Source organism: Heptranchias perlo, chromosome 2, assembly GCF_035084215.1.
Source record: "Heptranchias perlo isolate sHepPer1 chromosome 2, sHepPer1.hap1, whole genome shotgun sequence".
Lineage (NCBI taxonomy): Eukaryota > Metazoa > Chordata > Chondrichthyes > Hexanchiformes > Hexanchidae > Heptranchias > Heptranchias perlo.
In genome coordinates, this window is record NC_090326.1 from 8,584,530 (window position 1) to 8,656,618 (window position 72,089).

The following is a 72,089-nucleotide window of genomic DNA, read 5'->3' on the forward strand; positions in this document are numbered from 1 at the left end:
GATCTATCTCACAGAGTAAATAATTGGATTGGATCTCTCACACTGTAAATAATTGGATTGGATCTATCTCACACTGGAAATATTTGGATTGGATCGCTCACACTGTAAATAATTGGATTGGTTCTACCTTACTGTATATAACTGGATTGGATCTCTGACACTGTAAATAATTGGATTGGATCTATCCCACACTGTAAATAGTTGTATTGGATCTGTCTCACGCTATGAATAACTGTAATTAATCTATCTCACACTGTATATAATTGGATTGGATCTCTCACACTGTAAAATATTGGATCGGATCTATATCACATTAAAAGATTGAATTGGATCTTTCTCATTGTAAATAATTGGATTGGATCTATCTCATTGCAAATAATTGCTTTGGATCTCTCACACTGTACATAATTGGACTGGATCTATCTCACATTAGATAATTAATTTGGATCTTTCTCTTTGTAAATAATTGGATTGCATCTCTCACACTGCACTAATTGGATAGGATCTCTCACACTGTAAATAACGGGATTGGATCTATATCACTGTAAATACCTGGATTGGATCCATCTCACACTGTAAATAATTTGATTGGATCTATCTCACACTTTAAATATTTGGATTGGATCTATCTCACACTGTAAGTAATTGGATTGGATCTCTCACACTGTAAATAATTGGATTGGATTTAACTCACACTGTAAATAATTGGATTGGATCTATATCACACTGTAAGTAATTAGATTGGATCTTTCTCACACTGTAAATAATTGAATTGGATCCATCTCACACTGTACATAATTGGATTGGATCTCTCACACTGTAAATAATTGTATTGGATCGATCTCACACTGTAAATAATTGGATTGGATCTATCTCACTCTTTAATAATTGGATTGGATCTCTCACACTGTAAATAATTGGATTGGATCTATCTCAGACTGTAAATAATTGGATTGGATATATCTCACACTGTAAATAATTGGATTGGATCTCTCCCACTGTAAACAATTGGATTGGATCTATCTCACTGTAAATAATTGGAATGGATTTATCTCACACAGTAAATAATTGGATTGGATCTCTCACACTGTAAATAGTTGGATTGGATCTGTCTCACGCCATGAATAATTGTATTGGATCTATCTCACACTGTTAATAATTGGATTTGATCTATCTCATTGTAAATAATTGGATTGCATCTATCTCACAATGTGAATAATTGCTTTGGATCTCTCACGCTGTAAATAATTAGATTGGATCTATCTCACACTGTAAATAATTGGATTGGATCGATCTCACACTGTAAATAATTGGATTGGATATATCGCACACTGTAAATAATTGGATTGGATCTATCTCACACTGTAAATAATTGGATTGGATATATCTCACTGTAAATAATTGGATTGGATCTATCTCACACTGTAAATAATTGGATTGGATCTATCTCACACTGCAAATAATTGGATTGCATTTGTCTCACACTGTAAATAATTGGATTGGATCTATCTCACACTGTAAATAATTAGATTGGATCTATCTCACGCTGTATTTAATTGGATTGCGTCTATCTCACACTTTAATAATTGGATTGGATCTCTCACACTGTAAATAATTTTATTGGATCTATCTCACACTGTAAATAATAGGATTGGATCTATCTCACACTGTAAATAATTGGATTGGATCTCTCACATTGTACATAATTGGATTGGATCTATCTCACACTGTAAATTATAGGATTGGATCGATCTCACACTGTAAATAATTGGATTGGACCTCTCACACTGTAAATAATTAGATTGGATCTATCTCAATGTAAATAATAGGATTGGATCTATCACACACTGTAAATTATAGGATTGGATCTATCTCACACAGTAAATAATAGGATTGGATCTATCTCACACTGTAAATAATTAGATTGAATCTATCTCACGCTGTAATTAATTGGATTGCGTCTATCTCACACTTTAATAATTGGATTGGATGTCTCACACTGTAAATAATTTTATTGGATCTATCTCACACTGTAAATAATAGGATTGGATCTATCTCACACTGTAAATAATTGGATTGGATCTCTCACATTGTACATAATTGGATTGGATCTATCTCACACTGTAAATAATTGGATTGGACCTCTCGCATTGTACATAATTAGATTGGATCTATCTCACACTGTAAATAATAGGATTGGATCTATCTCACACTGTAAATAATTGGATTGGATCTCTCACATTGTACATAATTAGATTGGATCTATCTCACACTGTAAATAATTAGATTGAATCTATCTCACGCTGTAATTAATTGGATTGCGTCTATCTCACACTTTAATAATTGGATTGGATCTCTCACACTGTAAATAATTTTATTGGATCTATCTCACACTGTAAATAATAGGATTGGATCTATCTCACACTGTAAATAATTGGATTGGATCTCTCACATTGTACATAATTGGATTGGATCTATCTCACACTGTAAATAATTGGATTAGACCTCTCACACTGTAAAGAATTAGATTGGATCTATCTCAATGTAAATAATAGGATTGGATCTATCTCACACTGCAAATTATAGGATTGGATCTATCTCACGCTGTAATTAATTGGATTGCGTCTATCTCACACTTTAATAATTGGATTGGATCTCTCACACTGTAAATAATTGGATTGGATCTATCTCACACTGTAAATAAAATGATTGGATCTATCTCACACTGTAAATAATTGGATTGGATCTCTCACACTGTACATAATTGGATTGGATCTATCTCAGACTGTAAATAATAGGATTGGATCTATCTCACACTACAAAAGAGTAACTAGGGAGAGAGTAGGGCCTCTTAAGGATCAACAAGGTCATCTATGTGCTGAACCACAAGAGATGGGTGAGATCCTGAATGAATATTTCACATCGGTATTTACGGTTGAGAAAGGCATGAATGTTAGGGAACTTGGGGAAATAAATAGTGATGTCTTGAGGAGTGTACATATTACAGAGAGGGAGGTGCTGGAAGTCTTAACACGCATCAAGGTAGATAAATCTCCGGGACCTGATGAAATGTATCCCAGGACGTTATGGGAGGTTAGGGAGGAAATTGCGGGTCCCCTAGCAGAGATATTTGAATCATCCACCGCTACAGGTGAGGTGCCTGAAGATTGGAGGGTAGCAAATGTTGTGCCTTTGTTTAAGAAGGGCGGCAGGGAAAAGGCTGGGAACTACAGACCGGTGAGCCTGACATCTGTATTGGTTAAGTTGTTAGTGGGTATTCTGAGGGACAGGATCTACAGGCATTTGGAGAGGCAGGGACTAATTAGGAACAGTCAGCATGGTTTTGTGAGAGGAAAATCATGTCTCACGAATTTGATTGAGTTTTTTGAAGGGGGAACCAAGAAGATAGATGAGGGCTGTGCAGTAGACGTGGTCTACATGGACTTCAGCAAAGCCTTTGACAAGGTACCGCATGGTAGGTTGTTACATAAGGTTAAATCTCATGGGATCCAAGGTGAGGTAGCCAATTGGATACAAAATTGGCTTGACAACAGAAGACAGAGGGTGGTTGTAGAGGGTTGTTTTTCAAACTGGATGCCTGTGTCCAGCGGTGTGCCTCAGGGATCGGTGCTGGGTCCGCTGTTATTTGTTATTTATATTAATGATTTGGATGAGAATTTAGGAGGCATGGTTAATAAGTTTGCAGGTGACACCAAGATTGGTGGCATTGTGGACAGTGAAGAAGGTTATCTAGGATTGCAACGGGATCTTGATAAATTGGGCCAGTGGGCCGATGAATGGCAGATGGAGTTTAATTTAGATAACTGTGAGGTGATGCATTTTGGTAGATCGAATTGGGCCAGGACCTACTCCGTTAATGGTAGGGCGTTGGGGAGAGTTATAGAACAAAGAGATCTAGGAGTACAGGTTCATAGCTCCTTGAAAGTGGAGTCACAGGTGGATAGGGTGGTGAAGAAGGCATTCGGCATGCTTGGTTTCATTGGTCAGAACATTGAATGCAGGAGTTGGGATGTCTTGTTGAAGTTGTACAGGGCATTGGTGAGGCCACACTTGGAGTACTGTGTACAGTTCTGGTCACCCTATTATAGAAAGGATGTTATTAAACTAGAAAGAGTGCAGAAAAGATTTACTAGGATGCTACCGGGACTTGATGGTTTGACTTATAGGGAGAGGTTAGACAGACTGGGACTTTTTTCCCTGGAGAGTAGGAGGTTAAGGGGTGATCTTATAGAAGTCTATAAAATAATGAGGGGCATAGATAAGGTCGATAGTCAAAATCTTTTCCCAAAGGTAGGGGAGTCTATGACGAGGGGGCATAGATTTAAGGTGAGAGGGGAGAGATACAAAAGGGTCCAGAGGGGCAATTTTTTCACTCAAAGGGTGGTGAGTGTCTGGAACGAGCTGCCAGAGGCAGTAGTAGAGGCGGGTACAATTTTGTCTTTTAAAAAGCATTTGGACAGTTACATGGGTAAGATGGGTAAAGAGGGATATGGGCCAAGTGCAGGCAATTGGGACTAGCTTAGTGGTATAAACTGGGCGACATGGACATGTTGGGCCGAAGGGCCTGTTTCCATGTTGTAACTTCTATGATTCTATGATTCTATAAATAATTGGATTGGACCTCTCACACTGTAAATAATTGGATTGGATCTATCTCACTGAAAATAATTGGATTGGATCTATCTCACACTTTAAATAATTAGATTGGATCCATCGCACACTGTAAATAATTGGATTGGATCTATCTCACACTGTAAATAATAGGATTGTATCTATCTCACACTGTAGACAATTGGATTGGATCTATCTCACTGTAAATAATTGGATTGGATCTATCTCACACTTTAAGTAATTGGATTGGATCTATCTCACACTGTAAGTAATTAGATTGGATCTATCTCACATGAAATAATTTGATTGGATCTCTCAGACTGTAAATAATTGGATTGGATCTATCTCACACTTTAAATGATTGGATTGGATCTATCTCACATGTGATAATTTGATTCGATCTCTCAGATTGTAAATATTTGGATTGGATCTATCTCACACTTTAAATATTTGGATTAGATCTATCTCACACTGTAAATAGTTGGATTGGATCTGTCTCACACCATGAATAATTGTATTGGATCTATCTCACACTGTTAATAATTGGATTTGATCTATCTCATTGTAAATAATTGGATTGCATCTATCTCACAATGTAAATAATTGCTTTGGATCTCTCACACTGTAAATAATTGGATTGGATCTATCTCACACTGTAAATAATTGGATTGGATCGATCTCACACTGTAAATAATTGGATTGGATATATCTCACACTGTAAATAATTGGATTGGATCTATCTCACACTGTAAATAATTGGATTGGATATATCTCACTGTAAATAATTGGATTGGATCTATCTCACACTGTAAATAATTGGATTGGATATATCTCACACTGTAAATAATTGGATTGGATCTATCTCACACTGTGAATAATTGCTTTGGATCTCTCACACTGTAAATAATTCGATTGGATCTATCTCACACTGTAAATAATTGGATTGGATTGATCTCACACTGTAAATAATTGGATTGGATATATCTGAAACTGTAAATAATTGGATTGGATCTATCTCACACTGTAATTAATTGGATTGGATCTATCTCACACTGCAAATAATTCGATTGGACCTATCACACGCTATAAATAATTGGATTGGATCTATCTCACACTGTAAATAATTGGATTGGATCGCTCACACTGTACATAATTGGATTGGATCTATCTCACACTGTAAATTATAGGATTGGATCTATCTCACACTGTAAATAATTGGATTGGACCTCTCACACTGTAAAGAATTAAATTGGATCTATCTCACTGTAAATAATAGGATTGGATCTATCTCACACTTTAAATAATTAGATTGGATCTATCGCACACTGTAAATAATTGGATTGGATCTATCTCACACTGTAAATAATAGGATTGTATCTATCTCACACTGTAAATAATTGGATTGGATCTCTCACACTGTAAAAAATTGGATTGGATCTATATCACATTACAAGATTGAATTGGATCTTTTTCATTGTAAATAATTGGATTGGATCTCTCTCATTGTAAATAATTGCTTTGGATCTCTCACACTGTACATAATTGGTCTGGATCTTTCTCACATTAGATAATTGAAATGGATCTTTCTCATTGTAAATAATTGGATTGCATCACTCACACTGCACTAATTGGATAGGATCTCTCACACTGTAAATAACGGGAATGGATCTATATCACTGTAAATACCTGGATTGGATCTATCTCACACGGTAAGTAATTGGATTGGATCTCTCACACTGTAAATAATTGGATTGGATCTATCACACACTGTCAGTAATTGGATTGGATATCTCACACTGTAAATAATTTGATTCGATCTGAATCACACTGTAAGTAATTGGATTGGATCTATCTCAATGTAAATAATTGGATTGGATCTATCTCAATGTAAATAATTGGATTGGATCTATCTCACTCTGTAAATAATTGGATTGGATCTATCACACACTGTAAATAATTGGATTGGATCTCTCACACCGTAAATAATTGGATTGGATCTATCACACACTGTCAGTAATTGGATTGGATATCTCACACTGTAAATAATTTGATTCGATCCGAATCACACTGTAAGTAATTGGATTGGATCTATCTCAATGTAAATAATTGGATTGGATCTATCTCAATGTAAATAATTGGATTGGATCTATCTCACACTGTAAATAATTGGATTGGATCTATCACACACTGTAAATAATTGGATTGGATCTCTCACACCGTAAATAATTGGATTGGATCTATCTCACGCTGTAATTAATTGGATTGCGTCTATCTCACACTTTAATAATTGGATTGGATCTCTCACACTGTAAATAATTGGATTGGATCTATCTCACACTGTAAATATATAGGATTGGATCTCTCTCACACTGTAAATAATTGGATTGGATCTATCTCACTGTAAATAATTGGATTGGATCTCTCACATTGTACATAATTGGATTGGATCTATCACACTGTCAATAATTGGATTCGATCGATCTCACGCTATAAATAATTGGATTGGATCTATCTCACATTGCAAGTAATTGGATTGGATCTATCTCAATGTAACTAATTGGATTGGATCTATCTCAATGTAAATAATTGGTTTGGATCTATCTCACACTGTAAATAATTGGATTGGATCTATCTCACACTGTAAATAATTGGATTGGATCTATCTCACACTGTAAATAATTGGATTGGACCTCTCACACTGTAAATAATTGGATTGGATCTATCTCACACTGTAAATAATTGGATTGGATCTGTTTCACACTGTAAATAATTGGATTGGACCTCTCACACTGTAAATAATTGGATTGGATCTATCTCACTGTAAATAATAGGATTGGATCTATCTCACACTTTAAATAATTAGATTGGACCTCTCTCACTGTAAATAATTGGATTGGATCTATCTCACACTGTCAATAATTGGATTGGATCGATCTCACGCTGTAAATAATTGGATTGGATCTATCTCACATGAAATAATTTGATTGCATCTCTCAGACTGTAAATAATTGGATTGGATCTATCTCACACTGTAAATAATTGGATTGGATCTATCTCACACTGTAAATAATTGGATTGGATATATCTCACACTGTAAATAATTGGATTGGATCTATCTCACTGTCAGTAATTGGATTGGATCTATCTCAATGTAAATCATTGGATTGGATCTATCTCACACTGTAATTAATTGGATTGGATCTATCTCACACTGTAAGTAATTGGATTGGATCTATCTCACACTGTAAATAATTGGATTGGATCTATATCACACTGTAAATAAATATCCTGGGGGTCCCCATTGACCAGAAACTTAACTGGACCAGCCATATAAATACTGTGTCTACGAGAGCAGGTCAGAGGCGGGTTATTGTGCGGTGAGTGACTCACCTCCTGACTCCACAAAGCCTTTCCACCATCTACAAGGCACAAGTCAGGAGTGTGATGGAATACTCTCCACTTGCCTGGATGAGTGCAGCTCCAACAACACTCAAGAAGCTCGACACCATCCAGGACAAAGCTTGATTGGCACCCCATCCACTACCCTAAACATTCACTCACTTCACCACCGGCGCATTGTGGCTGCAGTGTGTATCATCCACAGGATGCACTGCAGCAACTCGCCAAGGCTTCTTCGACAGCATCTCCCAAACCCACGACCTCTACCACCTAGAAGGACAAGAGCAGCAGGCACAGGGGAACAACACCACCTGCACGTTCCCCTCCAAGTCACACACCATCCCTACTTGGAAATATATCGCCGTTCCTTCATCGTCGCTGGGTCAAAATCCTGGAACTCCCTTCCCAACAGCACTGTGGGAGAACCGTCACCACACGGACTCCATCGGTTCAAGAAAGCGGCTCACCACCACCTTCTCAAGGGCAATTAGGGATGGGCAATAAATGCCGGCCTCACCAGCGACGCCCACATCCCATGAACGAATAAAAATAAAAAATAATTGGGTTGGATCTCTCACACTGTAAGTAACTAGATTGGATGTATATCTCACTGGAAGTAGCTGATTTGGAACTACTTCACATTAAATGATTGGATTTGATTGATCTCACACTGTCAATGCTTGTAATGAATCTCACTGTATAAATGGTTGGATCTATCTCGCATTGGCTTATGAACAGTTTGTGAAAAAAGCAGAAGAAGCATCCGATTTGTCATGTGAGCTGCCCCGACTAAGACTTCTGAGTCTGTATTTCTGTTGTTTACGAATCTTCATCCAAGGAAGGCATTTACTCACTCCCTGAATTAAATGTTTCCTGAACTTTGTACCCACAAAAGCATAAAAGAAGGGATTTAGACAGCAGTGGAAATAAGCTAAGTTCCGACAAATGTAAAACGCATAAAGCAGGTGCTTGTCTACCTCACAGGTTGAGAACGCTGGGACTTGGAGTTCAGACAAAGACAGCAGGAAGATAACGACATTGTAAGGTGCCCAACACACAAAGAACACCACCACAATACAGAAGATAACTTTCACTGTTTTGAGTTTCCTCCTTGCTTTACACCTAATGACTGTGTTGAGAATTCTATAGTAACAGAACACAATAACAGCAAATGGAATTAAGAAGAACAAGAGATTTTGCTGATAACATCCCAACAGTCGCCATATATGCCCACTCTCACTTGGGTAGATACTTCCACAGGAGATGCTTCGCTCTCCATAATCTATAATACCAGAGAAGATCAACTCGGGGACTGTTGCTGAGATGCTAATTCCCCAAACCACAAAACTGGCTGCCACAGCATAACAGATCTTCCTGGTTCTGACAGCAAACAGAGCATGCACCACCGCAAAGTATCGGTCGGCAGTCATCAAGGTCAGCAGCATGATCCCGCTGTAGTAACCGACGAAGAACATCGAACTCATTATTTTGCACATGGCATTGCCAAAGATCCATCCATGGGTATGATCCACAGCCCAGAATGGGAGCGAGAAGGCAAAAAGTAAATCGGAGATGGCCAGATTCAGAATAAAGATGTCTGCTATACTTTTCAGCTTCTCGTAACTCACCAGGATCCACAAAACTAAAGTATTCCCAACCAGGCTGAAAATAAAGACCAGGCTGTACAAGACTGCTGTAAAAGTGGTTCCGAATAAGTTGGCATCACCATCTTCACATAAGTAAACAAACTCAGTTGCATTGTAGTCATAGTAGTCAGTAGTCCACGAAGGTGCTGCAGTCGACATCATTGGACTCTTCAAACACAGCCTTGTGTGACCAGTCCTAGATGGGAATGGAAGAAAAATCTCTTAATAGCTTCTTCAAAATAAATGCTTAAAATGGCTATTAGAAATTCTAATATAGCTTCTAAAGTCCGCGTAGAAATCTTCCGAAGTACCTCCGCATTCAATATACGAGACGCATTGCCAAGTACCTTCCAGAGACTGCGGCCATTGAGCCAAGACTGACACCTTTAAATAGCATTGACACACAAGGAGTGTCAGTCTTTCTCGTCCAGTTTGTGCTGCTTGCAGAACTTCTCTGATATACCTGGAGGGACAATCCCTCGGGGCCAGAAATTCCATCTGAAGCAGGGTGGGAGCCTCATAAGTACATGCTCATCGGGGTCGCAGGGCATCATCATGATGCCGATGCAATTTCCTAACTTTACCAACTGACTAATGCCATTTCCTGCTCTGGCCAGCAAACCGTGAGTAGTCAAAATTTTGAGATGGCCACTTCAAGTACTATTTAAAGGGATCCTCAATGTCTTCCCTTCTAAGCTACACGTGCAAACCTTGCCAAGCACATTCCATTCAAAAATCTATGGACAAACCTCGTCATGCCTCTTCCCTCGTATGTGCACGCTGAAGAACTGTCAAGTCGTTTTGAGCATGTTTGAGAAGGGAAGGTGCTCAGCAAGAAATGGTATTTGCTGAGGTTTCGACTTCAGAAGGGAAGACACTTTGCAAGAGTTGTGCTTGTACTTTATAGGGGAAAGTACTTGACAAGATATTCAGCAATGGTGTATGTGTATTTTAGAATGGAAGGTACTGGGCAATGCGTCTTGTATATTTAATGAGGAGGTATTTTGGAAGGTTTCTACGCGTACTTTAGAAGCTATATTAGAATTTCTAATAGCCAGAAGGTGGTGGGTTCAAGACCTACTCCAGAGACTTAAGCATCTAATCTAGGCTAACATTCCAGTGCAGAACTGAGGGAGTGTTGCACTGTTGGTGGTGCCGTTCTTTGCATGCAATGTTAAACCAAGGCCGGTCTGCCCTCTCAGGTAGATGTAAAAGGTCCCAAGGTACAATTTCGAAGAACGGCAGGAGTGTCCTGATGTCCTGGCCAACATTTATCCCTCAACCAACACCTTTAACAAATAAACTGGCCATTACCACATTGCTGTTTGTGGGAAACAAATTGGCTCCCTCGTTTCCTACATTACAACAGTGACTACGTTTCAAAAGTACTTCATTGGCTCTAAAGCGCTTTGGGACCTCCTGAGGTCATGAAAGGGGCTATATAAATGCAAGTTCTTTATTTCTCCATGCTCCCCTGCTACTGCCTCATTTACAAGTGTACAAGTAGGGCCATAAAATGACTGAATTCACCCCATGTATTCATCTGACCACCCCCCCTCACCCATATGTCGACACACCCAAAAGAAGACTAAATTCCTTTCCGCAAGCAATTGCATAAACCTTTTTAAATTCGTTCAATATTTTTATAAAAATATAAAATATAGATATTGTGATGTTGTGAAACAGGATGTGTCCTCAGGTCTGATAAATCAGGCAAAAATCAGGCAAGAGCTTTTGCAGTGGTCATGTTTGTAATAATGAGGTGGCATTTCATCTGCTTAAAATGATCAAATCAAAATAATCAGAGTTACAAACGACATCCTCTGTGACTGTGACCATGGTGCATTATCCCTCCTCATTCTTCCTGACCCCACAGTAACCGTTGACACGGCCGACCACTCCGACCTCCTCCAACGCCTCTTCTCTCAGTTCACCTGCCCTCGCCTGGTACCAGACTCCCCTATCCAGTCAGAGCCAGAGAATCTCCTGCAATGGCTCCTCTTCTCAGCCCCACACCGTTACCCTTGGAGACACATTTCCCGACTCTGTGCCGCCCCTCAGCAACATCATCCGAAGACATGGGGCTCGATTTTCAAGCTGAAGTGCGGGTGCGTTGGGGGCGGGTGGTCTCGGAGAATCGGGGAAATCCCGAGCGGGCGAGGAAGCCGGCTCCAACCCGCCAACTTTTGGACTCCCCACAGACGCGTCTGTGTGTGCGAGCGCCTCACGAATTCTGAAGTCCCACCGGCAATTAAAGCCAGCGGGATGATAGTTAACACAGTTATTTGGCTAGTTTAAGTGTTTGAAGTAGTTAATTTCATGGTGATTGAGGCAGGAGACCGATTTTCATTCGGCCTCAGTGCGTTTCCCGTGCTCCATGTTTTAGGAGACGTGTTTCAGCCAGCAGCCAGTTAGACATTGAAATGCTTGTTTGACAGACGGCGATAAAAGGTGAGTTATTGCAGCAGGGCACTCTGGTCTTTCAGACAAACCTTTGGCTGGGAGATCTTTGTGTTTACACTGAAAATTCTTAGTTACCACTCAGAATTCTTCTGTTCATACATATTTACCAACTTTTCGGACTCCCTCAAGCTCACACTGTCAAGATGGTGGGCGCGATGGCTGCATTCACCACTACATCTGAGGATGAGGCACATCACCAGCCTCGCCAGGCACGGCGTGCACTTCCGCCATTTGCAGCTCCACAACACTGTGCTGTGCCACAGGGACCTGCACAACAACACAGAGGGGAACAACAGAGGGAGCGACGTCGCAGGAGGCACTACCTTCACCACAGGGTCTACAGACTGAGGCTCAGCTTCCTGGACCTCTCTGAGGAGCAGTGCATACGGAGGCTCAGAGTCAGTCACCAGGTGGTCGCAGTCATCTGCAGCCTCCTTCATGCCGAGCTGCTCCCGGCTGGGCCGAGCGGCGTCTCATTACCCGTCGCTGTTAAAGTCACCACTGCCCTCAACTTCTTCGCCTCCGGATCATTCCAGGGTGCCACTGGGGACATCGGCAGGGCCTCTCAGACATCTGCACACGAGTGCATAAGGCAGGTCACCGAGGGCTTGTTTCGCAGGACCTCGCACCACGTCAACTTCCCCATGGACGACCCTCAGCCAGACGGAGAGGGCAGTGGGATTCCACACTGTGGCTGGCTTCCCACGGGTGCAGGGCGCAATCGATTGCACCCATATAGCAATACGAGCACCTCCACACGAGCCAGGACTGTTCATCAACAGGAAGGGCTATCACTCCATCAACACTCAGCTCATCTGTGACCACCACAAAAGATTCCTTCACGTGTGCGCCAGATTCCCTGGCAGCTGCCACGACGCCTTCATTCTGAGGGAATCCAACATCCCGCCCCTCTTCCATGCACTGAACATCCTTAAGGGCTGGTTCATCAGGGACAAGGGATAACCCCTGCACACGTGGCTCATGACACCTCTGAGGAACCCCATCTCCGAGCAACAGCATCGATATAACGACAACCACATCGCCACCAAATCTACAATTGAGCATGCTATAGGGCTGCTCAAGATGCACTTTAGGTGCCTCGATCGTTCTGCTTCAATACGCTCCAGCCAGAATGGGACGCGTTATAGTAGTATGTTGTGCCCCGCACAACATGGCACAACAGAGAAGGGTTCCATATGAAGAGGCCCCATCCCTTCATCCACCATCCACATCGGCCACCCACATTGAGGAGGAGGATGAGGACGACGAACCCATGGGCAGAGCAGCATATCACCTGGCTGCTCGTGAGGCCAGGGAGTCACTCATATGTGAACAGTTCTCCTAACATCAGAAAGTATGAAGAGTCCAGTCCTCACACTACCTGCAAAGAGCAGCCCCCCACCGTCCCCCCAACATAAAACAGTCCTACAACTACACACACACCCATTGTAAAGTGACCCAATGGGTGGCATCAAGTGTCGCCGTTCATGGTGAGCCTCATGAAAGGGCCCTATCACAAAAGCCAGTCAAGAATGGGCAAGACGTGGCAGTAGTGATGAGAATGAGAACATTTAATGTGAATATAACAAAAAACAAATATAAATGGAAAACATGACAGTCTGTCAGACACCCTTGTGCAAACCCTTCGTGATCACAAAACCTTCACCTTTCTCTTCCGACTAATTCTACGTGTTGCATCCCCTGTGGCTGCAGCAGAGGTAGTGGCAGGTTGCTCATGTTCATGCCCTGACTGTTTAGATGTTTTGGGCCTACGTCCTCTGGGTTTTGGAGCCTGTGAGGGCCCCTCCAAAGACTGCTCCACCTGCACCTGTTCAGGGGGTTGACTCGGCCACCTGGAGAGGAGGCAGCATTGTGGGTACTGGTTGAGAGGGGGGCAACGGGTGAGCTGTGGGAGCACTTTGAGTGGCGTCCCCACTTCAATGTCCCCTTTCGCCGTCATCCCTCTCCTGGGCCAGGCCCACATCACTCCTACCACTCTGCTGGACGATAGTTTGGAGGACATGTGCGATATCTTGGAAGGCCACTTCTAAAGTATCTGTCAGCCTGTTTAAGGTGGCAGAATGTTGTTCACCCTGAATCTGAACGGCCGTTGTCAGGGCCCAAATAGACTCATTTGTGAGCCATGCTTGAAGCTCAATGGAGGCTAGCCTTCCCTCCATCGCAGACATTCCTGCACTTGCCTGTGCCGCCATTCCACTAATGCAGGAGTTGGACTCCTCCATCCTCTGCGTTATTGTGTCCCTCGATCATTCTCCTTTTAAAGGATGGCCCCCAGGGTTCAGCATCTGAGTCCAGCTGAGCAGAGCCTGGAGAGGAGTGCTCCCACCGACGCGGACTCTCCACAGCTGCCCCTGCCACCAGTGTCTGCTCGTGATCACTTGTGTGTGGTGACTCACCAGTTGCCAACCTAATTAACTGACTATTAGGACCCACCGAGGTGTGGGTATCTGCGCTGGGGGATGGCTCGCTCAGATGTGATGATGCACTCTCAGATGCCGGGAGCTCCTCTGAGGAATCAGCCTCTGCCGTCACAGCAGTCGCTGAAGGGCCTGTAAGAGAACAGAAGGCAATATTAAGCATTATCACAGGTGTTTCATGTTGCGATGAGCATACTGAGGTGTTCAACATACCAAGCATTGTTAACATCAATTCATATTGTGTGTGATGAATGTTAAAGTTGTGTCACCAGATGTTTGTGGGGTGCCAGTCTCGGCGTCCCCGACGGACAGGCACTCGAGGGTACGGCTGATCTGTAGGGCCTCCTCCTCCTGCGTGTCTGTGAGTACCATTACTTGTTGTGACCCCCCTCCAGTCCTCACCCTCTCGTGTGCATTTTGCGCTCTCTTCTCCTAGAAGGGGTGAAAGTACAGACGTGTGAGTGAGTGAGTGATGGTGAAGTGGCCAACCGATGAATGCATCGCTTTGGGTGAGGCTGACCGTGAAAGAGATGCATCAGAGGGTGAGTATGAGACAGAGACATGACATTGCATGAGGATTGGGTTGAGTGGTAGTGGTGGGGTGACGAATGGGGAGGTGAGGAAGTGCAGGTGAGTTGAGGATGAGCTTTGAGTGGGTGTGAGGAGTGATGTGATGGAGTAGTGTTGGCAGTGCAGAATGAGTTGGGGGGTTAGGGCTAGGGTTAGGGGGTGATGTGGAAGACGGAATGTAGGAGAATCAATAAGTGCACTCGTTTGGCTAACCTAGTGAAGTCATTGAAGCTCTTCCCGCACTGGATCCAGGTGCGGGAGGTGTTGCTGCTGCTGGTGACCTCCTCTGCCACCTCGAGCCAGGCCTTCTCGGTAGCAGAGGCAGGCCACTTCCTTCTGTCCGTGGGGTAAAACACTTCCCTCACCCCAGCCAGTAGCTGCTGCAGAGAGGCATCATTAAATCTTGGAGCAGCCTTGCCCCTGGGCTGCTCTACTGTGCCTTTTTGGTCTTTGGTGCAGCAAAAGCCTTTGGAGCAATGGCTCTTTAAACAGAGCCGCTCCAGCTGACAGCCTGTGATGCGGGTGCGCAGTCCGCCCACCGTGCAGCTTTCGGACGGCAAACTCGGAAACCACGTCAAGGGGCTACATATTAACTCATGATTGCATGGGAAACAGTAAGGTTTAATGAGTCGGGTTACCCATGCGCTCAGTGACCCCGCCCCCTCCCCCGCAGCCGCTGCCATCCCACACCCCTTTGAAAATCGAGCCCATGATGTCAGGTTCCACATGTACGCTGACAACACCCAGTTCGACCTCATCACAACCTCTCTTGACCTCACCACTGCATTTGTGTTGTCCGCCTACCCATGTCCAGCATCCAGTCCTGGATGAGCCGCAATTTCCTCCAATTAAACACTGGGAAGTCCGAAGCCATTGTTTTCAGCCCCCATCACAAACACCATTCCCTCACCACCGATTCCATGCCCCTGACTGACCACTGTCTCAAGCACAACCTTGGCATCCTATTTGACTCTGAACTGAGCTTCCGATACAATATCCTCTCCATCACAAGAACTGTTTACTTCCATCTCCATAATATCTCAGCATCTGCCTCACCCCATTTTCTGCTGAAACCCTCAACTTTGCTTTCATTACCTCCAGACACGACTATTCCAATGCTCCACTGGCCGGCCTCCCATCTACCACCCTCCATAAACTTGAGCTCATCCAAAACTCTGCTGCCCTGCGGCTAGTCTTGCTCACCCAGCACCCTTGTCCAGTATCTTACATTCTAGAGTACATGTATAAACCATGTCCAGTATCTTCCATTCGAGTGTACATATATCAACCTTGTCCAGTATCTTCCATTCGAGAGTACATATATAAATCTTGTCCAGTATCTTACATTCTAGTGTACATATACAAACCTTGTCCAGTATCTTCCATTCTAGTGTACATATATAAACCATGTCCAGTATCTTCCATTCTAGTGTACACATATAAACCATGTCCAGTATCATCCATTCTAGTGTACATGTATAAACCATGTCCAGTATCTGCCATTCTAGTGTACACATATAAACCATGTCCGGTATCTTCCATTCTAGTGTACATGTATAAACCTCATCTAATATCTTCCATTCTAGTGTACACATATAACCCATGTCCAGTATCTTCCATTCTAGTGTACATGTATAAACCTCGTCAAATATCTTCCATTCTAGAATACATATATAAACCTTGTCCAGTATCTTCCATTCTAGTGTACACATATAAACCTTGTCCAGTATCTTCCATTCCAGTGTACATATATGAAACTTGTCCAGTATCTTCCATTCCAGTGTACACATATAAACCTTGTCCGGTATCTTCCATTCTAGTGTACACATATAAACCTTGTCCAGTATCTTCCATTCTAGTGTACACATATAAACCTTGTCCGGTATCTTCCATTCTAGTGTACACATATGAAACTTGTGCAGTATCTTCCATTCCAGTGTACACATATAAACCTTGTCCGGTATCTTCCATTCTAGTGTACACATATAAACCTTGTCGAGTATCTTCCATTCTAGTGTACACATATAAACCTTGTCCGGTATCTTCCATTCTAGTGTACATATATAAACCTTGTCCAGTATCTTCCATTCTAGTGCATATTTATAAACCTTGTCCAGTATATTGCATTCTAGTGTACATGTATAAACCTCGTCAAATATCTTCCATTCTAGAGAACATATATAAACATTGTCCAGTATCTTCCATTCTAGTGTATATATATAAACCTTGTCTGGTATCTTCCATTCTAGTGTACACATATAAACCTTGTCCAGTATCTTCCATTCTAGTGTACACATATAAACCTTGTCCGGTATATTCCATTCTAGAGTACATATATAAACCTTGTCTGGTATCTTCCATTCTAGTGTACACATATAAACCTTGTCTGGTATCTTCCATTCTAGTGTACATATATGTACCTTGTCCAGTATCTTACATTCTAGTGTACATATATAAATCTTGTCCAGTATATTCCATTCTAGTGTACACATATAAACCTTGTCCAGTATCTTCCATTCTAGTGTACACATATAAACCTTGTCCGGTATCTTCCATTCTAGTGTACATATATGAAACTTGTCCAGTATCTTCCATTCTAGTGTACACATATAAACTTTGTCCGGTATCTTCCATTCTAGTGTACACATATAAACCTTGTCCAGTATCTTCCATTCTAGTGTACACATATAAACCTTGTCGAGTATCTTCCATTCTAGTGTACACAAATAAACCTTGTCCGGTATCTTCCATTCCAGTGTACACATATAAACCTTGTCCGGTATCTTCCATTCTAGTGTACATATATAAACCTTGTCCAGTATCTTCCATTCTAGTGCATATATATAAACCTTGTCCAGTATCTTCCATTCTAATGTACATGTATAAACCTCATCTAATATCTTCCATTCTAGTGTACACATATAAACCTTGTCCGGTATATTCCATTCCAGTGCACATGTATAAACCTCATCTAATATCTTCCATTCTAGTGTACACATTTTAACCATGTCCAGTATCATCCATTCTAGTGGACATGTATAAACCATGTCCAGTATCTGCCATTCTAGTGTACATATATAAACCTTGTCCGGTATCTTCCATTCTAGTGTACACATATAAACCATGTCCGGTATCTTCCATTCTAGTGTACACATATAAACCTTGTCCAGTATCTTCCATTCTAGTGTACACATATAAACCTTGTCCGGTATCTTCCATTCTAGTGTACATATATGAACCTTGTCCAGTATCTTCCATTCTAGTGTACATGTATAAATCTCATCTAATATCTTCCATTCTAGTGCACACATATAAACCTTGTCTGGTATCTTCCATTCTAGTGTACATATATGAACCTTGTCCAGTATCTTACATTCTAGTGTACATATATAAATCTTGTCCAGTATATTCCATTCTAGTGTACACATATAAACCTTGTCCAGTATCTTCCATTCTAGTGTACACATATAAACCTTGTCCGGTATCTTCCATTCTAGTGTACATATATGAAACTTGTCCAGTATCTTCCATTCTAGTGTACACATATAAACCTTGTCCGGTATCTTCCATTCTAGTGTACACATATAAACCTTGTCCAGTATCTTCCATTCTAGTGTACACATATAAACCTTGTCGAGTATCTTCCATTCTAGTGTACACAAATAAACCTTGTCCGGTATCTTCCATTCCAGTGTACACATATAAACCTTGTCCGGTATCTTCCATTCTAGTGTACATATATAAACCTTGTCCAGTATCTTCCATTCTAGTGCATATATATAAACCTTGTCCAGTATCTTCCATTCTAGTGTACATGTATAAACCTCATCTAATATCTTCCATTCTAGTGTACACATATAAACCTTGTCCGGTATATTCCATTCCAGTGCACATGTATAAACCTCATCTAATATCTTCCATTCTAGTGTACACATTTTAACCATGTCCAGTATCATCCATTCTAGTGTACATGTATAAACCATGTCCAGTATCTGCCATTCTAGTGTACATATATAAACCTTGTCCGGTATCTTCCATTCTAGTGTACACATATAAACCATGTCCGGTATCTTCCATTCTAGTGTACACATATAAACCTTGTCCAGTATCTTCCATTCCAGTGTACACATATAAATCTTGTCCGGTATCTTCCATTCTAGTGTACATATATGAACCTTGTCCAGTATCTTCCATTCTAGTGTACATGTATAAATCTCATCTAATATCTTCCATTCTAGTGTACATATATAAGCCTTGTCCGGTATCTTCCATTCTAGTGTACACATATAAACCTTGTCCAGTATCTTCCATTCTAGTGTACACATATAAACCTTGTCGAGTATCTTCCATTCTAGTGTACATATATAAACCTTGTCCAGTATATTCCATTCTAGTGTACATGTATAAACATCATCTAATATCTTCCATTCTAGTGTATACATATAAACCTTGTCCGGTATCTTCCATTCTAGTGTACACATATAAACCTTGTCCGGTATCTTCCATTCTAGTGTACGTATATAAACCTTGTCCGGTATGTTCCATTCCAGTGCACATGTATAAACCTCATCTAATATGTTCCATTCTAGTGTACACATATAACCCATGTCCAGTATCTTCCATTCTAGTGTACAGGTATAAACCTCATCAAATATCTACCATTCTAGAATACATATATAAACCTTGTCGAATATCTTCCATTCTAGAGTACAAATGTAAACCTTGTCCAGCATCTTCCATTCTAGTGTACATGCATAAACCTCGTCAAATATCTTCCATTCTAGAGTACATATACAAACATTGTCCAGTATCTTCCATTCTAGTGTATATATATAAACCTTGTCTGGTATCTTCCATTCTAGTGTACACATATAACCCTTATCCAGTATCTTCCATTCCAGTGTACACATATAAACCTTGTCCGGTATATTCCATTCCAGAGTACATATATAAACCTTGTCTGGTATCTTCCATTCTAGTGTACGCATATACAGCTTGTCTGGTATCTTCCATTCTAGTGTACAAATTTGAACCTTGTCCAGTATCTTCCATTCTAGTGTACACATATAAACCTTGTCCAGTATCTTCCATTCTAGTGTACATATATGAACCTTATCCAGTATCTTCCATTCTCGTGTACATGTATAGCCTCATCTAATATCTTCCATTCTAGTGTACATATATAATCCTTGTCCAGTATCTTACATTCAAGAGTACATATACAAACCTTGTCCAGTATCTTCCATTCTAGTGTACATATATAAACCATGTCCAGTATCTTCCATTCTAGTGTACATATATAAGCCTTGTCCGGTATCTTCCATTCCAGTGTACTCATACAAACCTTGTCCGGTATCTTCCATTCTAGTGTACATATATAAACCTTGTCCGGTATCTTCCATTCGAGTGTACATATATGAACCTTGTCCAGTATCTTCCATTCCAGTGTATATGTATAAACCTCATCTAATATCTTCCATTCTAGTGTACATATATAATCCTTGTCCAGTATCTTACATTCAAGAGTACATATACAAACCTTGTCCAGTATCTTCCATTCTAGTGTACATATATAAACCATGTCCAGTATCATCCATTCTAGTGTACATGTATAAACCATGTCCAGTATCTGCCATTCTAGTGTACATATATAAACCTTGTCCGGTATCTTCCATTCTAGTGTACATGTATAAACCTCATCTAATATCTTCCATTCTAGTGTACACATATAACCCAGGGCCAGTATCTTCCATTCTAGTGTACATGTATAAACCTCGTCAAATATCTTCCATTCTAGAATACATATATAAACCTTGTCTAATATCTTCCATTCCAGAGTACACATATAACCCATGTCCAGCATCTTCCATTCTAGTGTACATGCAAAATCTCGTCAAATATCTTCCATTCTCGAGTGCATATATAAACATTGTCCAGTATCTTCCATTCTAGTGTATATATATAAACCTTGTCTGGTATCTTCCATTCTAGTGTACACATATAACCCTTGTCCAGTATCTTCCATTCTAGTGTACACATATAAACCTTGTCCGGTATATTCCATTCTAGAGTACATATATAAACCTTGTCTGGTATCTTCCATTCTAGTGTACACATATAAACCTTGTCTGGTATCTTCCATTCTAGTGTACATATATGAACCTTGTCCAGTATCTTCCATTCTAGTGTACGTATATAAACCTTGTCCGGTATCTTCCATTCTAGTGTACACATATAAACCTTGTCCAGTATCTTCCATTCCAGTGTACACATATAAATCTTGTCGAGTATCTTCCATTCTAGTGTACACATATAAACCTTGTCCGGTATCTTCCATTCTAGTGTACACATATAAACCTTGTCCGGTATCTTCCATTCTAGTGTACATATATAAACGTTGTCCAGTATCTTCCATTCTAGTGCATATATATAAACCTTGTCCAGTATCTTCCATTCTAGTGTACATATATAAACGTTGTCCAGTATCTTCCATTCTAGTGCATATATATAAACCTTGTCCAGTATCTTCCATTCTAGTGTACATATATAAACGTTGTCCAGTATATTCCATTCTAGTGTACATGTATAAACCTCGTCAAATATCTTCCATTCTAGAATACATATATAAGCCTTGTCTAATATCTTCCATTCCAGAGTACACATATAAACCTTGTCCAGCATCTTCCATTCTAGTGTACATGCATAAATCTCGTCAAATATCTTCCATTCTAGAGTACATATATAAACATTGTCCAGTATCTTCCATTCTAGTGTATATATATAAACCTTGTCTGGTATCTTCCATTCTAGTGTACACATATAACCCTTGTCCAGTATCTTCCATTCTAGTGTACACATATAAACCTTGTCCGGTATATTCCATTCTAGAGTACATATATAAACCTTGTCTGGTATCTTCCATTCTAGTGTACACATATCAACCTTGTCTGGTATCTTCCATTCTAGTGTACATATATGAACCTTGTCCTGTATCTTCCATTCTAGTGTACACATATAAATCTTGTCCAGTATCTTCCATTCTAGTGTACACATATAAACCTTGTCCAGTATCTTCCATTCTAGTGTACACATATAAACCTTGTCCGGTATCTTCTATTCTAGTGTACATATATGAAACTTGTCCAGTATCTTCCATTCTAGTGTACACATATAAACCTTGTCCGGTATCTTCCATTCTAGTGTACACATATAAACCTTGTCCAGTATCTTCCATTCTTGTGTACACATATAAACCTTGTCGAGTATCTTCCATTCTAGTGTACACATATAAACCTTGTCCGGTATCTTCCATTCTAGTGTACACATATAAACCTTGTCCGGTATCTTCCATTCCAGTGCATATATATAAACCTTGTCCAGTATCTTCCATTCTAGTGTACATGTATAAACCTCATCTAATATCTTCCATTCTAGTGTACATGTATAAACCTCATCTAATATCTTCCATTCTAGTGTACACATATAAACCATGTCCAGTATCTGCCATTCTAGTGTACATATATAAACCTTGTCCGGTATCTTCCATTCTAGTGTACACATATAAACCATGTCCGGTATCTTCCATTCTAGTGTACACATATAAACCTTGTCCAGTATCTTCCATTCTAGTGTACACATATAAACCTTGTCCGGTATCTTCCATTCTAGTGTACATGTATAAACATCATCTAATATCTTCCATTCTAGTGTATACATATAAACCTTGTCCGGTATCTTCCATTCTAGTGTACACATATAAACCTTGTCCAGTATCTTCCATTCTAGTGTACGTATATAAACCTTGTCCGGTATGTTCCATTCCAGTGCACATGTATAAACCTCATCTAATATGTTCCATTCTAGTGTACACATATAACCCATGTCCAGTATCTTCCATTCTAGTGTACATGTATAAACCTCATCAAATATCTTCCATTCTATAATACATATATAAACCTTGTCGAATATTTTCCATTCTAGAGTACACATATAAACCTTGTCCAGTATCTTCCATTCTAGTGTACATGCATAAACCTCGTCAAATATCTTCCATTCTAGAGTACATATACAAACATTGTCCAGTATCTTCCATTCGAGTGTATATATATAAACATTGTCTGGTATCTTCCATTCTAGTGTGCACATATAACCCTTATCCAGTATCTTCCATTCCAGTGTACACATATAAACCTTGTCCGGTATATTCCATTCTAGAGTACATATATAAACCTTCTCTGGTATCTTCCATTCTAGTGTACATATTTGAACCTTGTCCAGTATCTTCCATTCTAGAGTACATATATAAACCTTGTCTGGTATCTTCCATTCTAGTGTACATATTTGAACCTTGTCCAGTATCTTCCATTCTAGTGTACATGCATAAACCTCGTCAAATATCTTCCATTCTAGAGTACATATATAAACATTGTCCAGTATCTTCCATTCTAGTGTACACATATAAACCTTGTCCGGTATCTTCCATTCTAGTGTACACATATAAACCTTGTCCGGTATCTTCCATTCTAGTGTACACATATAAACCTTGTCCGGTATCTTCCATTCTAGTGTACATATATGAACCTTATCCAGTATCTTCCATTCTAGTGTACATGTATAAACCTCATCTAATATCTTCCATTCTAGTGTACATAAATAAGCCTTGTCCGGTATCTTCCATTCTAGTGTACATATACAAACCTTGTCCGGTATCTTCCATTCTAGTGTACACATATAAACCTTGTCCGGTATCTTCCATTCTAGTGTACATATATGAACCTTGTCCAGTATCTTCCATTCTAGTGTATATGTATAAACCTCATCTAATATCTTCCATTCTAGTGTACATATATAATCCTTGTCTGGTATCTTCCATTCTAGTGTACACATATAAACCTTGTCCAGTATCTTCCATTCTAGTGTACACATATAAACCTTGTCCAGTATCTTCCATTCTAGTGTACATGCAAAAACCTCATCTAATATGTTCCATTCTAGTGTACACATATAACCCATGTCCAGTATCTTCCATTCTAGTGTACATGTATAAACCTCGTCAAATATCTTCCATTCTAGAATACATATATAAACCTCGTCAAATATCTTCCATTCTAGAGTACATATATAAACATTGTCCAGTATCTTCCATTCTAGTGTACACATATAAACCTTGTCCGGTATCTTCCATTCTAGTGTACATATATAAACCTTATCCAGTACCTTCCATTCTAGTGTACATATATGAACCTTGTCCGGTATCTTCCATTCCAGTCAACATATATAAACCTTGTCCAGTATCTTCCATTCTAGTGTACACATATAAACCTTGTCCAGTATATTCCATTCTAGTGTACACATATAAACCTTGTCCAGTATCTTCCATTCTAGTGTACATGTATAAACCTCAACTAATATCGTCCATTCTAGTGTACACATATAACCCTTGTCCAGTATCTTCCATTCTAGTGTACATGCATAAACCTCATCTAATATCGTCCATCCTAGTGTACACATATAAACCTTGTCCAGTATCTTCCATTCTAGTGTACATATATAAACCTTGTCCAGTATCTTCCATTCTAGTGTACATATATAAACCTTGTCCAGTATCTTCCATTCTAGTGTACACATATAACCCTTGTCCAGTATATTCCATTCTAGTGTACATGTATAAACCTCATCTAATATCTTCCATTCTAGTGTACATGTATAAACCTCATCTAATATCTTCCATTCTAGTGTACATATACAAACATTGTCCAGTATCTTCCATTCTAGTGTACATATACAAACATTGTCCAGTATCTTCCATTCTAGTGTACATATATAAACCTTGTCCAGTATCTTCCATTCTAGTGTACACATATAAACCTTGTCCAGTATCTTCCATTCTAGTGTACATATATAAACCTTGTCCAGTATCTTCCATTCTAGTGTGCACATATAAACCTTGTCCAGTATCTTCCATTCTAGTGTACACATATAAACCTTGTCCAGTATCTTCCATTCTAGTGTACATATATAAACCTTGTCCAGTATCTTCCATTCTAGTGTGCACATATAAACCTTGTCCAGTATCTTCCATTCTAGTGTACATATATAAACCTTGTCCAGTATCTTCCATTCTAGTGTACATATATAAACCTTGTCCAGTATCATCCATTCTAGTGTACATGTATAAACCTCATCTAATATCTTCCATTCTAGTGTACACATATAAACCTTGTCCAGTATCTTCCATTCTAGTGTACATGTATAAACCTCATCTAATATCTTCCATTCTAGTGTACACATATAAACCTTGTCCAGTATCTTCCATTCTCGTGTACATGTATAAACCTCATCTAATATCTTCCATTCTAGTGTACACATATAAACCTTGTCCAGTATCTTCCATTCTCGTGTACATGTATAAACCTCATCTAATATCTTCCATTCTAGTGTACACATATAAACCTTGTCCAGTATCTTCCATTCTCGTGTACATATATAAACCTCATCTAATATCTTCCGTTCTAGTGTACATATATAAACCTTTTCCATCATCTCCCAGTCTAGTGTACACATATAACCCTTGTCCAGCATCTTCCATTCTAGTGTACATGTATAAACCTCGTCTCATATCTTCCATTCTCGAGTACACATATAAACCTTGTCCGGTATATTCCATTCGAGTGTACATATATGAACCTTGCCAAGTATATTTCCATCTAAGTGCACATGCAAACCTTTTTAAGTATCCTCCTTTCTAATGCACATTCAGAATCCCTGGCAAATACATTCCCTTCCAAAGCACACACAATTTTTTCATGTACCTTCCCTTCTAAAGTAAATATACAAACTTTGCTAAGTATCTTGCCTTTTAAAGTCTGAGTACAAATCCTGGAGAGGGTGCAGAGGATATTTACTGGAATCATAGCAGCAGTTATGTGGAGAGACTAGAGAAGTTTGAGATCTTCAAAATTATGAGGGGTTTTGAGAAAGTAAATAAGGAGAAACTGTTTCCACTGGTGGGATGGTCGGTAACCGGAGGACACAGATTTAAGATATTCGGCAAAAGAACCGGGGGGAGATGAGTAGAATTTCTTTTATGCAGTTGGAATGCACTGGAAGAAGCAGATTCAATAGTAATTTTCAAATGGGAATTGGATAAATACTTGAAAAGGAAAAATTTGCACAGCTGTGGGGAAAGTGCAGGGAAGTGGGACTAATTGGATAGCCGGCACAGGCACGATGGGCCAAATGGCCTTCTTCTGTGTTGTGAGATTCTATCAGCCTAAGTAACCTCCCTTCTAAAGTACAAACCTTGTCAAGTTATTTCCCTTCAATAATGCTGGAACTGCATTCCGTAATCTCGCAACGGAAAATTACAAGATTTTCATCTTCCATGAACTCAGCAGAATTTACCCCTCCCCCGTGGAATTAGGAAGTGACTTGTGTTTCTTCAATCAAATAAGAACTGAGATAAACAACTTTTAGATCAACACAGATGATTTTTTTATCAAATAGCAAAAGAAAATCATTCATATTTTTGACCTGTTTTGTTTGTAACTAAAGTAATGCACAGTAGTATGTTGACAATAAGATATTGGTGCCATAGCTTCCTTGTAAGATGTACCTTGTCAAGTATATTATTACTAAAGTAAACATACAAACCTTGTCAAATACCTGTCCTTCTAAACAGCACAAGTTTCTTTCTAAAATAGTTACAAACCTTACAGGCAGGACGTGCACTCAAGGCAGCTAAATGGGAAAAGGACTTGGGGGTTATAGTTCCTGGGGTAGAATTCTGCAGGGGCTCCTCAATTTCCCACTGTAACTTTGGTGGAAATCCCAGGGAAACAGCATAAACATCCGTTTACGACATTTCACCCAGCTTTCTGCTGATCTCCTGCTGAAGTTACGGCGGAAGATTGGGAGAACCCCTGTTGAAATTACTGGTGCCTGTGTCACTGAAGGTCCTTGTCCAATGTTGGGAAGCTATTGTGAAGCCGTTATGTACTTGGATGCATCAGTACAAGTTACAGAAGCATAGAGTTAAGTTAGATTCCTACATTACAGTAGTGACTACACTTTAAAAGTACTTAATTGGCTGGAAAGTGCTGAGGTGGTGAAAGACGCTATATAAATGCAAATCTTTCTTTCTTTAGATGCCAAGAAGTTCATTTCTCAGAAAGTCACCAATCTCTGGAACAAGTTGCCAGTAGGTAGAATCACTGCAATCATTTAAAAGTACATTTGCTTCTAAAGTATTACTACAAACATGGTGCAGTAACTACCCTTCTGAAGTACATGTACAAACTTTCCATTCTATGGTATCTTCCCATCTAAATTACATTTATAAACCTTATCAAGTGTTTTCCCTACAAAGTACACATACATTCCCTGACAAATATCTTCCTTTCAAAAGTATGTGTCCAAACCTTGCCAGGTTCCTATAAAGTACATGTACAACTTTTGCCATAGATGTTACCTTCTAAATTACACATGCAAACAATGCAATTATCTTCTTTTCTAAGGTACACATACAGCACTTGCCAAATTAATTTCTTCTAAACTCATGTGCAAATGTTGCCATGTATCTTCCATTCTAAAATACATGTGCAAATCTTGCAAAGTCGTTTTCTTTTCTAATGTAATATTAAGTACTTTGTCTTCTAACATACCACTACAAATCTCGTTGCGTATCTCCCTTTGTAAAGTACATTTAGAAACTTTGTCCAGTGCCTTCCCTTCTAAATTATGCATAAAACCTTGCCAAGTTCCTCCTGTTAAAAATGCACCATATAAACCTTGTCAAGAATGTTTCCTTCCAATGTACATGAACAAACCATGGCAAGTACCTTCACTTTGAGAGTGCACATTCGAACCTTGACAAGTACTTTCCCTTCTAAAGTACATGTACAAGCTTTGCTAAGAAGCTTCCCATCTAAAATACAGATACTGGCCTTGTCAACCATCTTCTCTTCAAAACTACTTCTCAATTACCGTGCTTTCTCAAGTATGCATCAAAACTTTGTCAAGTACCTTCCTTTCTAAAGTGCACATACAAATTTGCCAGATACCTGCCCCTCCAATGTACACATATAACTCTTGTCATTTACCTTACCTTCTAAAGTACACGTGGAAACTTTGTCAAGTACCTTACTTTTAAAGTACACATATAACTCTTCACAAGTATCATCCTTTCTAAAATGCAACAACAAACATTAATAAGTATCTTCCCTTCTAAGGTCTATCTGCAAACCTTGTCCAGTATCTTCCATTCTAGAGTACATATATAAACCTTGTCCAGTATCTTCCATTCTCGGGTACACATATAAACTTTGTCCAGTATCTTCCATTCTAGAATACATTCATAAACCTTATCCAGTATTGTCCATTCTAGAGTACATTTATAAACCTTGTCCAGTATCTTCCATTTTAGAGTACATTTATAAACCTTGTCAATTATATTTCCTTCTAATGTACTTGCACAAACCCTGCAAGTGATCCCCCATTGTAAAGAACACATGCAAACAAGGTTAAGTATCTTCCCTTCCAAAATATGCCTACAAAGCTTTTCAAATGCCTTCTCTTCTAAAACATACATTAAAAACCCTTTCCAAGTTCTTCTAAATCTTGCCAGGTTCCTTCTATCATGAAGTAAATTGTGTAAATTTTATCAAGAATCACCTAAAGTTTATGAACAAAACAGGTCAAGTACCTTCCCTTCTAAAGCATACATATAAATCTTGCGAAGTACCTTGCCTTCAAAATTACACATATAATCCTTTGAAGTGTCTTCTCTCCTAAAGTACATGTACAAACCATGCCAAAACCTTCCCTTCCAAAGTACACATGCAAACTTTGTCAAGATAGTTCCCTTCCAAAGTAAATATCGGTACCTTTCTTTCCAAGATATGCATACAAACTGTGCCAAGTACCTTCTCTTCGAAAATACACGTACAAACCTTGCTAAGTTCCCTACTAAAGAACACATGGAAACATTGCCAAGATCGATCCCTTCAAAAGTACACAAACAGTCCGTAATAGGTATCTTTCCTTCTAATGTATGCATACAAAACTTGTTAAATACCTTCTCTTTTCAAGTAAACAACAAATCTTTACAAATACTTTGATTTTGAAAATACATTAACAAATATGGTCAAATGTCTTGCCTTCTGAAAAACAAACCTTGCAAAGTATCTTCCCTTCTGTAATGCTGAAATTGCTGCACTTTCAATGTGAAACTCACAAGCCTTGCATTTTTCATTAGCTCAGCAGAACTTACCCAGTCACTGGAATCAGGAAATGAATCATGTCTTTTTCAATAGAATAAGACTTTAAAAAACAACCTTTAGCTTTTTTTTTATTTGTTCATGGGATGTGGGTGTCGCTGGCGAGGCCAGCATTTATTGCCCATCCCTAATTGCCCTTGAGAAGGTGGTGGTGAGCCGCCTTCTTGAACCGCTGCAGTCCGTGTGGTGACGGTTCTCCCACAGTGCTGTTAGGGAGGGAGTTCCAGGATTTTGACCCAGCGACGATGAAGGAACGGCGATATATTTCCAAGTCGGGATGGTGTGTGACTTGGAGGGGAATGTGCAGGTGGTGTTGTTCCCATGTACCTGCTGCCCTTGTCCTTCTTGGTGGTAGAGATCGCGGGTTTGGGAGATGCTGTTGAAGAAGCCTTGGCGAGTTGCTGCAGTGCATCCTGTGGATGGTACACACTGCAGCCACTGTGCGCTGGTGGTGAAGGGAGTGAATGTTTAGGGTGGTGGATGGGGTGCCAATCAAGCGGGCTGCTTTGTCCTGGATGGTGTCGAGCTTCTTGAGTGTTGTTGGAGCTGCACTCATCCAGGCAAGTGGAGAGTATTCCATCACACTCCTGACTTGTGCCTTGTAGATGGTGGAAAGGCTTTGGGGAGTCAGGAGGTGAGTCACTCGCCGCAGAATACCCAGCCTCTGACCTGCTCTTGTAGCCACAGTATTTATGTGGCTGGTCCAATTAAGTTTCTGGTCAATGGTGACCCCCAGGATGTTGATGGTGGGGGATTCAGCGATGGTAATGCCGTTGAATGTCAAGGGGAGGTGGTTAGACTCTCTCTTGTTGGAGATGGTCATTGCCTGGCATTTGTCTGGCGTGAATGTCACGCCACTTATCAGCCCAACCCTGGATGTTGTCCAGGTCTTGCTGCATGCGGGCACGGACTGCTTCATTATCTGAGGGGTTGTGAATGGAACTGAACACTGTGCAATCATCCCCATTTCTGACCTTATGATGGAGGGAAGGTCATTGATGAAGCAGCTGAAGATGGTTGGGCCTAGGACACAGCCCTGAGGAACTCCTGCAGCAATGTCCTGGGGCTGAGATGATTGGCCTCCAACAACCACTACCATCTTCCTTTGTGCTAGGTATGACTCCAGCCACTGGAGAGTTTTCCCCCTGATTCCCATTGACTTCAATTTTACTAGGGCTCCTTGGTGCCACACTCGGTCAAATGCTGCCTTGATGTCAAGGGCAGTCACTCTCACCTCACCTCTGGAATTCAGCTCTTTTGTCCATGTTTGGACCAAGGCTGTAATGAGGTCTGGAGCCGAGTGGTCCTGGCGGAACCCAAACTGAGCATCGGTGAGCAGGTTATTGGTGAGTAAGTGCCGCTTGATAGCACTGTCGACGACACCTTCCATCACTTTGCTGATGATTGAGAGTAGACTGATAGGGCAGTAATTGGCCGGATTGGATTTGCCCTGCTTTTTGTGAACAGGGCATACCTGGGCAATTTTCCACATTGTCAGGTAGATGCCAGTGTTGTAACTGTACTGGAACAGTTTGGCTCGAGGTGCAGCTAGTTCTGGAGCACAAGTCTTCAGCACTACAGACGGGATGTTGTCAGGGCACATAGCCTTTGCTGTATCCAGTGCACTCAGCCGTTTCTTGATATCACGTGGAGTGAATCGAATTGGCTGAAGACTGGCTTTTGTGATACTGGGGCTATCAGGAGGAGGCCGAGATGGATCATCCACTCGGCACTTCTGGCTGAAGATAGAGTCATAGAGTCATAGAGTTGTACAGCACGGATAGAGGCCCTTCGGCCCATCGTGTCCGCGCCCGCCATCAGCCCTGTCTACTCTAATCCCATATTCCAGCATTTGGTCCGTAGCCTTGTATGCTATGGCATAGATGGTTGCAAATGCTTCAGCCTTGTCTTTTGCACTCATGTGCTGGACTCTGCCATCATTAAGGATGGGGATGTTCACAGAGCCTCCTCCTCCCGTTAGTTGTTTAATTGTCCACCACCATTCACGACTGAATGTGGCAGGACTGCAGAGCTTTGATCTGATCCGTTGGTTGTGGAATCGCTTAGCTCTGTCTATAGCATGTTGCTTCTGCTGTTTAGCACGCATGTAGTCCTGTGTTGTAGCTTCACCAGGTTGGCACCTCATTTTTGGTACGCCTGGTGCTGCTCCTGGCATGCCCTTCTACACTCTTCATTGAACCAGGGTTGATTCCCTATCTTGTTGGTAATGGTAGAGTGAGGAATATGCCGGGCCATGAGGTTACAGATTGTGCTGGAATACAATTCTGCTGCTGCTGATGGCCCACAGCGCCTCATGGATGCCAGTTTTGTGCTACTAGATCTGTTCTGAATCTATCCCATTTGGCACGGTGGTAGTGCCACACAATTGGATGGTGTCCTCAGTGTGAAGACGGGACTTCATCTCCACAAGGACTGTGTGGTGGTCGCTCCTACCAATACTGTCATGGACAGATGCATCTGTGACAGGTAGATTGGTGAGGACGAGGTCAAGTAGGTTTTTCCCTCGTGTTGGTTTGCTCACCACCTGCCGTAGGCCCATTCTGGCAGCTATGTCCTTCAGGACTCGGCCAGCTCGGTCAGTAGTGGTGCTACCGAGCCACTCTTGGTGATGGACATTGAAGTCCCCCACCCAGAGTACATTCTGTGCCCTTGCTACCCTCAGTGCTTCCTCCAAGTGGTGTTCAACATGGAGGAGGACTGATTCATCAGCTGAGGGAGGGCAGTAGGTGGTAATCAGCAGGAGGTTTCCTTGCCCATGTTTGACCTGATGCCATGAGATTTCATGGGGTCCGGAGCTCAATGCTAATGAATTAAAATAGAAAACACAAATATTTTTACTTTTCCTTGTTTGTTTGTATATAAAGTAACTTGTATCAATACTTTGACAGCAGAAATTGGTGCACTTATAATATACACTGACAACAGAAAATAGAGCTGTATCTTCTTTAAAATATACACTGTTAGCAGAGAATGGTGCGGTATCTTCCTATCATTTACACTGATAACAGAACGTGCAGCCATATCTCACTTGTAATATTCACGGATAGCAGAAAATGGTGCCATATCTTCCTTATATCATACATTGAATGCACAAAATTGCAGTCAAATCTTCCAAATATTGGACAGTGCTATTATAAAATTACACCTTCTCTCTCTTATAATATGTACACCGATAGCATGCAATTGTGCCATAGCTTCCTTATAATAAATAGTGACAGCAGAAATTGGAACCAATTCATCCTTACGGCATACACAGAGTTGCAGAAAATAATGTCATGTCTTCCGAATAGTAGACAGCGACAGCTGAATGGCAATGAAAGGGGAATGGACTGCAATGAGAAAGGGTGAATGAAAGAAGAAATCGGGAAATGGTGGACAATGAAAAGGGAAATGAACGACAATCAAAGTGGGAAATAGATGGGAATGAAAGTAAGAAATCGATGGGTGCTAAAAGGGGACAAATGGGGAAATAAATGACAATCAATGAGGGAAATGGGCGTCAATAAAAGGGACAAATAGGGAAATGGATGACAATGAAAGTGGGAAATGGAGAAATGAGTGGCAATGTCAGAGCAGTCGGAGACACTCAAGGGGTTCAGAGTAAACGTGTTCCCACAAAGAAAAAGGGCGGGGCTGCCAAATCTAGAGCCCCCTGGGTGACAGGGAGCATACAGGGTAAGATAATGCAAAAAAGGGAAGCTTATGTCAGACACCGAGAACTCAATACTGCAGAAAGCCTAGAGGAGTATAGAAAGTGCAGGGGTGAAATTAAAAAGGGAATTAGGAATGCAAAGAGAGGGCATGAAAAAATACTAGCAAGTAAAATACATTAAGAGCAAGAGGATAACTAAGGAAAGAATAGGGCCCATTGGAGACCAAAAAGGTAACCTATGTGTGTAGGTGGAAGATGTGGGTATGGTTCTTAATGAATACTTCATGTCTGTCTTCACAAAAGAGAGGGACGATGCAGACATTGAAGCTAAGGAGGAGGAGTGTGAAATATTGGATGTGATAAACATAGTGAGAGAGGAAGTACTAAGAGGATTAGCACCTTTGAAAGTGGATAAATCACCAGGCCCGGGTGAAATGTATCCCCGGCTGTGAAAAGAAACCAGGGAGGAAATAACGGAGACTCTGACCATCATTTTCCAATCCTCCCTGAATACAGGCGTGGTGCCGGAGGATTGGAGGATTGCTAACATTGTACCGTTGTTTAAAAAGGGAACAAGGGATAGACTGAGTAATTACAGGCCAGTCAATCTAACCTCGGTGGTGGGCAAATTATTGGAATCAATTCTGAGGAACAGTATAAATCGTCATTTAGAAAGGCACGGAGTAATCAAGGACAGTCAATATGGATTTGTTAAGGGAAGGTCGTGTCTGACTAACTTGATTGAATTTTTTGAGTAGGTAACAAGGAAGGTCAATGAGGGTAGTGCATTTGATGTAGTCTAGATGGATTTTAGCAAGGCTTGTGACAAGGTCCCACATGGCAGACTGGTCAAAAAAGTACAAGCTCATGGGATCCAAGGGAAAGTGGCAAATTGGATCCAAAATTGGCTCAGTGGCAGGAAGCAAAGGGTAATGGTCGACGGGTGTTTTTGTGACTGGAAGGCTGTTTCCATTGGGGTCCCGCAGGGCTCAGTACTAGGTCCCTTGCTTTTTGTGGTATATATGAATGATTTGGACTTAAATGTAGGGGGCATGATTAAGAAGTTTGCAGATGATACAAAAATTGGCCGTATGGTTGAGAGTGTGGAGGAAAGCTGTAGACTGCAGGAAGATATCGATGGACTGGTCAGGTATGCAGAAAAGTGGCAAATGGAATTCAATCCCTTGAAGTGTGAGGTAATGCATTTGGGGAGGGCAAACAAGGCAAGGGAATACACAATAAATGGGAGGATACAGAGAGGTGTAGAGGAAGTGAGGGACCTTGGAGTGCATGTCCACAGACCCCTGAAGGTAGCAGGACAGGCAGATAAGGTGGTTAAGAAGGCATATGGAATAATTTCCTTTATTAGCCGAGGCATAGACTATAAGAGCAGGGAGGTTATGCTGGAACTGTATAAAACACTGGTTAGGCCACAGCTTGAGTACTGCGTACAGTTCTGGTCACCACATTACAGGAAAGATGTAATTGCACTAGAGAGGGTACAGAGGAGATTTACGAGGATGTTGCCAGGACTGGAGAATTTTAGCTATGAGGAAAGATTGGATAGGCTGGGGTTGTTCTCTTTGGAACAAAGGAGGCTGAGGGGAGATTTGATTGAGTTGTACAAAATTATGAGGGGCCTAGATAGAGTGGATAGAATGGACTTATTTCCCTTAGCGGAGGGGTCAATAACCAGGGGGCATAGATTTAAAGTGATTGGTAGAAGGATTAGAGGGGAGCTGAGGAGAATTTTTTTCACCCAGAGGGTGGTGGGGGTCTGGAACTCACTGCCTGAAAGGGTGGTAGAGGCAGAAACCCCCAACTCATTTAAAAAGTACCTGGATGTGCACTTGAAGTGCCATAACCTACAGGGCTACGGACCAAATGCGGGAAAGTGGGATTAGTCTGGGTGGATCATTTTCAGCCACGCGTACACGATGGGCCGAATGGCCTCATTCCGTGCCATAAATTTTCTATGATTCTATGCTCGAGGAACATCACACTTATGTGCATGTTCTGAGGCCAGTCTTCGAGGATGTGAAACAACTAACAGTTATCTAGAGTCTACAAAGGCATTTGCAGCAACATTAGGTAATCTCTTCCTTCATTGCAGACACCAGTGGAGTGTGTGGCACTTTAATTGGAATCTGCAGTAGACTCTTCACCTAAGGAGTGGCCATGATCTAGTTGGTGGCACCTCCTCCACGGAAGCTCAGAGTCTGGCTCTGGCGATAGTGGGGGACAGAATAGACAGCACATCGTGTTCCGGTCTCCAGACCATGGCAGCGGGGATACCAGCTGTGGGCTCTCAGGGAATGGAGGATCTGATAGCTGCCATTCGACTCAGTCAGCCTGCTGATCGGTGGGGTCGCTGATCCAGGGCCCAGTGGAACGGTGATGGCTGAGAATAGACCTGCCTGAGGATGCTGTCTCTCAGGACAGCAGTACATACCAGTCCTCCAGCCTTCTCCCTCAGAACATCACACCATTGGCAGAGAGAAGGTGACACCAGGCTGCCCAGACATAAGCTCAATAGATGCAGCCAGTAGTGACAGGAGGAGGTTACCATGAGAGAATGGCCACCTCTGTCCCTTGGGTCCTTTGTAGCTCAGGAGCAGACAACCACTGGCCCATAGGTTGTACCTAGGAGAACCAACAGAATAGGACAAAATAATGCCAAGGTAGCCGTGGTGTTGTGAAAGAGTAGGTTGACTTCTGTTCACTTTGGAGTTTGTTGTATTAAGAGAGAATGGACCTGAATTCATCCTTTGTTTTTCATGAAGTATTAGCAATTTATTTGAAGGTGGGGAAGAAGGAGTTAAGGCAACAGTGACAAAGAAGATTCGGTGGGCAGATCACAGGATGGGCCAAATAAGATTAGGAAATTCAGGAGGATTCATTGTGAGACGATAAATCAACAGAAATGGCTTTTGCACCAAATTGCTTCTCAGGCAAAGAACTTGCCTCGATTTTACACTCATGAAATAATGAAAATGAAGTGGAATTTTGGGCACATTTTTTTCTCCTCCAATACAAATGAAGGAATGTTGAGTATATCTACAGCTTAGTTACAACGCCCATGTAAATATCTACAGCTTAGTTACAGCGCCCATGTAAATATCTACAACTTAGTTACAGCGCCCATGTAAATATCTACAACTTAGTTACAGCGCCCATGTAAATATCTACAACTTAGTTACAACGCCCATGTAAATATCTACAGCTTAGTTACAACGCCCATGTAAATATCTACAGCTTAGTTACAACGCCCATGTAAATATCTACAGCTTAGTTACAGCGCCCATGTAAATATCTACAGCTTAGTTACAGCGCCCATGTAAATATCTACAGCTTAGTTACAACGCCCATGTAAATATCTACAACTTAGTTACAGCGCCCATGTAAATATCTACAACTTAGTTACAGCGCCCATGTAAATATCTACAACTTAGTTACAGCGCCCATGTAAATATCTACAACTTAGTTACAACGCCCATGTAAATATCTACAGCTTAGTTACAACGCCCATGTAAATATCTACAACTTAGTTACAGCGCCCATGTAAATATCTACAACTTAGTTACAGCGCCCATGTAAATATCTACAGCTTAGTTACAACGCCCATGTAAATATCTACAACTTAGTTACAACGCCCATGTAAATATCTACAGCTTAGTTACAGCGCCCATGTAAATATCTACAGCTTAGTTACAACGCCCATGTAAATATCTACAGCTTAGTTACAACGCCCATGTAAATATCTACAGCTTAGTTACAGCGCCCATGTAAATATCTACAGCTTAGTTACAACGCCCATGTAAATATCTACAGCTTAGTTACAACGCCCATGTAAATATCTACAGCTTAGTTACAACGCCCATGTAAATATCTACAGCTTAGTTACAACGCCCATGTAAATATCTACAGCTTAGTTACAACGCCCATGTCAATATCTACAGCTTAGTTACAACGCCCATGTCAATATCTACAGCTTAGTTACAACGCCCATGTCAATATCTACAGCTTAGTTACAATGCCCATGTCAATATCTACAGCTTAGTTACAGCGCCCATGTCAATATCTACAGCTTAGTTACAACGCCCATGTCAATATCTACAGCTTAGTTACAGCGCCCATGTCAATATCTACAGCTTAGTTACAACGCCCATGTAAATATCTACAGCTTAGTTACAGCGCCCATGTAAATATCTACAGCTTAGTTACAGCGCCCATGTAAATATCTACAACTTAGTTACAGCGCCCATGTAAATATCTACAGCTTAGTTACAGCGCCCATGTAAATATCTACAGCTTAGTTACACCGCCCATGTAAATATCTACAGCTTAGTTACAGCGCCCATGTAAATATCTACAGCTTAGTTACAGCGCCCATGTCAATATCTACAGCTTAGTTACAGCGCCCATGTCAATATCTATTTCAACATGTTCGGGCCATTCCTGAATTCTCAACTTTCTGAGGGCCTGTTGAGCTTTTTTTGCAAAGTGGTTGGTCAGCTTTTGATGATCTGAGTTGGACGTATGGCAAATGTAAAAACAGAAATGACAGATGTTCCCTTCAATTAACAGGAAGAATAAGTCATAGATTTGTTTCCAATGTTTGCAATAGACAGGGCGTTAAAAACACTTCAATGATGTAAATTGGGAAGAAATATCAGTCAGGGTTGGGAAATAACAGTTGTGTTAAATCAATACCTCACATGAGTGAGTCACTTTGGTAAGTTAATCCAATCGGATTCAAACAGTTAATGGCAGGGACGTGAGTGCAATTTTGTTGGTGCTTGAATTGCTGATGAGGCAACAAAATCAACACAACAGTATCACCGGGCAGTGGAAGAGGGCTGGTTATATTCTCATGTATAGATCCTGAACTCTATTGAGTATAACACAGTGCACCTTGTAATACTAACCACTATAATCTCACACCAAATGATTATGGACACTACCTAATCGTGTGTAAAAAGTCACGTGAGGAGATAAGTGAACTTACGCTGAAAGCCCAGTTTCTAGAGGTTGTCCCAACTGATCTATGGATCTGGTTACTGGACAACAAACATGCAACACTGAGAGAGATGGCGGACAATGTCAATCATTATAGAGCTTCATGAACTTCAGTGGACTGGCAAATGAGTGGGAGGCCGGGCACATTACATTGGTTGGCTAGAGGGTAATCTACACAACTCAAGGGCCAGGAATTGCATCCCAGAATTAATCAGAAACGGGTGACACAAGGGATTTCCAGTCTTCCACGTGTAACAAGAGAAGTGATGGGAAGAGTGACTCTTGTTCCAATTGGGAGTCTGGAACATAGTTGGGAAGAGCAAATGGTATGGTAAAATTCTGGCATGATGCAAATCGTGCTTCAACTTAGTCGCTAGAAAGCCTTCAGTAGCTCACAGTGCCAGTAATCATGAAAAATCAGTCATAAATTCGATTTATGGGCTTCACATTGTACAGATGGATCAATACCAAAGGGGAATTTTATCGGGAAAGTGCCTGCCTCTTGATGATTCTGGTGCTATTTCAGTCTGGCTTTGCTCTTCAGCCTTTGCTCGTCTCTTCCCTCATACTTTGGCTTTGGCTAAAGTGTTACAAGATAGTTTGTTCCATACAGCTGACTTTATGGCAGGAGCTGTGAAATGATGTGTTACTGGTGAATAAATTAAAATAATTACCAAAAGTCAGGCAAAGGCTGAAAAGTCAGATTGAAACAGATTCATCATTGTCAGCAGACAAATGGTGAGGAATTTACTGCTGCCACATCAGTACGAAATTTCAGTGGTCATATGGTAATGTGGTGTCATATGATGAAAGTAAGGAATGGATGAGAATTAAAAGGGGACAAATGGGGAAATAAATGACAATCAATGAGGGAAATGGGTGTCAATAAAAGGGACAAATCGGGAAATGGATGACAATGAAAGTGGGAAATGGAGAAATAAGTGGCAGTAAAAGGGGACAAATGGGGAAATATGCGTCAATTAAAGAGGAGTGGTGAATGGAGCAAAAGCTGGAAGTAGTGCTTTGTGGGGAAGAGGGAGAATAAGAACAAAAGAACATAAGAAATATGAGCAGGAGGAGGCCATACGGCCCCTCGAGCCTGTTCCCCCGTTCAGTAAGATCATGGCTGATCTTCGACCTCAACTCCACTTTCCCACCTGATCCCCATATCCCTTGATTCCCCTACAGTCCAAAAATCCATCGAACTCAGTGACTCAGCATCCACAGCCCTCTGGGGTAGAGAATTCCAAAGATTCACAACCCTCAGAGTGAAGAAATTTTCCCTCATCTCGGTCCTAACCCTAACCCTAACCCCTTATCCTGAGACTATGACCCTGAGTTTTAGACACTCCAGCCATGGGAAAACAGCCTCTCAGCATCTACCCTGTTAAGTCCTCTCAGAACCTTACATGTTTCAATGAGATCACCTCTCATTTTTCTAAACTCCAGAGAGTATAGGCCCATTCTACTCAATCTCTCCACATAGGACAACCCTCTCGTCCCAGGAATTAATCTAGTGAAACTTCGTTGCACCGCCTCTAAGGCAAGTATATCCTTCCTTAGGTAAGGAGACCAAAACTGTACACAGTACTCCAGGTGAGGTCTCACCAAAGCCCTGTATAATTTCAGCAAGACTTCCATACTCTTATACTCCAAACCTCTTGCAATAAAGGCTAACATACCATTTGCCTTCTAATTGCTTGCTGTACCTGCATGTTAACTTTTTGTGACCCGTGTACAAGGGCACCCAAATCCCTCTGAATACCAACATTTCTTAATCTCTCACCTTTTAAAAAATATTCTGTTTTTCTATTCTTCCTACCAAAGTGAATAACCTCACATTTCCCCACATTATACTCCATCTGCCACCTTCTTGCCCACTCACTTAACCTGTCTATATCCCTTTGCAGACTCTTTATGTCCTCCTCACAGCTTACTTTCCTACCTAGCTTTGTATCGTCAGCAAACTTGGATACATTACACTCTGTCCTTTTATCTAAGTCATTAATATAGATTGTAAATAGCTGAGGCCCAAGCACTGATCCTTACGGCATCCTACTAGTTACAGCCTGCCAACCTGAAAATGACCCGTTCATTCCTAGAATCAGAGTTATAGAAAGGTTACAGCACGGAAGCAGGCCATTCGGCCCATCGGGTCCGTGCAGGCTCTTTGTAAGAGCAATCCAGCTAGTCCCATTCCCCTGCCCTATCCCCGTAGCCCTGCAAATTTTTTCCTTTCTAGTACTTACCCAGTTCCCTTTTAAAGGCCATGATTGAATCTGCTTCCACCACCCCCTCGGGCAGTGCATTCCAGATCCTAACCACTCGCTGTGCAAAAAAGTTTTCCATGATGTCACCTTTGGTTCTTTCGCAATCACCTTAAATCTATGTCCTCCGGTTCTTGACCCTTCCGCCAATGGGAACAGTTTCTCTCTATCTACTTTGTCGAGACCCTTCATGATTTTGAATACCTCCATCAAATCTCCTCGCAACCTTCTCTGTTCCAAGGAGAACAACCCCAGCTTCTCCAGTCTATCCAAGTAACTAAAGTCCCTCATGCCTAGAATCATTCTAGTAAATCTCTTCTGCACCATCTCTAAGGCCTTCACATCTTTCCTAAACTGCAGTGCTCAGAATTGGAAGCAATGCTCCAGTTGTGGCCGAACCAGTGTTTTGTAAAGGTTCATCATGACTTCCATACTTCTGTATTCTATGGGCGCTAAATTGGGCCATGTATCGCCCGTTGGTTTGGCGCTACACAGCCCCTCCGACATCCAAGATGGCGTCTTGGATGCGCACGCACCTTTCCCGCGTGACGTGCACCAGTCGCCATCTTGGTATAGGAGTTAGCGCAGGCGCAGATAACGAATGCTGGAATCATGTAAAGATTGGTGAGGTCTGGTGTGCAGATTGGAGGATGTGGGATTTAGCAGTGTGTAACCTTTATTCAATGTTTAACTCATAACTCATCAGTGTGTAATCATAGGGATGGGACCTGCATCTGTGTTTTACGTGTGCGATGTCTGATCTCCATTCAGACTCCGTGCAGACAGCAGACTGTTATTTTCAGCAAATATCAGGTACCAGCTACCTTTAAGAGATTTCTAAGAAACAGATTCCCTTTAAGAGATTGAGCTCCCTCTGGTGGTGGAAAGTGCGAATTGCATTGATTCCAGGTGCAAGGCCCGGAATGGAACTCTGATTGCAGGTAAATCCTCGGGTGGGCTGAAACATGAGTCCTGCCTGTGCAGGGGCCATTGGGCCTGAGGTAATTGCACATCACGCTACCTACGTCCAAAAACGGCCCTTATCCAATCTTTCCCCCATGCCTCTATTTATAAAGCCCAGGATCCCGTATGCTTTTTTAACTGCTTTCTCAACCTGCCCTGCCACCTACAACGATTTGTGCACATATACCCCCAGATCGTTCTGTTCCTGTACCCCTTTTAGAGTTGTGCCCTCTAGTTTATATTGCCGCTCCTCGTTCTTCCGACCGAAATGTATCACTTCGCATTTTTCTGCGTTAAATTTCATCTGCCATGTGTCCGCCCATTCCTCCAGCCTGTCTATATCCCCTTGAAGTCTATCACTATCCTCCTCACTGTTCACTACCCTTCCAAGTTTTGTATCATCTGCAAATTTTGAAATTGTGCCCTGTACACCCAAGTCCAAGAAAAGCAGTGGTCCCAGCACTGACCCCGGGTGACACCACTGTACACCTCCCTCCAGTCCAAAAAACAACCGTTCACCAACACCCCCTGTTTCCAGTCACTTACCCAATTCTGTATCCATGTTGCTACTGCCCCCTTTATTCCATGGGCCGCAATCTTGATAATAAGACTACCGTGCGGCACTTTATCAAATGCCTATTGAAAGTCCACATACATCACATCAGCTGCATTGCCCTCATCGACCCTCTCTGTTACCTCATCAAAAAACTCTATCAGGTTAGTTACACACGATTTGCCTTTAACAAATCCATGCTGGCTTTCCCTAATCAATCCACACTCGTCCAAGTGACTGTTAATTCTGTCCAGGATTAACGTTTCTAAAAGTTTCCCCACCACCAAGGTTAACTGACTGACCTGTAGTTGCTGGGTTTATCCTTACACCCTTTTTTGAACAAGGATGTAACATTTCTAATTCTCCAGTCCTCTGGCACCACCCCCGTATCTACGGATGTTTGGAAGATTATGACCAGTACCTCTGCAATTTCCATCCTTACTTCCATCAGCAACCTAGGATGCATCCCATCCGGATGACTTATCTACTTTCTAGTACCTCTTTATCAATCTTTAGCCCATCCAGTATCTCAACTATATCTTCCATTACTGAGACTCTGGCAGCATCTTCTTCCTTGGTGAAGACAGATGCAAAGTACTTGTTTAGTACCTCGGTCATCCCCTCTGCCTCCATGAGCAGATCTCCTTTATGGTCCCTAATCGGCCCCACCCCTCCTCCTACTACCCATTTACTGTTTACATGCCTGTAGAAGACTTTTGGATTCCCTTTTATGTTGGCCCCCAGTCTATTCTCATACTCTCTCTTTGCCCCTCTTATTTCCTTTTTCACTTCCCCTCTGAACTTTCTCCCTGGTTCTCACTTGTGTTATCAACCTGACATCTGTCATACACCCCTTTTTCCATTTCATCTCACTCACTATCTCTTTTGTCATCCAGGAAGCTCTGGTTTTAGTTGCCCTACCTTTCTGCCTTGTGGGAATGTGCCGAGACTGTACTCGAAAAATTTCCTCTTTAAAGGCCGTCCACTGTTCAATTACAATTTTTACTGCCAATCTATGATTCCAACTTACCCGGGCCAGATCTGTTCTCACCTCATTGAAATTGGCCCTCCTCCAATTGAGTATTTTTACTTCAGAGTGGTCAGAATCCTTTCCCATAGCTATTCTAAACCTTATGATCGCTGCTCCCTAAATGCTCCCCCACTGACACTTGCTCCTCTTGGCCCACCTCATTCCCTAGAACCAAGTCCAGCAATGCCTCCTTCCTGAACATATTTCAAAAATTCCTCCCCCTCTGTGCCCCTTATATTATTATTGTTATCCCAGTCCATATTAGGATAGTTGAAGTCCCCAGTTATCACCACTCTCTGTTTTCTGTCCATTAACTAATCCTCAATCCATGTTAATATATTACACCCAACCACATGAGCCCTTAACTTGTGCAACAACCTTTTATGTGGTAAATTATTGAATGCCTTTTCAAAATTCAAATATACGACATCCACTGGTTCCCCTTCTCTACCCTGATCGTTACATTCTCAAAATACTGTAATAAATTTGACAAACACGATTTTCCTTTCAGAAAACCATGTTGACTCTGCCCAATCATGTTATGATTTTCTAAAAGCCCAGTTACCAGGTGCTTAATAATGGATTCCAGAATTTTCCTGACAACTGATGTCAGGCTAACCGGCCTGTAGTTCCCTGTTTTCTCTTTCCCTCCATTCTTGAATAGCGGGGTTATATTTGCTACCTTCCAATCCACGGGGACCGTGATAGAATCTAGGGAATTTTGGAAGATCACAACCAATGCATCCACTATCTCTGCAGCCACCTCTTTTAGAACCCTCGGATGTAGGACAACAAATCCAGGGGATTTATTGGCTTTTAGTCCCATGAGTTTTGCCAGTACATTTCCTTTATTAATCTGGTGATGAGGTTCGTGCTGTGTTCGGTGATGAGGTTCGTGCTGTGTTTGATGATGAGGTTCGTGCTGTGTTTGATGATGAGGTTCGTGCTGTGTTTGATGATGAGGTTCGTGCTGTGTTCGATGATGAGGTTCGTGCTGTGTTTGATGATGAGGTTCGTGCTGTGTTTGATGATGAGGTTCGTGCTGTGTTTGGTGATGAGGTTCGTGCTGTGTTTGATGATGAGGTTCGTGCTGTGTTTGATGATGAGGTTCGTGCTGTGTTCGATGATGAGGTTCGTGCTGTGTTTGGTGATGAGGTTCGTGCTGTGTTTGGTGATGAGGTTCGTGCTGTGTTTGGTGATGAGGTTCGTGCTGTGTTTGGTGATGAGGTTCGTACTGTGTTTGATGATGAGGTTCGTGCTGTGTTTGATGATGAGGTTCGTGCTGTGTTCGATGATGAGGTTCGTGTTGTGTATTGGGATGAGGTTCGTGCTGTGTTTGGTGATGAGGTTCGTGCTGTGTTTGGTGATGAGGTTCGTGTTGTGTATTGGGATGAGGTTCGTGCTGTGTTTGGTGATGAGGTTCGTGCTGTGTTTGATGATGAGGTTCGTGCTGTGTTTGGTGATGAGGTTCGTGTTGTGTATTGGGATGAGGTTCGTGCTGTGTTCGATGATGAGGTTCGTGTTGTGTATTGGGATGAGGTTCGTGCTGTGTTTGATGATGAGGTTCGTGCTGTGTTTGGTGATGAGGTTCGTGTTGTGTTTGGTGATGAGGTTCGTGCTGTGTTTGGTGATGAGGTTCGTGCTGTGTTTGGTGATGAGGTTCGTGCTGTGTTTGATGATGAGGTTCGTGCTGTGTTTGATGATGAGGTTCGTGCTGTGTATTGGGATGAGGTTCGTGCTGTGTTTGATGATGAGGTTCGTGCTGTGTTTGATGATGAGGTTCGTGCTGTGTTTGGTGATGAGGTTCGTGCTGTGTTTGATGATGAGGTTCGTGCTGTGTTTGATGATGAGGTTCGTGCTGTGTTTGATGATGAGGTTCGTGCTGTGTTTGGTGATGAGGTTCGTGCTGTGTTTGATGATGAGGTTCGTGCTGTGTTTGATGATGAGGTTCGTGCTGTGTTTGGTGATGAGGTTCGTGCTGTGTTTGATGATGAGGTTCGTGCTGTGTTTGATGATGAGGTTCGTGCTGTGTTTGGTGATGAGGTTCGTGCTGTGTTTGGTGATGAGGTTCGTGCTGTGTTTGATGATGAGGTTCGTGCTGTGTTTGATGATGAGGTTCGTGCTGTGTTTGGTGATGAGGTTCGTGCTGTGTTTGATGATGAGGTTCGTGCTGTGTTTGGTGATGAGGTTCGTGCTGTGTTTGATGATGAGGTTCGTGTTGTGTATTGGGATGAGGTTCGTGCTGTGTTTGGTGATGAGGTTCGTGTTGTGTATTGGGATGAGGTTCGTGCTGTGTTTGATGATGAGGTTCGTGCTGTGTTTGATGATGAGGTTCGTGCTGTGTTTGGTGATGAGGTTCGTGCTGTGTTTGATGATGAGGTTCGTGCTGTGTTTGGTGATGAGGTTCGTGCTGTGTTTGGTGATGAGGTTCGTGCTGTGTTTGGTGATGAGGTTCGTGCTGTGTTTGGTGATGAGGTTCGTGCTGTGTTTGATGATGAGGTTCGTGCTGTGTTTGATGATGAGGTTCGTGCTGTGTTTGATGATGAGGTTCGTGTTGTGTTTGATGATGAGGTTCGTGCTGTGTTTGATGATGAGGTTCGTGCTGTGTTTGATGATGAGGTTCGTGCTGTGTTTGATGATGAGGTTCGTGCTGTGTTTGATGATGAGGTTCGTGCTGTGTTTGGTGATGAGGTTCGTGCTGTGTTTGATGATGAGGTTCGTGCTGTGTTTGATGATGAGGTTCGTGCTGTGTTTGATGATGAGGTTCGTGCTGTGTTTGGTGATGAGGTTCGTGCTGTGTTTGATGATGAGGTTCGTGCTGTGTTTGATGATGAGGTTCGTGCTGTGTTTGATGATGAGGTTCGTGCTGTGTTTGGTGATGAGGTTCGTGCTGTGTTTGGTGATGAGGTTCGTGCTGTGTTTGATGATGAGGTTCGTGCTGTGTTTGGTGATGAGGTTCGTGCTGTGTTTGATGATGAGGTTCGTGCTGTGTTTGGTGATGAGGTTCGTGCTGTGTTTGATGATGAGGTTCGTGCTGTGTTTGATGATGAGGTGCGTGCTGTGTTTGATGATGAGGTTCGTGCTGTGTTTGGTGATGAGGTTCGTGCTGTGTTTGATGATGAGGTTCGTGCTGTGTTTGATGATGAGGTTCGTGCTGTGTTTGGTGATGAGGTTCGTGCTGTGTTTGATGATGAGGTTCGTGCTGTGTTTGGTGATGAGGTTCGTGCTGTGTTTGATGATAAGGTTCGTGCTGTGTTTGGTGATGAGGTTCGTGCTGTGTTTGGTGATGAGGTTCGTGCTGTGTTTGGTGATGAGGTTCGTGCTGTGTTTGATGATGAGGTTCGTGCTGTGTTTGATGATGAGGTTCGTGCTGTGTTTGGTGATGAGGTTCGTGCTGTGTTTGATGATGAGGTTCGTGCTGTGTTTGATGATGAGGTTCGTGCTGTGTTTGGTGATGAGGTTCGTGCTGTGTTTGGTGATGAGGTTCGTGCTGTGTTTGATGATGAGGTTCGTGCTGTGTTTGATGATGAGGTTCGTGCTGTGTTTGGTGATGAGGTTCGTGCTGTGTTTGATGATGAGGTTCGTGCTGTGTTTGATGATGAGGTTCGTGCTGTGTTTGATGATGAGGTTCGTGCTGTGTTTGGTGATGAGGTTCGTGCTGTGTTTGGTGATGAGGTTCGTGCTGTGTTCCATGATGAGGTTCGTGCTGTGTTTGATGATGAGGTTTGTGCTGTGTTTGGTGATGAGGTTCGTGCTGTGTTTGGTGATGAGGTTCGTGCTGTGTTTGATGATGAGGTTCGTGCTGTGTTTGATGATGAGGTTCGTGCTGTGTTCGATGATGAGGTTCGTGCTGTGTTTGGTGATGAGGTTCGTGCTGTGTTTGATGATGAGGTTCGTGCTGTGTTTGGTGATGAGGTTCGTGCTGTGTTTGGTGATGAGGTTCGTGCTGTGTTTGATGATGAGGTTCGTGCTGTGTTTGATGATGAGGTTCGTGCTGTGTTTGATGATGAGGTTCGTGTTGTGTTTGATGATGAGGTTCGTGCTGTGTTTGGTGATGAGGTTCGTGCTGTGTTTGATGATGAGGTTCGTGCTGTGTTTGATGATGAGGTTCGTGCTGTGTTTGATGATGAGGTTCGTGCTTTGTTTGATGATGAGGTTCGTGCTGTGTTTGGTGATGAGGTTCGTGCTGTGTTTGATGATGAGGTTCGTGCTGTGTTTTGTGATGAGGTTCGTGCTGTGTTTGATGATGAGGTTCGTGCTGTGTTTGATGATGAGGTTCGTGTTGTGTTTGGTGATGAGGTTCGTGCTGTGTTTGATGATGAGGTTCGTGCTGTGTTTGATGATGAGGTTCGTGCTGTGTTTGATGATGAGGTTCGTGCTGTGTTTGGTGATGAGGTTCGTGCTGTGTTTGGTGATGAGGTTCGTGCTGTGTTTGATGATGAGGTTCGTGCTGTGTTTTGTGATGAGGTTCGTGCTGTGTTTGATGATGAGGTTCGTGCTGTGTTTGATGATGAGGTTCGTGCTGTGTTTGGTGATGAGGTTCGTGCTGTGTTTGGTGATGAGGTTCGTGCTGTGTTTGATGATGAGGTTCGTGCTGTGTTTTGTGATGAGGTTCGTGCTGTGTTTGATGATGAGGTTCGTGCTGTGTTTGGTGATGAGGTTCGTGCTGTGTTTTGTGATGAGGTTCGTGCTGTGTTTGATGATGAGGTTCGTGCTGTGTTTGATGATGAGGTTCGTGCTGTGTTTGATGATGAGGTTCGTGCTGTGTTTGGTGATGAGGTTCGTGCTGTGTTTGATGATGAGGTTCGTGCTGTGTTTGATGATGAGGTTTGTGCTGTGTTTTGTGATGAGGTTCGTGCTGTGTTTGATGATGAGGTTCGTGCTGTGTTTGATGATGAGGTTCGTGCTGTGTTTTGTGATGAGGTTCGTGCTGTGTTTGATGATGAGGTTCGTGCTGTGTTTGATGATGAGGTTCGTGCTGTGTTTGATGATGAGGTTCGTGCTGTTTTTGATGATGAGGTTCGTGCTGTGTTTGGTGATGAGGTTCGTGCTGTGTTTGATGATGAGGTTCGTGCTGTGTTTGATGATGAGGTTCGTGCTGTGTTTGATGATGAGGTTCGTGCTGTGTTTGGTGATGAGGTTCGTGCTGTGTTTGATGATGAGGTTCGTGCTGTGTTTGATGATGAGGTTCGTGCTGTGTTTGATGATGAGGTTCGTGCTGTGTTTGGTGATGAGGTTCGTGCTGTGTTTGATGATGAGATTCGTGCTGTGTTTGATGATGAGGTTCGTGCTGTGTTTGGTGATGAGGTTTGTGCTGTGTTTGATGATGAGGTTCGTGCTGTGTTTGATGATGAGGTTCGTGTTGTGTTTGGTGATGAGGTTCGTGCTGTGTTTGGTGATGAGGTTCGTGCTGTGTTTGATGATGAGGTTCGTGCTGTGTTTGATGATGAGGTTCGTGCTGTGTTTGATGATGAGGTTCGTGCTGTGTTTGATGATGAGGTTCGTGCTGTGTTTGGTGATGAGGTTCGTGCTGTGTTTGATGATGAGGTTCGTGCTGTGTTTGGTGATGAGGTTCGTGCTGTGTTTGATGATGAGGTTCGTGCTGTGTTTGGTGATGAGGTTCGTGCTGTGTTTGGTGATGAGGTTCGTGCTGTGTTTGATGATGAGGTTCGTGCTGTGTTTGATGATGAGGTTCATGCTGTGTTTGATGATGAAGTTCGTGCTGTGTTTGGTGATGAGGTTCGTGCTGTGTTTGATGATGAGGTTCGTGCTGTGTTTGGTGATGAGGTTCGTGCTGTGTTTGATGATGAGGTTTGTGCTGTGTTTGATGATGAGGTTCGTGCTGTGTTTGATGATGAAGTTCGTGCTGTGTTTGGTGATGAGGTTCGTGCTGTGTTTGATGATGAGGTTCGTGCTGTGTTTGGTGATGAGGTTCGTGTTGTGTTTGGTGATGAGGTTCGTGCTGTGTTTGATGATGAAGTTCGTGCTGTGTTTGGTGATGAGGTTCGTGTTGTGTTTGGTGATGAGGTTCGTGCTGTGTTTGATGATGAGGTTCGTGCTGTGTTTGGTGATGAGGTTCGTGCTGTGTTTGATGATGAGGTTCGTGCTGTGTTTGATGATGAGGTTCGTGCTGTGTTTGATGATGAGGTTCGTGTTGTGTTTGGTGATGAGGTTCGTGCTGTGTTTGGTGATGAGGTTCGTGCTGTGTTTGATGATGAGGTTCGTGCTGTGTTTGATGATGAGGTTCGTGCTGTGTTTGATGATGAGGTTCGTGCTGTGTTTGATGATGAGGTTCGTGCTGTGTTTGGTGATGAGGTTCGTGCTGTGTTTGATGATGAGGTTCGTGCTGTGTTTGGTGATGAGGTTCATGCTGTGTTTGATGATGAGGTTCGTGCTGTGTTTGGTGATGAGGTTCGTGCTGTGTTTGGTGATGAGGTTCGTGCTGTGTTTGGTGATGAGGTTCATGCTGTGTTTGATGATGAAGTTCGTGCTGTGTTTGGTGATGAGGTTCGTGCTGTGTTTGGTGATGAGGTTCGTGCTGTGTTTGATGATGAGGTTCGTGCTGTGTTTGATGATGAGGTTCGTGCTGTGTTTGATGATGAGGTTCGTGTTGTGTTTGGTGATGAGGTTCGTGCTGTGTTTGGTGATGAGGTTCGTGTTGTGTTTGATGATGAGGTTCGTGTTGTGTTTGATGATGAGGTTCGTGCTGTGTTTGATGATGAGGTTCGTGTTGTGTTTGGTGATGAGGTTCGTGTTGTGTTTGGTGATGAGGTTCGTGTTGTGTTTGATGATGAGGTTCGTGCTGTGTTTGATGATGAGGTTCGTGTTGTGTTTGGTGATGAGGTTCGTGCTGTGTTTGATGATGAAGTCCGTGCTGTGTCTGATGATGAGGTTCGTGCTGTGTTTGGTGATGAGGTTCGTGCTGTGTTTGATGATGAGGTTCGTGTTGTGTTTGGTGATGAGGTTCGTGCTGTGTTTGATGATGAGGTTCGTGCTGTGTTTGATGATGAGGTTCGTGTTGTGTTTGGTGATGAGGTTCGTGCTGTGTTTGGTGATGAGGTTCGTGCTGTGTTTGATGATGAGGTTCGTGCTGTGTTTGGTGATGAGGTTCGTGCTGTGTTTGGTGATGAGGTTCGTGCTGTGTTTGGTGATGAGGTTCGTGCTGTGTTTGGTGATGAGGTTCGTGCTGTGTTTGGTGATGAGGTTCGTGCTGTGTTTGATGATGAGGTTCGTGCTGTGTTTTGTGATGAGGTTCGTGTTGTGTTTGGTGATGAGGTTCGTGCTGTGTTTGGTGATGAGGTTCGTGCTGTGTTTGGTGATGAGGTTCGTGCTGTGTTTGGTGATGAGGTTCGTGCTGTGTTTGGTGATGAGGTTCGTGCTGTGTTTGGTGATGAGGTTCGTGCTTTGTTTGATGATGAGGTTCGTGCTGTGTTTGATGATGAGGTTCGTGCTGTGTTTGATGATGAGGTTCGTGTTGTGTATTGGGATGAGGTTCGTGCTGTGTTTGATGATGAGGTTCGTGCTGTGTTTGATGATGAGGTTCGTGCTGTGTTTGATGATGAGGTTCGTGCTGTGTTTGGTGATGAGGTTCGTGTTGTGTTTGATGATGAGGTTCATGCTGTGTTTGATGATGAGGTTCGTGCTGTGTTTGGTGATGAGGTTCGTGCTGTGTTTCATGATGAGGTTCGTGCTGTGTTTGGTGATGAGGTTCGTGCTCTGTTTGATGATGAGGTTCGTGCTGTGTTTGATGATGAGGTTCGTGCTGTGTTTGATGATGAGGTTCGTGCTGTGTTTGGTGATGAGGTTCGTGCTGTGTTTGATGATGAGGTTCGTGCTGTGTTTGGTGATGAGGTTCGTGCTGTGTTTGGTGATGAGGTTCGTGCTGTGTTTGATGATGAGGTTCGTGCTGTGTTTGATGATGAGGTTCGTGCTGTGTTTGGTGATGAGGTTCGTGCTGTGTTTGATGATGAGGTTCATGCTGTGTTTGGTGATGAGGTTCGTGCTGTGTTTGGTGATGAGGTTCGTGCTGTGTTTGATGATGAGGTTCGTGCTGTGTTTGGTGATGAGGTTCGTGCTGTGTTTGGTGATGAGGTTCGTGCTGTGTTTGATGATGAGGTTCGTGCTGTGTTTGATGATGAGGTTCGTGCTGTGTTTGGTGATGAGTTTCGTGCTGTGTTTGATGATGAGGTTCGTGTTGTGTTTGATGATGAGGTTCGTGCTGTGTTTGATGATGAGGTTCGTGGTGTGTTTGATGATGAGGTTCGTGCTGTGTTTGATGATGAGGTTCGTGCTGTGTTTGATGATGAGGTTCGTGCTGTGTTTGGTGATGAGGTTCGTGCTGTGTTTGGTGATGAGGTTCGTGCTGTGTTTGATGATGAGGTTCGTGCTGTGTTTGGTGATGAGGTTCGTGTTGTGTTTGGTGATGAGGTTCGTGCTGTGTTTGATGATGAGGTTTGTGCTGTGTTTGGTGATGAGGTTCGTGCTGTGTTTGATGATGAGGTTTGTGCTGTGTTTGGTGATGAGGTTCGTGCTGTGTTTGATGATGAGGTTCGTGCTGTGTTTGATGATGAGGTTCGTGCTGTGTTTGGTGATGAGGTTCGTGCTGTGTTTGGTGATGAGGTTCGTGCTGTGTTTGATGATGAGGTTCGTGCTGTGTTTGGTGATGAGGTTCGTGTTGTGTTTGGTGATGAGGTTCGTGCTGTGTTTGGTGATGAGGTTCGTGCTGTGTTTGATGATGAGGTTCGTGTTGTGTTTGGTGATGAGGTTCGTGCTGTGTTTGGTGATGAGGTTCGTGCTGTGTTTGATGATGAGGTTCGTGCTGTGTTTGGTGATGAGGTTCGTGTTGTGTTTGATGATGAGGTTCGTGTTGTGTTTGATGATGAGGTTCGTGTTGTGTTTGATGATGAGGTTCCTGCTGTGTTTGATGATGAGGTTCGTGCTGTGTTTGATGATGAGGTTCGTGTTGTGTTTGGTGATGAGGTTCGTGCTGTGTTTGGTGATGAGGTTCGTGCTGTGTTTGATGATGAGGTTCGTGCTGTGTTTGGTGATGAGGTTCGTGTTGTGTTTGATGATGAGGTTCGTGCTGTGTTTGATGATGAGGTTCGTGTTGTGTTTGATGATGAGGTTCGTGTTGTGTTTGATGATGAGGTTCCTGCTGTGTTTGGTGATGAGGTTCGTGCTGTGTTTGATGATGAGGTTCGTGCTGTGTTTGATGATGAGGTTCGTGCTGTGTTTGGTGATGAGGTTCGTGTTGTGTTTGATGATGAGGTTCGTGCTGTGTTTGATGATGAGGTTCGTGCTGTGTTTGGTGATGAGGTTCGTGGTGTGTTTGGTGATGAGGTTCGTGTTGTGTTTGGTGATGAGGTTCGTGCTGTGTTTGATGATGAGGTTCGTGCTGTGTTTGATGATGAGGTTCGTGCTGTGTTTGGTGATGAGGTTCGTGCTGTGTTTGGTGATGAGGTTCGTGCTGTGTTTGGTGATGAGGTTCATGCTGTGTTTGATGATGAGGTTCGTGCTGTGTTTGATGATGAGGTTCGTGCTGTGTTTGATGATGAGGTTCGTGCTGTGTTTGGTGATGAGGTTCGTGCTGTGTTTGATGATGAGGTTCGTGCTGTGTTTGATGATGAGGTTCGTGCTGTGTTTGATGATGAGGTTCGTGCTGTGTTTGATGATGAGGTTCGTGCTGTGTTTGATGATGAGGTTCGTGCTGTGTTTGATGATGAGGTTCGTGCTGTGTTTGATGATGAGGTTCGTGCTGTGTTTGGTGATGAGGTTCGTGCTGTGTTTGATGATGAGGTTCGTGCTGTGTTTGATGATGAGGTTCGTGCTGTGTTTGATGATGAGGTTCGTGCTGTGTTTGATGATGAGGTTCGTGCTGTGTTTGATGATGAGGTTCGTGCTGTGTTTGGTGATGAGGTTCGTGCTGTGTTTGATGATGAGGTTCGTGTTGTGTATTGGGATGAGGTTCGTGCTGTGTTTGATGATGAGGTTCGTGCTGTGTTTGGTGATGAGGTTCGTGCTGTGTTTGATGATGAGGTTCGTGCTGTGTTTGGTGATGAGGTTCGTGCTGTGTTTGGTGATGAGGTTCGTGCTGTGTTTGGTGATGAGGTTCGTGCTGTGTTTGGTGATGAGGTTCGTGCTGTGTTTGGTGATGAGGTTCGTGCTGTGTTTGATGATGAGGTTCGTGCTGTGTTTGATGATGAGGTTCGTGCTGTGTTTGATGATGAGGTTCATGCTGTGTTTGATGATGAAGTTCGTGCTGTGTTTGGTGATGAGGTTCGTGCTGTGTTTGGTGATAAGGTTCGTGTTGTGTTTGATGATGAGGTTCGTGCTGTGTTTGATGATGAGGTTCGTGCTGTGTTTGGTGATGAGGTTCGTGTTGTGTTTGATGATGAGGTTCGTGCTGTGTTTGGTGATGAGGTTCGTGCTGTGTTTGATGATGAGGTTCGTGCTGTGTTTGGTGATGAGGTTCGTGTTGTGTTTGATGATGAGGTTCGTGCTGTGTTTGATGATGAGGTTCGTGCTGTGTTTGGTGATGAGGTTCGTGTTGTGTTTGATGATGAGGTTCGTGCTGTGTTTGATGATGAGGTTCGTGCTGTGTTTGGTGATGAGGTTCGTGTTGTGTTTGATGATGAGGTTCGTGCTGTGTTTGATGATGAGGTTCGTGTTGTGTTTGGTGATGAGGTTCGTGCTGTGTTTGATGATGAGGTTCGTGCTGTGTTTGGTGATGAGGTTCGTGCTGTGTTTGGTGATGAGGTTCGTGTTGTGTTTGGTGATGAGGTTCGTGCTGTGTTTGGTGATGAGGTTCGTGTTGTGTTTGGTGATGAGGTTCGTGCTGTGTTTGATGATGAGGTTCGTGCTGTGTTTGATGATGAGGTTCGTGCTGTGTTTGATGATGAGGCTCGTGTTGTGTTTGGTGATGAGGTTCGTGCTGTGTTTGGTGATGAGGTTCGTGCTGTGTTTGGTGATAAGGTTCGTGCTGTGTTTGGTGATGAGGTTCGTGTTGTGTTTGGTGATAAGGTTCGTGCTGTGTTTGGTGATGAGGTTCGTGCTGTGTTTGATGATGAGGTTCGTGCTGTGTTTGGTGATGAGGTTCGTGCTGTGTTTGATGATGAGGTTCGTGCTGTGTTTGGTGATGAGGTTCGTGCTGTGTTTGGTGATGAGGTTCGTGCTGTGTTTGGTGATGAGGTTCGTGCTGTGTTTGGTGATGAGGTTCGTGCTGTGTTTGGTGATGAGGTTCGTGCTGTGTTTGGTGATGAGGTTCGTGCTGTGTTTGATGATGAGGTTCGTGCTGTGTTTGGTGATGAGGTTCGTGCTGTGTTTGATGATGAGGTTCGTGCTGTGTTTGGTGATGAGGTTCGTGCTGTGTTTGATGATGAGATTCGTGCTGTGTTTGATGATGAGGTTCGTGCTGTGTTTGGTGATGAGGTTCGTGCTGTGTTTGATGATGAGGTTCGTGCTGTGTTTGATGATGAGGTTCGTGTTGTGTTTGGTGATGAGGTTCGTGCTGTGTTTGGTGATGAGGTTCGTGCTGTGTTTGATGATGAGGTTCGTGCTGTGTTTGATGATGAGGTTCGTGCTGTGTTTGATGATGAGGTTCGTGCTGTGTTTGATGATGAGGTTCGTGCTGTGTTTGGTGATGAGGTTCGTGCTGTGTTTGATGATGAGGTTCGTGCTGTGTTTGGTGATGAGGTTCATGCTGTGTTTGATGATGAGGTTCGTGCTGTGTTTGGTGATGAGGTTCGTGCTGTGTTTGGTGATGAGGTTCGTGCTGTGTTTGATGATGAGGTTCGTGCTGTGTTTGATGATGAGGTTCATGCTGTGTTTGATGATGAAGTTCGTGCTGTGTTTGGTGATGAGGTTCGTGCTGTGTTTGATGATGAGGTTCGTGCTGTGTTTGGTGATGAGGTTCGTGCTGTGTTTGATGATGAGGTTTGTGCTGTGTTTGATGATGAGGTTCGTGCTGTGTTTGATGATGAAGTTCGTGCTGTGTTTGGTGATGAGGTTCGTGCTGTGTTTAATGATGAGGTTCGTGCTGTGTTTGGTGATGAGGTTCGTGTTGTGTTTGGTGATGAGGTTCGTGCTGTGTTTGATGATGAAGTTCGTGCTGTGTTTGGTGATGAGGTTCGTGTTGTGTTTGGTGATGAGGTTCGTGGCTGTGTTTGATGATGAGGTTCGTGCTGTGTTTTGTGATGAGGTTCGTGCTGTGTTTGATGATGAGGTTCGTGCTGTGTTTGATGATGAGGTTCGTGCTGTGTTTGATGATGAGGTTCGTGTTGTGTTTGGTGATGAGGTTCGTGCTGTGTTTGGTGATGAGGTTCGTGCTGTGTTTGATGATGAGGTTCGTGCTGTGTTTGATGATGAGGTTCGTGCTGTGTTTGATGATGAGGTTCGTGCTGTGTTTGATGATGAGGTTCGTGCTGTGTTTGATGATGAGGTTCGTGCTGTGTTTGATGATGAGGTTCGTGCTGTGTTTGATGATGAGGTTCGTGCTGTGTTTGGTGATGAGGTTCGTGCTGTGTTTGATGATGAGGTTCGTCCTGTGTTTGGTGATGAGGTTCATGCTGTGTTTGATGATGAGGTTCGTGCTGTGTTTGGTGATGAGGTTCGTGCTGTGTTTGGTGATGAGGTTCGTGCTGTGTTTGATGATGAGGTTCGTGCTGTGTTTGATGATGAGGTTCGTGCTGTGTTTGATGATGAGGTTCGTGCTGTGTTTGATGATGAGGTTCGTGCTGTGTTTTGTGATGAGGTTCGTGCTGTGTTTGGTGATGAGGTTCATGCTGTGTTTGATGATGAAGTTCGTGCTGTGTTTGGTGATGAGGTTCGTGCTGTGTTTGGTGATGAGGTTCGTGCTGTGTTTGATGATGAGGTTCGTGCTGTGTTTGGTGATGAGGTTCGTGCTGTGTTTGATGATGAGGTTCGTGTTGTGTTTTGGTGATGAGGTTCGTGCTGTGTTTGATGATGAGGTTCGTGCTGTGTTTGATGATGAGGTTCGTGTTGTGTTTGGTGATGAGGTTCGTGCTGTGTTTGGTGATGAGGTTCGTGTTGTGTTTGATGATGAGGTTCGTGTTGTGTTTGATGATGAGGTTCGTGCTGTGTTTGATGATGAGGTTCGTGTTGTGTTTGGTGATGAGGTTCGTGTTGTGTTTGGTGATGAGGTTCGTGTTGTGTTTGATGATGAGGTTCGTGCTGTGTTTGATGATGAGGTTCGTGTTGTGTTTGGTGATGAGGTTCGTGCTGTGTTTGATGATGAAGTTCGTGCTTTGTCTGATGATGAGGTTCGTGCTGTGTTTGGTGATGAGGTTCGTGCTGTGTTTGATGATGAGGTTCGTGTTGTGTTTGGTGATGAGGTTCGTGCTGTGTTTGATGATGAGGTTCGTGCTGTGTTTGATGATGAGGTTCGTGTTGTGTTTGGTGATGAGGTTCGTGTTGTGTTTGGTGATGAGGTTCGTGCTGTGTTTGATGATAAGGTTCGTGCTGTGTTTGATGATGAGGTTCGTGTTGTGTTTGGTGATGAGGTTCGTGCTGTGTTTGGTGATGAGGTTCGTGCTGTGTTTGTTGATGAGGTTCGTGCTGTGTTTGATGATGAGGTTCGTGCTGTGTTTGGTGATGAGGTTCGTGCTGTGTTTGGTGATCAGGTTTGTGCTGTGTTTGATGATGAGGTTCGTGCTGTGTTTGATGATGAGGTTCGTGTTGTGTTTGGTGATGAGGTTCGTGCTGTGTTTGGTGATGAGGTTCGTGCTGTGTTTGATGATGAGGTTCGTGCTGTGTTTGGTGATGAGGTTCGTGCTGTGTTTGGTGATGAGGTTCGTGCTGTGTTTGGTGATGAGGTTCGTGCTGTGTTTGGTGATGAGGTTCGTGCTGTGTTTGGTGATGAGGTTCGTGCTGTGTTTGATGATGAGGTTCGTGCTGTGTTTTGTGATGAGGTTCGTGTTGTGTTTGGTGATGAGGTTCGTGCTGTGTTTGGTGATGAGGTTCGTGCTGTGTTTGGTGATGAGGTTCGTGCTGTGTTTGGTGATGAGGTTCGTGCTGTGTTTGGTGATGAGGTTCGTGCTGTGTTTGGTGATGAGGTTCGTGCTTTGTTTGATGATCAGGTTCGTGCTGTGTTTGATGATGAGGTTCGTGCTGTGTTTGGTGATGAGGTTCGTGCTGTGTTTGATGATGAGGTTCGTGTTGTGTATTGGGATGAGGTTCGTGCTGTGTTTGATGATGAGGTTCGTGCTGTGTTTGATGATGAGGTTCGTGCTGTGTTTGATGATGAGGTTCGTGCTGTGTTTGGTGATGAGGTTCGTGTTGTGTTTGATGATGAGGTTCATGCTGTGTTTGATGATGAGGTTCGTGCTGTGTTTGGTGATGAGGTTCGTGCTGTGTTTCATGATGAGGTTCGTGCTGTGTTTGGTGATGAGGTTCGTGCTCTGTTTGATGATGAGGTTCGTGCTGTGTTTGATGATGAGGTTCGTGCTGTGTTTGATGATGAGGTTCGTGCTGTGTTTGGTGATGAGGTTCGTGCTGTGTTTGATGATGAGGTTCGTGCTGTGTTTGGTGATGAGGTTCGTGCTGTGTTTGGTGATGAGGTTCGTGCTGTGTTTGATGATGAGGTTCGTGCTGTGTTTGATGATGAGGTTCGTGCTGTGTTTGGTGATGAGGTTCGTGCTGTGTTTGATGATGAGGTTCGTGCTGTGTTTGGTGATGAGGTTCGTGCTGTGTTTGGTGATGAGGTTCGTGCTGTGTTTGATGATGAGGTTCGTGCTGTGTTTGGTGATGAGGTTCGTGCTGTGTTTGGTGATGAGGTTCGTGCTGTGTTTGATGATGAGGTTCGTGCTGTGTTTGATGATGAGGTTCGTGCTGTGTTTGGTGATGAGTTTCGTGCTGTGTTTGATGATGAGGTTCGTGTTGTGTTTGATGATGAGGTTCGTGCTGTGTTTGATGATGAGGTTCGTGGTGTGTTTGATGATGAGGTTCGTGCTGTGTTTGATGATGAGGTTCGTGCTGTGTTTGATGATGAGGTTCGTGCTGTGTTTGGTGATGAGGTTCGTGCTGTGTTTGGTGATGAGGTTCGTGCTGTGTTTGATGATGAGGTTCGTGCTGTGTTTGGTGATGAGGTTCGTGTTGTGTTTGGTGATGAGGTTCGTGCTGTGTTTGATGATGAGGTTTGTGCTGTGTTTGGTGATGAGGTTCGTGCTGTGTTTGATGATGAGGTTTGTGCTGTGATTGGTGATGAGGTTCGTGCTGTGTTTGATGATGAGGTTCGTGCTGTGTTTGATGATGAGGTTCGTGCTGTGTTTGGTGATGAGGTTCGTGCTGTGTTTGGTGATGAGGTTCGTGCTGTGTTTGATGATGAGGTTCGTGCTGTGTTTGGTGATGAGGTTCGTGTTGTGTTTGGTGATGAGGTTCGTGCTGTGTTTGGTGATGAGGTTCGTGCTGTGTTTGATGATGAGGTTCGTGTTGTGTTTGGTGATGAGGTTCGTGCTGTGTTTGGTGATGAGGTTCGTGCTGTGTTTGATGATGAGGTTCGTGCTGTGTTTGGTGATGAGGTTCGTGTTGTGTTTGATGATGAGGTTCGTGTTGTGTTTGATGATGAGGTTCGTGTTGTGTTTGATGATGAGGTTCCTGCTGTGTTTGATGATGAGGTTCGTGCTGTGTTTGATGATGAGGTTCGTGTTGTGTTTGGTGATGAGGTTCGTGCTGTGTTTGGTGATGAGGTTCGTGCTGTGTTTGATGATGAGGTTCGTGCTGTGTTTGGTGATGAGGTTCGTGTTGTGTTTGATGATGAGGTTCGTGCTGTGTTTGATGATGAGGTTCGTGTTGTGTTTGATGATGAGGTTCGTGTTGTGTTTGATGATGAGGTTCCTGCTGTGTTTGGTGATGAGGTTCGTGCTGTGTTTGATGATGAGGTTCGTGCTGTGTTTGATGATGAGGTTCGTGCTGTGTTTGGTGATGAGGTTCGTGTTGTGTTTGATGATGAGGTTCGTGCTGTGTTTGATGATGAGGTTCGTGCTGTGTTTGGTGATGAGGTTCGTGGTGTGTTTGGTGATGAGGTTCGTGTTGTGTTTGGTGATGAGGTTCGTGCTGTGTTTGATGATGAGGTTCGTGCTGTGTTTGATGATGAGGTTCGTGCTGTGTTTGGTGATGAGGTTCGTGCTGTGTTTGGTGATGAGGTTCGTGCTGTGTTTGGTGATGAGGTTCGTGCTGTGTTTGATGATGAGGTTCGTCCTGTGTTTGATGATGAGGTTCATGCTGTGTTTGATGATGAGGTTCGTGCTGTGTTTGGTGATGAGGTTCGTGCTGTGTTTGATGATGAGGTTCATGCTGTGTTTGATGATGAGGTTCGTGCTGTGTTTGATGATGAGGTTCGTGCTGTGTTTGATGATGAGGTTCGTGCTGTGTTTGATGATGAGGTTCGTGCTGTGTTTGATGATGAGGTTCGTGCTGTGTTTGATGATGAGGTTCGTGCTGTGTTTGGTGATGAGGTTCGTGCTGTGTTTGATGATGAGGTTCGTGCTGTGTTTGATGATGAGGTTCGTGCTGTGTTTGATGATGAGGTTCGTGCTGTGTTTGATGATGAGGTTCGTGCTGTGTTTGATGATGAGGTTCGTGCTGTGTTTGGTGATGAGGTTCGTGCTGTGTTTGATGATGAGGTTCGTGTTGTGTATTGGGATGAGGTTCGTGCTGTGTTTGATGATGAGGTTCGTGCTGTGTTTGGTGATGAGGTTCGTGCTGTGTTTGATGATGAGGTTCGTGCTGTGTTTGGTGATGAGGTTCGTGCTGTGTTTGGTGATGAGGTTCGTGCTGTGTTTGGTGATGAGGTTCGTGCTGTGTTTGGTGATGAGGTTCGTGCTGTGTTTGGTGATGAGGTTCGTGCTGTGTTTGATGATGAGGTTCGTGCTGTGTTTGATGATGAGGTTCGTGCTGTGTTTGATGATGAGGTTCATGCTGTGTTTGATGATGAAGTTCGTGCTGTGTTTGGTGATGAGGTTCGTGCTGTGTTTGGTGATGAGGTTCGTGTTGTGTTTGATGATGAGGTTCGTGCTGTGTTTGATGATGAGGTTCGTGCTGTGTTTGGTGATGAGGTTCGTGTTGTGTTTGATGATGAGGTTCGTGCTGTGTTTGGTGATGAGGTTCGTGCTGTGTTTGATGATGAGGTTCGTGCTGTGTTTGGTGATGAGGTTCGTGTTGTGTTTGATGATGAGGTTCGTGCTGTGTTTGATGATGAGGTTCGTGCTGTGTTTGGTGATGAGGTTCGTGTTGTGTTTGATGATGAGGTTCGTGCTGTGTTTGATGATGAGGTTCGTGCTGTGTTTGGTGATGAGGTTCGTGTTGTGTTTGATGATGAGGTTCGTGCTGTGTTTGATGATGAGGTTCGTGTTGTGTTTGGTGATGAGGTTCGTGCTGTGTTTGATGATGAGGTTCGTGCTGTGTTTGGTGATGAGGTTCGTGCTGTGTTTGGTGATGAGGTTCGTGTTGTGTTTGGTGATGAGGTTCGTGCTGTGTTTGGTGATGAGGTTCGTGTTGTGTTTGGTGATGAGGTTCGTGCTGTGTTTGATGATGAGGTTCGTGCTGTGTTTGATGATGAGGTTCGTGTTGTGTTTGGTGATGAGGTTCGTGCTGTGTTTGGTGATGAGGTTCGTGCTGTGTTTGGTGATAAGGTTCGTGCTGTGTTTGGTGATGAGGTTCGTGTTGTGTTTGGTGATAAGGTTCGTGCTGTGTTTGGTGATGAGGTTCGTGCTGTGTTTGATGATGAGGTTCGTGCTGTGTTTGGTGATGAGGTTCGTGCTGTGTTTGATGATGAGGTTCGTGCTGTGTTTGGTGATGAGGTTCGTGCTGTGTTTGGTGATGAGGTTCGTGCTGTGTTTGATGATGAGGTTCGTGCTGTGTTTGGTGATGAGGTTCGTGCTGTGTTTGGTGATGAGGTTCGTGCTGTGTTTGGTGATGAGGTTCGTGCTGTGTTTGGTGATGAGGTTCGTGCTGTGTTTGATGATGAGGTTCGTGCTGTGCTGGTGATGAGGTTCGTGCTGTGTTTGATGATGAGGTTCGTGCTGTGTTTGGTGATGAGGTTCGTGTTGTGTTTGGTGATGAGGTTCGTGCTGTGTTTGGTGATGAGGTTCGTGCTGTGTTTGGGGATGAGGTTCGTGCTGTGTTTGATGATGAGGTTCGTGCTGTGTTTGATGATGAGGTTCGTGCTGTGTTTGGTGATGAGGTTCGTGCTGTGTTTGATGATGAGGTTCGTGCTGTGTTTGGTGATGAGGTTCGTGCTGTGTTTGATGATGAGGTTCGTGTTGTGTATTGGGATGAGGTTCGTGCTGTGTTTGATGATGAGGTTCGTGCTGTGTTTGATGATGAGGTTCGTGCTGTGTTTGATGATGAGGTTCGTGCTGTGTTTGGTGATGAGGTTCGTGCTGTGTTTGATGATGAGGTTCGTGCTGTGTTTGGTGATGAGGTTCGTGCTGTGTTTGGTGATGAGGTTCGTGCTGTGTTTGGTGATGAGGTTCGTGCTGTGTTTGATGATGAGGTTCGTGCTGTGTTTGGTGATGAGGTTCGTGCTGTGTTTTGTGATGAGGTTCGTGCTGTGTTTTGTGATGAGGTTCGTGCTGTGTTTGATGATGAGGTTCGTGCTGTGTTTGGTGATGAGGTTCGTGCTGTGTTTGGTGATGAGGTTCGTGCTGTGTTTGATGATGAGGTTCGTGCTGTGTTTGATGATGAGGTTCGTGCTGTGTTTGGTGATGAGGTTCGTGCTGTGTTTGATGATGAGGTTCGTGCTGTGTTTGGTGATGAGGTTCGTGCTGTGTTTGGTGATGAGGTTCGTGCTGTGTTTGATGATGAGGTTCGTGCTGTGTTTGGTGATGAGGTTCGTGCTGTGTTTGGTGATGAGGTTCGTGCTGTGTTTGATGATGAGGTTCGTGCTGTGTTTGATGATGAGGTTCGTGCTGTGTTTGATGATGAGGTTCGTGCTGTGTTTGGTGATGAGGTTCGTGCTGTGTTTGATGATGAGGTTCGTGCTGTGTTTGATGATGAGGTTCGTGCTGTGTTTGATGATGAGGTTCGTGCTGTGTTTGATGATGAGGTTCGTGGTGTGTTTGATGATGAGGTTCGTGCTGTGTTTGATGATGAGGTTCGTGCTGTGTTTGATGATGAGGTTCGTGTTGTGTTTGATGATGAGGTTCGTGCTGTGTTTGATGATGAGGTTCGTGCTGTGTTTGATGATGAGGTTCGTGCTGTGTTTGGTGATGAGGTTCGTGCTGTGTTTGGTGATGAGGTTCGTGCTGTGTTTGATGATGAGGTTCGTGCTGTGTTTGATGATGAGGTTCGTGCTGTGTTTGGTGATGAGATTCGTGCTGTGTTTGATGATGAGGTTCGTGCTGTGTTTGATGATGAGGTTCGTGCTGTGTTTGATGATGAGGTTCGTGCTGTGTTTGGTGATGAGGTTCGTGCTGTGTTTGGTGATGAGGTTCGTGTTGTGTTTGGTGATGAGGTTCGTGCTGTGTTTGGTGATGAGGTTCGTGCTGTGTTTGATGATGAGGTTCGTCCTGTGTTTGGTGATAAGGTTCGTGCTGTGTTTGATGATGAGGTTCGTGCTGTGTTTGATGATGAGGTTCGTGCTGTGTTTGATGATGAGGTTCGTGCTGTGTTTGGTGATGAGGTTCGTGTTGTGTTTGGTGATGAGGTTCGTGTTGTGTTTGATGATGAGGTCCGTGCTGTGTTTGATGATGAGTTTCGTGCTGTGTTTGGTGATGAGGTTCGTGCTGTGTTTGGTGATGAGGTTCGTGTTGTGTTTGGTGATGAGGTTCGTGCTGTGTTTGGTGATGAGGTTCGTGCTGTGTTTGGTGATGAGGTTTGTGCTGTGTTTGATGATGAGGTTCGTGCTGTGCTGGTGATGAGGTTCGTGCTGTGTTTGATGATGAGGTTCGTGCTGTGTTTGGTGATGAGGTTCGTGTTGTGTTTGGTGATGAGGTTCGTGCTGTGTTTGATGATGAGGTTCGTGCTGTGTTTGATGATGAGGTTCGTGCTGTGTTTGATGATGAGGTTCGTGCTGTGTTTGATGATGAGGTTCGTGCTGTGTTTGATGATGAGGTTCGTGCTGTGTTTGATGATGAGGTTCGTGCTGTGTTTGGTGATGAGGTTCGTGTTGTGTTTGGTGATGAGGTTCGTGCTGTGTTTGATGATGAGGTTCGTGCTGTGTTTGGTGATGAGGTTCGTGCTGTGTTTGATGATGAGGTTCGTGCTGTGTTTGATGATGAGGTTCGTGCTGTGTTTGATGATGAGGTTCGTGCTGTGTTTGATGATGAGGTTCGTGCTGTGTTTGATGATGAGGTTCGTGCTGTGTTTGATGATGAGGTTCGTGCTGTGTTTGATGATGAGGTTCGTGCTGTGTTTGGTGATGAGGTTCGTGCTGTGTTTGGTGATGAGGTTCGTGCTGTGTTTGGTGATGAGGTTCGTGCTGTGTTTGGTGATGAGGTTCGTGTTGTGTTTGGTGATGAGGTTCGTGCTGTGTTTGATGATGAGGTTCGTGCTGTGTTTGATGATGAGGTCCGTGCTGTGTTTGATGATGAGGTTCGTGCTGTGTTTGGTGATGAGGTTCGTGTTGTGTTTGATGATGAGGTTCGTGCTGTGTTTGATGATGAGGTTCGTGCTGTGTTTGATGATGAGGTTCGTGCTGTGTTTGATGATGAGGTTCGTGCTGTGTTTGATGATGAGGTTCGTGCTGTGTTTGATGATGAGGTTCGTGCTGTGTTTGATGATGAGGTTCGTGCTGTGTTTGATGATGAGGTTCGTGCTGTGTTTGGTGATGAGGTTCGTGCTGTGTTTGGTGATGAGGTTCGTGCTGTGTTTGGTGATGAGGTTCGTGCTGTGTTTGATGATGAGTTTCGTGCTGTGTTTGGTGATGAGGTTCGTGCTGTGTTTGGTGATGAGGTTCGTGCTGTGTTTGATGATGAGGTTCGTGCTGTGTTTGATGATGAGGTTCGTGCTGTGTTTGATGATGAGGTTCGTGCTGTGTTTGGTGATGAGGTTCGTGCTGTGTTTGATGATGAGGTTCGTGCTGTGTTTGGTGATGAGGTTCGTGCTGTGTTTGATGATGAGGTTCGTGCTGTGTTTGGTGATGAGGTTCGTGTTGTGTTTGATGATGAGGTTCGTGCTGTGTTTGATGATGAGGTTCGTGCTGTGTTTGATGATGAGTTTCGTGCTGTGTTTGGTGATGAGGTTCGTGCTGTGTTTGGTGATGAGGTTCGTGTTGTGTTTGATGATGAGGTTCGTGCTGTGTTTGATGATGAGGTTCGTGCTGTGTTTGGTGATGAGGTTCGTGTTGTGTTTGATGATGAGGTTCGTGCTGTGTTTGGTGATGAGGTTCGTGCTGTGTTTGGTGATGAGGTTCGTGTTGTGTTTGGTGATGAGGTTCGTGCTGTGTTTGATGATGAGGTTCGTGCTGTGTTTGATGATGAGGTTCGTGCTGTGTTTGGTGATGAGGTTCGTGCTGTGTTTGATGATGAGGTTCGTGCTGTGTTTGATGATGAGGTTCGTGCTGTGTTTGATGATGAGGTTCGTGCTGTGTTTGATGATGAGGTTCGTGCTGTGTTTGATGATGAGTTTCGTGCTGTGTTTGGTGATGAGGTTCGTGCTGTGTTTGGTGATGAGGTTCGTGTTGTGTTTGATGATGAGGTTCGTGCTGTGTTTGATGATGAGGTTCGTGCTGTGTTTGGTGATGAGGTTCGTGTTGTGTTTGATGATGAGGTTCGTGCTGTGTTTGGTGATGAGGTTCGTGCTGTGTTTGGTGATGAGTTTCTTGTTGTGTATTGGGATGAGGTTCGTGCTGTGTTTGGTGATGAGGTTGTTGTTGTGTATTGGGATGAGGAAGAGCTTTTAATTCCACAGCAGAGATCGGAACCAGTTCAGGAATGGGAAGTATTCCAGCAAATCTTGGATGTAAAACCAAGATTTATTAAAGATATCCAACGAGATACTTTCCCGATATCAGATTGAAACATACAATGCAAGAATCATTCCATTGTATTGGCTCAATATGTCTAAGGACACGGCAGCGTTTTGGAGAACCAGTTTCAGTGTTTCAGTCCCTGCTCTATCTCAACACCACCTCTCGACCCCTCCGCTGCCTTTGATTTGTTATGCTGCTTATCTGACATCCAGTTTTGGATGAGCAGAAATTTCCTCCAATTAAATATTGGGAAGACCGAAGCCCTTGTCTTCGGTCCCTGCCACAAACTCCATTCCCACGACACCGATTTTTTTTTTATTCATTCACGGGATGTGGGCGTCGCTGGCGAGGCCAGCATTTATTGCCCATCCCTAATTGCCCTTGAGAAGGTGGTGGTGAGCCGCCTTCTTGAATCGCTGCAGTCCGTGTGGTGACGGTTCTCCCACAGTGCTGTTAGGAAGGGAGTTCCAGGATTTTGACCCAGCGACAATGAAGGAACGACGATATATTTCCAAGTCGGGATGGTGTGTGACTTGGAGGGGAACGTGCAGGTGGTGTTGCTCCCATGTGCCTGCTGCTCTTGTCCTTCCAGGTGGTAGAGGTCACTGGTTTGGGAGGTGCTGTCGAAGAAGCCTTGGCGAGTTGCTGCAGAGCATCCTGTGGATGGTACACACTGCAGCCACAGTGCGCCGGTGATGAAGGGAGTGAATGTTTAGGGTGGTGGATGGGGTGCCAATCAAGCAGGCTGCTTTATCTTGGATGGTGTCGAGCTTCTTGAGTGTTGTTGGAGCTGCACTCATCCAAGCAAGTGGAGAGTATTCCATCACACTCCTGACTTGTGCCTTGTCGATGGTGGAAAGGCTTTGTGGAGTCAGGAGGTGAATCACTCGCCGCAGAATACCCAGCCTCTGACCTGCTCTCGTAGCCACAGTATTTATATGGCTGGTCCAGTTAAGTTTCTGGTCAATGGTGACCCCCAGGATGTTGATGGTGGGCGATTCGGCGATGGTAATGCCGTTGAATGTCAAGGGGAGGTGGTTAGACTCTCTCTTGTTGGAGATGGTCATTGCCTGGCACTTACCTGGCGCGAATGTTACTTGCCACTTATGAGCCCAAGCCTGGATGTTGTACAGGTCTTGCTGCATGCGGGCTCGGACTGCTTCATTATTTGAGGGGTTGCGAATGGAACTGAACACTGTGCAATCATCAGCGAACATCCCCATTTCTGACCTTATGATGGAGGGAAGGTCATTGATGAAGCAGCTGAAGATGGTTGGGCCTAGGACACTGCCCTGAGGAATTCCTGCAGCAATGCCCTGGGGCTGAGATGATTGGCCTCCAACAACCACTACCATCTTCCTTTGTGCTCGGTATGACTCCAGCCACTGGAGAGTTTTCCCCCTGATTCCCATTGACTTCAATTTTACTCGGGCTCCTTGGTGCCACACTCAGTCAAATGCTGCCTTGATGTCAAGGGCAGTCACTCTCACTTCACCTCTGGAATTCAGCTGTTTTGTCCATGTTTGGACCTATGCTGTAATGAGGTCTGGAGCCGAGTGGTCCTGGCGGAACCCAAACTGAGCATCGGTGAGCAGGTTATTGGTGAGTAAGTGCCGCTTGATAGCACTGTCGACGACACCTTCCATCACTTTGCTGATGATTGAGAGTAGACTGATGGGGTGGTAATTGGCCGGATTGGATTTGTCCTGCTTTTTGTGGACAGGACATACCTGGGCAATTTTCCACATTGTCGGGTAGATACCAGTGTTGTAGCTGTACTGGAACAACTTGGCTAGAGGCGCAGCTAGTTCTGGAGCACAAGACTTCAGCACTACAGCTGGGATGTTGTCGGGGCCCATAGCCTTTGCTGTATCCAGTGCACTCAGCCATTTCTTGATATCACGTGGAGTGAATTGAATTGGCCGAAGACTGGCTTCCGTGATGGTGGGGATATCGGGAGGGGGCCGAGATGGATCATCCACTCGGCACTTCTGGCTGAAGTTTCCCCCCCTCTCCCTGCCTACATCCACCTCTGTAATATTGCCATCTCTGCCCCTGCCTCAGCTCATCTGCTGCTGAAACCCTCATCTATATCTTTATTACCTCTAGACTTGACTATTCCAATGCTCTCCTGGCCACCCTCCATAAACTTGAGCTCATCCAAAACTCTGCTGCCTGTATCCTAACTAACTCCAAGCCCAGTTCACCCATCACCCCTGGGCTCGCTGACCTACATTGGCTCCCGGTCTGGCAACGCCTCGATTTTAAAATTCTCATCCTTGTTTTCAAATCCCTCCATGGCCTCACCCCTCTCCCTATCTCTGTAACCTCCTCCATCCCTACAACCCTCTGCGCTCCTCCAATTCTGACCTCTTGCGCTTCCCCGATTTTAATCTCTCCGCCATTGGTGGCCGTCCCTTCAGCTGCCTAGGCCCTAAGCTCTGGAATTCCCTCCCTAAACCTCTCCACCTCTCTCTCCTCCTTTAAGACTCTCCTTAAAACCTACCTCTTTGACCAATCCTAATATCTCCTTCTGTGGCTCTGTGTCAAATTTTGCAAACCCGTAGCACATAAGGAGATATTCGGACAGGTTGGTCACAGAGGCAGGTTTTAAGGAATGTCTAGGGATGTTTTAGTACATTAAAGGTGCTATATAAATGCAAATTGTTGTTGTTTGGGTAACCCAGGAAATCGCAATAAAATCCTGTTACAACACTCCCCGTTGTTAACAAACTTTTAAAGAGCGAGGGTATAGATAGTGTAAGCCCCACGCCTGTCAGGAATTCGTCAGTGAAACACCTCAGCAATGATAGATTGCGAATTTCTCAAGATAACACTCGTGTCAGTGGACTGACGTGATGGTTGTGAGAAATGTTCATTTGGGTGGGTTTCCGGGAAAGATTCTGACCGACCAGGAGGTAGTTTTATTTCTCAGGTAATTACACACTAGTGGCAACATTGGAAAATAAACCCGATTCACCGTATATCCCTATCGATTTCAGATGAGTGAGCTGATAGTTAGGTTCAATGACAGCCCATTTCCCTGGACCAAGGTCACTGCATACCCAGTAGGTTTCCCGCCATTGAACGGGAGCCCACCAGCGCGAGTGAGGAAATTCTGGCAACGTTGCAATGGGTACGTCACTGGAGTGGGCCAAACGCTGACAGGTCAGAAAATCGGACAAAGGTCTGAATTATATCACCGGCACCTGCCTTACGCCCATCATGAACTTCCAGTGGGAACTTAAAGCAGATCATTGGGATGCACAGGTGAGAGTGACATTATCAATTTGAACAAGCCTGGAATCTCTGCAAGCGTTTTTCCCAAACTCCTGCTGTAAGATCGGAGAGACCCTCAGAGAAAGGGTGGAAGAGGATTCAATCGTGACTTTCAAAAGGGAAGTGGATAAATATTAAAGAGGAAAAATTTGCAGGCCTACGGGGAAAGAGCAAGGGAGTGGGACTATTTGGATAGCTCTTTCAAAGAGGCACGATGGGCCAAATGGCCTCCTTCAGTGCTGTATGATTCTATGATTCTCCGCTCCTGTGAAGCACCTTGAGACATTTTACTATGTTAAAGGTGCTATATAAATGCAAGTCATTGTTGTTGATTCTGTGACAGCCAAACAGCTAAAAAGGACTATTTATACTGTTTCTCTCGGGTTCCCACTGATCTTCCACCAAAGGTGCAGGAGGAGGTTAGGACAAACCCCATGGAAATGCTTCCCCGAGATATTTATTGCCGCAGGTGAAATTTGCTGCGCTTCTCTCTAGGGATGTGCAGTCCCTTAAATTCCCCGACTATACTGCAGGCCTTTGAAGCAGGCCCACTCGGCACTGACAGGATATCCACTATTTCAAGATAATAATGACTGAATTTCTCTGTAAACAGCGTTGGGAGTTACATTCTGTGACCAGCTTTTCTAGTTCTTTGGGAGATTTTTGGCCGGGAATTTCGGCTGGGAGATTTTCACTTGCTGCTTTGCACATTCCAATGGTAGATTCCATTATTTTTCTGATATTTGTAGGGATGTGAGGCAGGTCAGATTTGGTAGACTCCCCACAAGCCCATATCTTCAAAAAGAGGATGTGAGAGGATGCCTTTAAAAGTTTCACTTCACTTGACAGGCAGTGACTGAGTTGTGCCATCTCCTAGAAAATGACCTCCAGACAACCTCCATCACAGCCATTGGCTGGTGAGGCCACTTAAATCCTGAATCTTTACGGCTCGGGCTCATTGCCATCTGCCCCCAGGGACATTAGCGATGTCTGTCAATCTGCAGTTCACACGTACATCAGGCAGATGACTGATTTATCATTCACCAGGGCAAACACCTTCATCACTTTCCCCTTGGCCTGCTGGCAGCCAAATGAGAGAGCCGTGCTATTTTTTTTCCCAGCCAGATTCTCTAAAGTCCAGGCATAACTGATGGCAACCACGTGGCCCCGTGAGTTCCTAACTACAGTGGCTTCCATTACATCAATGAGGAGGTCATCAGTAATCAAAGTGGCACGTGCAAGTGAATGTTTGCTTCCCAGGCAACGGTCATGATGCCTTCACTGAGGCAGTCTACGGTGCTTGGGTTATTCAAGCCACAGAGTGTGCATGAATGGTTTGTAAGAGAACAAGGCAACCTTCTTCTGACTCCTGATGCCTCTGAGACAGCCATGAAGAGGAGCAGAACACAGGAACAACCACCAGGGTCAGCACTGGAGGAATCTTGAAGCAGTACTTTTAGATGGCTGCACAAATCTGGGGGCATCTTGCAATATAGCCCTGTCAGGGTCTCCAAAATCATTGTGGTCTGCTGTTTGCTCCACTTTTGTCATCCACAGAGGCAAACCCACGGAGCAGGTGGAAGGGCAAGCGAGGTAAATCATAGGATCTTACAGCGGAGAAGGAGGCCATTCGGCCCATCGTGCCTATGCCGGCTCTTTGAAAGAGCTATCCAATTGATCCCACTCCTCTGCTCTTTCCCCATACCCTGCAAATTTCTCCTTTTCACGTACATATCCAATAAAGAAAAGATGAAGAGACAGAAGAGATTTCTGTTGAACTATGTTTACAGGCAATGAGCGCCACTTGGCCAGCTCTAATATAACAAGACCTTTAGCTAGAGTGCCCCGTAGAACTTACAACAAGGAAACAGGCCATTCAGCCCAACCAGTCCATGTCAGCATTTATCCTCCATGTGAGCCAATAGTCCCAATCACATTTACCCATCCTCTTCCCATATCCCTTCATCCCCTTTTCCTTCATCCACCTATCCAATCTAATCTTGGATATTGATGTTGTTTCTGCCTCAACCATTAACCCAGGAAGTGGATTTCACAGCCTCCCAGCTCTCTGTGTAAAGAAGTTTCTCCTGCCCTCTGTTCGAAACCTCCTACATTTTATCTTGTATCTATGGCCCCTCATTCTAGACACCTCAACTTCTGGAAACTGTCTGACTATCCCACCCTTTCATAATTTCAAACATATCTATCACATTGCCCCCCCATAATTTGTTTTGTTCTACCAGGAACAGCCCCATTCGTTCAAGTCTTTCTTTGCATTTGTATTTCCTCATACCAGGCAGCATCCCAGTGAATCTGTGCTAAAATCTCAACATCCTCTCTGCAGTGTGGAGCCCATTATTCCACACAGTACTCTAACTGAAGTCTAACAGTTTTAAATAGGCTCAAATTAAGGTTTTATATAGGCTCAGGAGGATGCAACTAGTCAGGCAGAGGGTATATCACAGGATGGAACAAAACACCAGTGACCAGGAGGGGCTGGAAGAGAGTAATGAGGAAACAGCCATCGCCTCTCAGGAGAGGAGGGTAGTAGAAATAATTAGTACCGGCTGAGGAGCCCAGGGTCCCAGAACTCGGGGCCCAGTCTTCAAAAGAAGCATGGTTGAGGAGCATAGATCTCATGTGGAGACAGTCTCCCCTCATGCGTTGCAGATCATGGATAAATTGGAGGCGTCCATGACCAGGCATCTACAGCACAAGGGGAAGGAGGCATGTTAAGGCATGTAGAGCAGCCTGGTGAATCTGGCAGTTTAGGAGGTCCGTGGCAACATGATGGTAGGAGGAGGCGAGGAGGTTCCAAGGCCAGGCATAACTATTTCTCTGAAGAGCATCCGAGCTCTGGGTTTTCACAACTTAGTTGGAACTATTCGTTCCGTTCTCCCAAAGACCATTAGCCCAACTTCACCCACGCCCAACATAAGAGGGGACCACAAGGTGTGGTCCCAGATGTTTCCATTTCTCATGATAGTGACAATGCTGCTGCATCAATGCTGCCCCCTCCGATGCCAGCACAGGAGGGAGCTTCTGGCCTGGGCCAGGTCAGTGTCAAGCGACGTGATACCAGAAGTATGTTTATGAAGGATTGTGAGTGTCTTTTCCCTGAAAGGATGGGAAATGTATTGCAGTTCTGGTTATTTGTGAACTTCGCAAAGGCGCCTCGGAGGCATTTTGGGCTCTGGAGGTCGGGTACATCCTTCCTACTGGAAAAAGTTGTTGATAATTTTCTGCCAAACCTTACATGCTACTGGAAATGGGTTATCCAGTTCCATCTCCTCCCATTCTCCTAGGCACTTTCTTCATGATGAGGAGGTTGATGGCTTCTACTTTTTTCTCTTCGATGGAAGGTTCAATCCCTCCTTAACAACAAAATCATGTAGCCTGCTGCTATAATTATTGATAATTGTTGGTCTGTACTGTAGGGTTCCCCCTGAACTATTCAAGCAATGAAAGAAGGACTTCAGAATACCGCTGGTCTGTTCAACAATAAGCAGATAGCACTCAAGACTTCCTTGAACCTGTTGTCGCTCTCAGTCCTCAGATGAAGTGGTGGTGTCCTCAGTTATGGTCTCCAAGCAACCATCCTGAAAACATTGCTCTGGCTGAACAGTTCAGGTAACTTTGATTGTCAGCAAACAGAAACAATCATAGCAGCATGCATTCACCTTAGGGTTACCAACGCTGATTGGGCCGCATTCGACGAGGGTTTATCCCACCTCCAGCTGCCCCAATCCCAGGATCACATCACCGGTCGCCCGAGATGTGAATTGTTATGAAATTTCTTTCCTACAAGGGGATATAGACAGGCTGGGTGAGTGGGCGGAGATTTGGCAGATGCAATACAATATTGGAAAATGTGAGGTTATGCACTATGGCAGGAAAAAATCGGAGAGCAAGTTATTATCTTAATGGCGAGAAACTGGAAAGTACTGCAGTACAAA

At 43.6% G+C, this 72,089-nt stretch overlaps 1 protein-coding gene across 1 annotated transcript; it reads right to left on the reverse strand.

The window, feature by feature from the left end:
* Positions 1 to 8,759: 8,759 nt before the first annotated feature.
* On the reverse strand, positions 8,760 to 29,370 carry LOC137331732 (chemokine XC receptor 1-like). The gene is made up of 2 exons (XM_067995721.1): positions 29,321 to 29,370; positions 8,760 to 9,873 (listed from the first exon to the last, which is right to left on the reverse strand). Exon 2 carries the CDS (start codon positions 9,837 to 9,839, stop codon positions 8,760 to 8,762), a length of 1,080 nt encoding a protein of 359 aa, XP_067851822.1. The 5' UTR covers positions 9,840 to 9,873; positions 29,321 to 29,370.
* Positions 29,371 to 72,089: the final 42,719 nt, after the last annotated feature.

What these genes read in the sequence shown, in the direction of transcription:
- LOC137331732 (XM_067995721.1), bottom strand. Translation starts at nt 9,839, where the DNA reads ATGATGTCGACTGCAGCACCTTCGTGGACTACTGACTACTATGACTAC.